At 43.7% G+C, this 60,948-nt stretch overlaps 2 protein-coding genes across 2 annotated transcripts; both read left to right on the top strand.

Annotated features, from left to right (window-relative positions):
* Positions 1-1,796: 1,796 nt before the first annotated feature.
* LOC308698141 (trace amine-associated receptor 13c-like) lies at positions 1,797-2,780 on the top strand (the record flags this gene model as incomplete). The annotated part of the gene is made up of 1 exon (XM_081378046.1): positions 1,797-2,780. The coding sequence occupies one exon, from the start codon at positions 1,797-1,799 to the stop codon at positions 2,778-2,780; it is 984 nt and encodes a 327-aa protein (XP_081234172.1).
* A 3,799-nt stretch (positions 2,781-6,579) lies between these two features.
* LOC308698139 (trace amine-associated receptor 13c-like) lies at positions 6,580-7,563 on the top strand (the record flags this gene model as incomplete). Its single annotated transcript, XM_081378044.1, has 1 exon — positions 6,580-7,563. The coding sequence occupies one exon, from the start codon at positions 6,580-6,582 to the stop codon at positions 7,561-7,563; it is 984 nt and encodes a 327-aa protein (XP_081234170.1).
* Between the last annotated feature and the right edge of the window lie 53,385 nt (positions 7,564-60,948).

Raw genomic sequence — 60,948 nt, 5'->3', positions numbered from 1 at the left:
TGGCACTTTGATGGCATACGCCACAGTCATGTGGCATCGGCACTGTCTCAAGTCAGAAAGACATAATTTCAAACCGGCATGCACTACTTCAAGTTAGCGGGCGATTGATCTGCACAGCACTGTATGAAGTCGAAAAAGTTTTGTTTTGCCCCTCTCCAGCTCCTAGTCCTCTTCCAGAGCCCCCTCCCTCCCTCCCTCTCTCCCTTCCTTCCGGGAGGGGAGCTTCTGTTATGTTCTGTTTCATTGTATTTCCACTGTGACCTTTTCCATGTGTTTGATTTAGTCATTATATTCACTTGTTGCCCGTCAATTAGCTCATTATTTCCTTTTGTTAGCTCCATGTATTTATACTGTGTGTTCTCTGTCATTCCTTGCCCATTCTCGTTTAGGTTGTCATTATAGGTATTTATACGGATTCTTCGTCTTCATGCGTTTATACACAACCGACGCCTCACACATTTACATACAAGCTGACCACTAACCGCAACATTCAGACGGCATCTTTATTTTTCAGCTCAACTGTCACAAGCTGTGTCTTATTTTGAAGGTTGTGTCCTACGGAGGTCTCATTTCTCGGCTGCATATGTCATAGAGACTGCCTCATTTCAGTAAAGTAACCATTACCGAAGGCAGCATTTTTAAGCTTTTTTAAGCAGCCACAGCCTTACGTTTGAGAAGCACACATAGTCTACGGTTGCGTATAAAAAATGCCAGCATTAACTAATAACTTTGTACGATTCGCGTATTTATGTGTGCAGTAAAAGTTCTCCCACAAAGTTTTCGCCTAATTGTTGAGGCCAAATACAATCTCATGTCTGATTTCTCTTCAGTCACGCTATGCTATCCCACACGTCACATGTGCAATGTCGTCTGAGAGCATGCGCTGCAAGTTATTTGAGTACAACAAATTTTGCCATTCTAACAACCCCTTTAAAAATATATATTTAGACACGCGATCATATTTCGAACCTCTAATTTGCTGTCTGTGCATTTACGGCCATATAGGCTGTATTTTTTGTCATTTTGTATTTTTGTATTTTATTTTTAATTGTTATTCAGAAATAATTTATATTTTTGCAGAATCACTTAGCTGTTCTAGTGCTATAATCAGTACACCTAAATGTTTTAAACAAATAGGCTTAATGAATTACTTGTCCAAAAATAATCACGTACTGTCAGAGGTAGGCTACAATGAAGCATATACTTTATAACCATAAAAGATGTTTAATAACGTAGCTGTGTTTGCATGAACACAATCCAGACATATTACATCCGCCATGAATGTTGTGCCTTACTGTATTCGCATGCTGCTTCTCTGCCATTTACAAATCTTCTCTTGTGGCCTCATGTGATAATAAAGTGTAGTTAAGGAACTTTTCACATAGTATTTCAAAGGAAAGTATAGGCATATTTGAACACAGTGATGATTATATACATCAGGATTTAAAGTTTAGAAGTATTTGATCTTATACATTTATAGCCTGTATAAGCCCGTCTATGTTTTTGTATCACACTTTTGTAAATCAGTTCATCTTCCAACTGTATGTTCTTCTCCCTTGATGGTGTCGGTCTTGGAAAGAGTCAACATGTCAAGTGTATAAAAGGCAACATAGATTGTAGAACGTCTTTATTGTGGAGCCTCCAGGAGTGACTGTGTTTCAGTGAGTAGCCGTTCAGAGCTGCTGGAGAGACAAATAACATCTTCAGAGATCTTTTATGTGGTTACGCATGTGGTTATATGAAGGAAGTCAGAGGGGGTTAGATGATGTTTAGATGATTCTTCCAAGCACTTCAGAATGAATCTTACAGCAATGAACCAAACTGATGACTGTCAGGAATATTCCTGTCCAGAGAGATCTGTTTCTTTCTCTGTATATGTGATTCTGTATGTGGCCGCAGCAGCTGTGGCTCTTCTGACCGTGTGTGGAAACCTGCTGGTCATCATCTCTGTTAGTCACTTCAAGCAGCTCCACACTCCTGCTAACATCCTCATCCTCTCTTTAGCTGCGTCTGATCTGCTGGCCGGACTTTTTGTGATTCCATTTCATTTAATTTTGCTAATTGAGGCATGTTGGATTTCTGGACCAGAGATGTGCTCATTTTTCAATTTCGTGACTTTTCAAGCAACAAGCGTGTCTGTTCACACTGTTGCTCTAATAGCAGTTGATCGGTTTTTGGCTTTACATTCTCCTTTTTTTTACTCAGAGAAAATCTCTCCCACTGTGATCTGCATAGCAACTTTATTTAACTGGCTGTTTTCACTCCTTTATAACTTCACTCTGCTCTTCATTAATGGAAACTTCACTGTCATGTGTCCAGGAGAATGTGTTTATACTATTGATGGGGTTTCATCCATCATTGATCTCCTGGTTGTGTTTCTTATGCCATGTACACTCATCATAATATTATACACTCGTGTTTTTGTCATTGTTAGGAAACATGTGACTGCTATAAGAGCCCTTCAGGTTCACAACAGCAAAGGATCCTCTAAAAACAGAATCAGTGACAAATCAGAGCGAAAAGCTGCATTATCTCTTGGGATTCTGGTCTTTGTGTTTCTCCTGTGTTTACTTCCATATTATATTTGTTCTTTAGTGATTCCATATGACAATGCTGACTTCTTTTATGTCAGAGATGTTGTTGCAATATTTTTCTATCTGAACTCCACCATTAATCCCATCATTTACGCCTTATTTTACCCCTGGTTTCAGAAAAGCTTAAAATTAATTTTCACATTTAAAGTGTTTAATGAAGACTCCTCACTGATGAATGTGCAGTAAGTCATTTAATGTAAGACAAAATGTTTCCCCTGTTTTTTCCTGTTGTTTATTTTTCATATATATACTTTGTCTAGGTTAATGTACAATATTTTGTTAGGTCCCACTTTATATTAAGTGGCGTTAAGTACTATGTACTTACATCAAAAAATAAGTACAATGTACTTATTGTGTTCATGTTGTATTGTAAAACCCTTTTGCTGCTATTGAGGTGTGATACGGGTAAGGTTAGGGACAGGTGTGGTGGATTGGGTAGGTTTAGGGTGTAAGGGAAGGGTCAACTGTGTAATTACAAATGTAATTACATAAATTAATTACAGCTGTAATTACATGCAGGAATTTTTAAAATGTAAGTACAATGTAAAAACATGTAGTTACACAATAAGTACATTGTATCAAATTATTAATTTCAATGTAAGTACATGTAAGTACATAGTACTTAAAGCCACTTAATATAAAGTGGGACCTTTTGTTATATTAAAAATGAGTCCTGACTACAAAACAGCTATTGATCATTTCCTCAAATATTGCCGAAATATAGCTCAATTATCAGTATCACATATTGGTCTTTTTTGGCAACAGGCTCTAATATGGACCCAGAGTACATGTGATCGCATTTGAAACCTCAGTTGCCGGCTGTGCATATGCCAATACAGACTGCATTTTATATTGTGTTATTTTTAAATGTTTACAAGGAAATAATGAATATTGTAAGAGCTATTGTATATATAAAAGTTTAGAAACTTTTCTGTTTAAAGTCCAGATTCTTTCTTGTTTAGTTTAGGCTATATACATTATAAGAATAAACATTTTCAATGTGTAGGCTATAAATAAAATAATATTGAAAATAAATTACATCTTAAAACGTAATGGCCAGGTTTTACAGACTGGACTAGATTAAGCTAGGATTAGGCTTTAGTTCAATCAGGGCATTTAAGTTGCTTTTATAAATTTGCCTTAGGAAAAAACAGTACTGGTGTGCATCTTAAGACAAAACAATGGCACTGACATATTTTAAGATATATTGTGGCAATTGCTTTCAGTTAAAACAGATCAAACATGCATTTTAGTCTAAGACTAGTTTAAGCCTTGTCTGTGAAACCGGGGGAACATGTTCAAATGCAACTTAAAGACAGAGACACAGAGACGGCCTATAGAGATGTGCAGGTATGATGTTACTTTGTTGGCCAGCCGGAATCCCTGATTGCACACATACATCATGGAGACGCTGATGTCTTATTAACATCTGCAAGATGTATTTTTTAGAGTGTTTGCTCATCTGCAATATGTCTCTAAGACGTTTCCAGTCAAATGTTAAATAAACATTAAGAAAATGTCCTTTTAAGATGTTTATGATTTCGAATGTATTTAAAAACTGCTTAAGACGTTTATCAGATGTTTAGATGTTTTCCAGGTTTAGCACTTTTTAGCAGACTTCTTAGAGACTTATCTGGGATCACACTGTTTCCCTTTCAAGGACAAGCATTAAGCTGGTTCAGATCATACCTATCTGACCGCTACCATTTTGTCTATTTAAACGGAGAAAAATCGATCATAACTCCAGTAAACTATGGAGTGCCGCAAGGATCTGTGTTAGGCCCTCTATTATTCTCAATATATATGCTGCCACTTGGAAATATTATAAGGAAACATGGAATTAGTTTCCATTGTTATGCTGATGACACTCAACTATATATTTCATCACGGCCGGATGAAAACGCTAAATTATCCAAATTGACAGAGTGTGTTAAAGATATAAAAGATTGGATGACGCACAATTTTCTTTTATTAAATCCAGATAAGACAGAGGTAATACTTATCGGTTCAAAAAACCGCCCACAAAACCTCCTTCAATACAACTTTAACATAGTAGGGTGTCCTGTTACTTTATCCTCTACAGTAAAAGACCTGGGTGTTATATTAGATTGTAACTTGTCTTTTGAAAATCATATTTCATATGTTACAAAAACAGCCTTTTTTCACCTTAGAAATATTGCTAAATTACGTAACATGCTATCTGTTTCTGATGCAGAAAAGCTAGTTCATGCATTCATGACCTCGAGACTAGATTACTGTAATGCTTTATTAGCTGGTTGTCCTGCATCCTCAATAAACAAGCTACAGTTAGTCCAAAATGCCGCCGCTAGAGTTCTTACTAGATCAAGAAAGTTTGACCATATAACACCAATTTTATCATCACTACATTGGTTACCTATAAAGTTCCGTATTAATTACAAGGTATTGCTACTGACTTATAAAGCCCTAAACGGCTTAGCTCCAGTTTATTTAACGGATCTTCTATCGCCCTATAATCCATCGCGCTCTTTAAGATCACTAAATTCGAGGCTTCTGGTCATACCTAGGATATCCAGATCCACCAAAGGAGGGAGAGCATTTTCACATTTAGCACCAAAACTCTGGAATAGCCTTCCTGATACTGTTCGTTGCTCAGATTCGCTCTCCCAGTTTAAAACTAGATTAAAGACGCATCTCTTCAGCCAGGCATTCATATAATATTTTAATCTTACAGTTAAATCCGGTCTCTACTTCATAAACGCCAGAGGAGAACTGGCCCCCGACTGAGCCTGGGTTCTCCCAAGGTTTTTTTTTTTTTTTCTCCATTAGGTCACCTAATGGAGTTTTTCGGTTCCTTGCCACTGTTGCCTTTGGCTTGCTCAGTTGGGGATACTTAATTTGATTAATCGATTCAACAGTGCTATTGATCTGCATTACCAAACGTGGATGTTTTACACCAGAAACATACACTGATGTACTATTTTATTTAATACTGTGAAGCTGCTTTGATACAATCTGTATTGTGAAAAGCGCTATATAAATAAAGTTGACTTGACTTGACTTGACTTTGACAAAAACCCATAGGATTTTTTCCACAGGCTTTTGGATTATCACATAAACAAGCTCTCTGATCAAAACAAGAACAAAAAAAAGTTTATGATACACGTTTTGTCCATCAAGATCATTTTCAGATGAACACAATTTTATTAATATTTCGAGACACTTAACAGCTTTAACAAAAATCACGAGTGGGATAACACTGATGTATTTTATGTCGTAGAATAAAACGTGAAAGTGTCTTGAGCTTGTGTTCACCACAGACCTTATTACAGCCATTTAACCAATTCCACTGAACCTTATTCAAAACAAACTTTGACATCGGGACGATGAAACCGGAAGTGCTAAAATGCTCTTTTCTGTGTTTTGGTCAACAAATTTACATCATACCTCTACCACTTTATAGATGTTCTGTGTTTTTATTTTGACCACCTCCAGTTTAGCTCAAGGTGAAGGTTTGGTTGTTTAGTGTGGCTCGGTCAGCCCCTGCTGGTTGATGCTGTAATTACAGCATTCTGGTGTCAGAGATCATCTTCCTCTAATGAAGGCCTTTGAAAACTAGCTGTGTGTTCAGACGGAGATTTGTTGGAATAGCAGAACACTTAAAATGCTTCATATCCACATTTAGTTCTATGTGACACTCTAGCTCTTTTCTTCTGGATGAACAGAATCAGTTGATCTCCCAGCTGTATGTTCTTCTCCCTTGATGCTGCCAGTCTCGGAAAGAGTCAACATGGCAAGTGTATAAAAGGCTGCGTGGGTTGTAGCCCATATTTATCTGGTATTGTGGAGCCTCCAGGAGTAACTTGAGTTTACAGTAGGTGAGGAGCAGTTCAGAGCTGTTGGAAAGACAAATAGCATCTTCAGAGATCTTTATCTGTGGTTACTCATTTTTTATGTGAAAGAAGTCAATGGAGGAATATGAAGGAAGTTAGATGTTTCTTCTAGAATGAATCTTACAGCAATGAACCAAACTGATGACTGTCAGGAATATTCCTGTCCAGAGAGATCTGTTTCTTTCTCTGTCTATGTGATTCTGTATGTGGCCGCAGCAGCTGTGGCTCTTCTGACCGTGTGTGGAAACCTGCTGGTCATCATCTCTGTTAGTCACTTCAAGCAGCTCCACACTCCTGCTAACACCCTCATCCTCTCTTTAGCTGCGTCTGATCTGCTGGCCGGAGTTTTTGTGATGCCACTATATTTGTCTTGGTTCATAGAGTCATGTTGGATTTCTGGACCAGTGATGTGCTCTGTCTTTAAAGTAGTTAATTTTCAAGCAACAAGCGTGTCTGTTCACACTGTTGCTCTAATAGCAGTCGATCGGTTTTTGGCTTTACATTCTCCTTTTTTTTACTCAGAGAAAATCTCACCCAGTGTGATCTGCATAGCAACTTTATTTAACTGGCTGTTTTCACTTCTTTATAACTTCACTCTGCTCTTCATTAATGGAAACTTCACTGTCATGTGTCCAGGAGTATGTGTTTCTGTTGTAGATGGGGTTTCATCCATCATTGATCTCCTGGTTGTGTTTCTTATGCCATGTACACTCATCATAATATTATACACTCATGTTTTTGTCATTGTTAGGAAACATGTGACTGCTATAAGAGCCCTTCAGGTTCACAACAGCAAAGGATCCTCTAAAAACAGAGTCAGTGACAAATCAGAGCGAAAAGCTGCGAAACTGCTGGGGATTCTGGTCTTTGTGTTTCTCCTGTGTTTACTGCCATATTATATTTGTTCATTAGTGGTTTCTTATAGTAAAGCTGATGTGTTTTTTGTCAGAGATGTTACTGTAATATTTTTCTTACTGAACTCCACCATTAATCCCATCATTTATGCCTTATTTTACCCCTGGTTTCAGAAAAGCCTAACATTAATTTTCTCATATAAAGTGTTTAATAAAGACTCCTCTCTGATGAATGTGCAGTAAGTCGTTGAATGTAAGACCAATTATTTGGCTTTTTTTTTAACCTGACTGTGAAGACATGTATGTTGTTTTCAATCATGACAGTGTTGTATAACAATATGAGTCATATAACTCACTTATTTTATGTAAAAAAAGGAATTATTGAATATAATATATGTACTTGTGTAATTAGTGTTAGTGACAGAAAGACCTATAAATATTTGTTTACTTATAATTACTGAAATTGTGATCCTGGTCCCCCATGCTCAAGGCAATGGTTACACCAGCATAGACATACTCATAATTCTGCTTTGCTGAACATCCAGAATTGTGTTAGACACAACAGCTTGCACACTGTCACTGAATCAGTAATCAGTGTGTGTAATCAGTGACACTTATCCACCTCATATTTTAAACGTAAAAGCAGATGCGGCCATTTGTATCTTGAATACTTCTGGTGTCACCCACTTCAAGTTATGTTTAGCTGTACAAAAACAGCTCATTATGCTGCTTGATATTGCAAACTGGTAATTCTTATATTATTTTAGTGTATTACAAAAGGTTAACGTAATAAACATTTTAAATTATATGTTGTTTATTGTTGTAATATTGTTTTTGTATTATTATTATTATTATTTTGACAATATGTAATAGTATTTTCCCTGATTACATTCACTCGAAATATTATAAAAGTGCATTTCCAGTAAATAAAATGTTATGGTGAAATCAGGCATTTTGATGACTAATATACATTATATTCAGTATTAGTTTAATAATGTAAATAAACCTCTAAATATGTACATTTTGTCCCACACATTTAACATGTAAATATAATGGATCCCTTGCACAGCCACATTTCTGTCAGTTTGGAAGCGAACAGACTGAAAAGACAATATAAGTGAAGGTTGTGAATGACTTTTCCCATTTATGACATTTGACTGCAATTTCACGTCATGTAAAGCCTTTTTTATAGATACAGTATAGCAGCCAACCCCTTTTATAGCGCATAACTCATAACTTAATTTTTAAGTAAACCAACAACATTAAAATGTAGCTTTCTGTACTTCATTATATATTTAAACAAGCATTCATTGAAAACTAAAACAATAATTAAAAAAAATCGCTATTTAGGTATTGACATTAAGGTTTTTAGTCTATATTGACTTCAAATAACCAATTCTGTAATATTATAACTTAAATGTAAGTAATGACGACAAAGAGGCTGTAGGGACTTAACTTATCTTTTCTCTGTTCATAATGCAATCATCAACATCTCTCATATATCAGCATCATTTAGGCCAATATGCAGGGCTGGACTGGCCATCTGGAACACCGTGAGTTTTCCCACATGGTCCACTTGACCCATTATTCCATTTGAGTCTAAAGAGAACATTTCTCAATATTAAATTAACCAATAAATCCACTTAAATATTTTGTGTAGCTGAATTTTAATTAAAATACATATAATCATTAAAACCACAGATTTTTAAACTAACTTAATTAGTAATAATAAAATTGTACAGAGTAATAATAAATAAGGCTATATGTAGTCAAGTTGTTTAGGCCAATCCTGAACCTGATCACAGGCTCTACTTTTCCCCACAATGGAAACCCCCAAAACTCAGCCATAACAAAAACCTTTCAAACTTCCAACATAACAGAATATTAAACATAAAACGCCTATCACCATATCTGAATTTTAGCTCCGGAGGCTTCCTAAGCACTTGATACTCAGTGATACGAACAGTAACAATGACATCAGTTTTACAGTATCATTTTGATCGTGAGTCCTCATCCTTTGGTAAGTGGATACAAAGTGGATTTTGTAGCACATAAAATCTTCTTGACATGTCAACAACACCAAACAAACTCTTCCAGTCTTAGCAACAGCTACAGTGAGGGTCAAACTAAACCTTGTTCACGGGCAGCCAATGAAGACCATAGACTGGTGTTAAGCAAATTTATTTCAAAATATATGTAGGTTTATGCAGGAAGTGAGACTGGTGTTACTGACGACTCATTTCAGAGACTTTGACTGGATTTGATTTGATTTGATTTGATTAGGAAGAAAGACTGTGAGTGTTTAGCGTGCCATTTAAGACAGTGCCTTAGTTAGTTAGTTTCACATTCCAAATTAAACATTTCTTTATTTAGTTCTTACAACTTTTGTGGAACCACTTACAGCTTCTTTAAGTGAATCCAACATTCTATTTTTAAATGCAAAACAGGATAATATTCAGATAAAGAGGGCTTTAGGACATACACAAGCACACACTCATGTTCTAAATATTGTCATGTATTATTGAATCAGTCTGTGCCTTTGATATGAAGATATGATTGCGTGGTTCAGTCATTACACAGCATAAAAACAAGTAATAAAAACTCAGTTTGTGTTTTAGCGCAATTTTCTCACGTCATGGGATCACGACACTAAGAGATAGTAAATATTTTCCTGGATTTTTTTTGTGCGTTCCCGAGATTAGACCTTCCTTAACATAATGCCGAAAACCGAAAGTCTCTAGGTGGTCTGGTTGAGGAGTAGATAGAAGTGCAAGATTGGTGCACACAGACAGAACAGAAATCATGAGTTAACAATCACAATTTTGTCCGGTGGAAAATTGGGCTAAAAAATGTGTTCAGTTATGTTGCAGATATAATTGCACATCTGTCAGTGAGGTTTCTGTCACGGTTCAGGGTGTTTCATCAGCTTCCCTGTTGTCTGTGTTGTCCTGTAATTTTCTGCAGCTCGTGACCTGGGCAATCAGCGCTGATTCATCAGTGCTGGTGTGTGCAGATCAAGAGCTGATTGCCCTCACCTGTCGCTTTTTCCCTTCCTCCCTTATATTCTCTGCTGTGCCTGCCCCTTGTTGTCAGTAGATTTCGTGTTATTGTTCATGTACGGTTGTACCTGTACTGTGTGTCTTTATATCTTTGTATCTTGTGTTTCACTTTCTTCCGCTGCTGTGCTCAGGACACCTAGATGAGGAGTCTTTCAGCTGGCCGTGTGCCCGCTATCCTCAGTCTCATTCCATGTCCTGTTTGGGCATTGCACCTGAGGTGGTCTCCACAGCCTGTGTCCGTAGGTTTCTGTACGGACGGCTCTGGAGTTGTTACACCAGCCTTCTGTTCATGTGTGTGTCACTTCACACGTTGGATGTTAATTGGATTTTCTGTTGTGCCTAATAAACTGTTGCACGAACCACTGCGTTTGAGTTCTTGCTTCATGCTCCTGACAGTTTCCTGTGACCTCAGACTCAACTGCAAAAATAAGTAAATTTAGTCAATTGCCATAGCAATGCCACATGTCAGCTGAGAACAAGGCAAATAAACCAGCCAATTAGGCAGTCTACGCAACTGCCTCTTTGATGCTTCAAAGAGTTCATAAAGAGATTGTAAAATGAATCCATTTGAATCAAACACAGTTTAGTCAAAAAAAATTGAAGACACTCAATCGTTTTATATGATGAACAGATTGAATTTAGGCTTTTATTCACACATAAACATTCATCAACGCACACATCAGATTTGGTAAATGGAACCTCAAGCACGTTTGACGTGCGAACGAGGTTCATTCTCGTGTTACGCAGCACGTTTGAGCTTCTGCAAGAACCAATGAGGTTCGTTCTTGTGTTACGCAGCACGTTTGAGCTCTGCAAGAACCAATTAGGTTCGTTCTTGTGTTACGCATCACGTTTGAGCTTCTGCAAGAACCAATGAGATTCATTTTTGTGTTACGCAGCACGTTTGAGCTTCTGCAAAAACCAATGAGGTTCGTTCTCGTGTTACGCAGCACGTTTGAGCTTCTGCAAGAACCCATGAGGTTCATTCTTGTGTTACGCAGCACGTTTGAGCTTCTGCAAGAACCAACGAGGTTCATTCTTGTGTTACTCAGCACGTTTGAGCTTCTGCAAGAACCAATGAGGTTCATTCTTGTGTTACTCAGCACGTTTGAGCTTCTGCAAGAACCAATGAGGTTCATTCTTGTGTTACGCAGCACGTTTGAGCTTCTGCAAGAACCAATGAGGTTCGTTCTTGTGTTACGCAGCACGTTTGAGCTTCTGCAAAAACCAATGGGGTTCGTTCTCGTGTTACGCAGCACGTTTGAGCTTCTGCAAGAACCAATGAGGTTCATTCTCGTGTTACACAGCACGTTTGAGCTTCTGCAAGAACCAATGAGGTTCATTCTCGTGTTACGAAGCACGTTTGAGCTTCTGCAAGAACCAATGAGGTTCGTTCTTGTGTTACGCAGCACGTTTCAGCTTCTGCAAGAACCAATGAGGTTCGTTCTCGTGTTACGCAGCACGTTTGAGCTTCCGCAAGAACCAATGAGGTTCATTCTCATGTTACACGTCATGTCTGAGCTTCCGCATGAACCAATGAGGTTAATTCTCGTGTTACGCATCACGTTTGAGCTTCTGCAAGAACCAGTGAGGTTCATTCTCGTAATACGCAGCACGTTTGAGCTTCAGCAAGAACCAATGAGGTTCATTCTCATGTTACACAGCACGTTTGAGCTTCTACAAGAACCAATGAGGTTCATTCTCATGTTACACGTCATGTCTGAGCTTCCGCAAGAGCCAATGAGGTTCATTCTCGTGTTACGCAGCACGTTTGAGCTTCAGCAAGAACCAATGAGGTTAATTCTCGTGTTACGCATCACGTTTGAGCTTCTGCAAGAACCAGTGAGGTTCATTCTTGTGTTACGCAGCACGTTTGAGCTTCTACAAGAACCAATGAGGTTCATTCTCATGTTACACGTCATGTCTGAGCTTCCGCAAGAGCCAATGAGGTTCATTCTCGTGTTACGCAGCACGTTTGAGTTTCTGCCAGAACCAATGAGGTTCATTCTCATGTTACACGTCATGTCTGACCTTCTGCAAGAACCAATGAGGTTCATTCTGGTGTTACGCAGCACGTTTGAGCTTCTGCAAGAACCAATGAGGTTCATTCTCATGTTACACGTCATGTCTGAGCTTCCGCAAGAACCAATGAGGTTCATTCTCGTGTTATGCATCACTTTTGAGCTTCAGCAAGAACCAATGAGGTTCATTCTCGTGTTACGCAGCACGTTTGAACTTCTGCAAGAACCAATGAGGTTCATTCTCATGTTACACGTCATGTCTGAGCTTCCGCAAGAACCAATGAGGTTCATTCTCGTGTTACGCATCACTTTTGAGCTTCAGCAAGAACCAATGAGGTTCATTCTCGTGTTATGCAGCACGTTTGAGCTTCTGCAAGAACCAATGAGGTTCATTCTCATGTTACACGTCATGTCTGAGCTTCCGCAAGAACCAATGAGGTTCATTCTCGTGTTACGCATCACTTTTGAGCTTCAGCAAGAACCAATGAGGTTCATTCTCGTGTTACGCAGCACGTTTGAGCTTCTGCAAGAACCAATGAGGTTCATTCTCGTGTTACGCATCACTTTTGAGCTTCAGCAAGATCCAATGAGGTTCATTCTCATGTTACGTAGCACGTTTGAGCTTCAGCAAGAACCAATGAGGTTCATTCTCGTGTTACGCAGCACGTTTGAGCTTCAGCAAGAACCAATGAGGTTCATTCTGGTGTTACGCAGCACGTTTGAGCTTCTGCAAGAACCCATGAGGTTCATTCTTGTGTTACGCAGCACGTTTGAGCTTCTGCAAGAACCAATGAGGTTCATTCTGGTGTTACGCAGCACGTTTGAGCTTCTGCAAGAACCAATGAGGTTCATTCTCGTATTACGCAGCACGTTTGAGCTTCTGCAAGAACCAATGAGGTTCATTCTTATGTTACACGTCATGTCTGAGCTTCCGCAAGAACCAATGAGGTTCATTCTCGTGTTACGCATCACTTTTGAGCTTCAGCAAGAACCAATGAGGTTCATTCTCGTGTTACGCAGCACGTTTGAGCTTCTGCAAGAACCAATGAGGTTCATTCTCGTGTTACGCATCACTTTTGAGGTTCAGCAAGATCCAATGAGGTTCATTCTCGTGTTATGTAGCACGTTTGAGCTTCAGCAAGAACCAATGAGGTTCATTCTCATGTTACATGTTATGTCTGAGCTTCCGCAAGAACCAGTGAGGTTCATTCTCGTGTTACGTAGCACGTTTGAGCTTCAGCAAGAAACAATGAGGTTCATTCTCATGTTACACTTCATGTCTGAGCCTCCGCAAGAACCAATGAGGTTCATTCTCGTGTTACGCAGCACGTTTGAGCTTCAGCAAGAACCAATGAGGTTTATTCTCGTGTTACGCAGCACGTTTGAGTTTCTGCAAGAACCAATTAGGTTCATTCTCATGTTACACGTCATGTCTGACCTTCTGCAAGAACCAATGAGGTTCATTCTCGTGTTACGCATCACGTTTGAGCTTCTGCAAGAACCAATTAGGTTCGTTCTCGTGTTACGCATCACGTTTCAGCTTCTGCAAGAACCAATGAGATTCATTTTTGTGTTACGCAGCACGTTTGAGCTTCTGCAAGAACCAATTAGGTTTGTTCTCGTGTTACGCATCACGATTCAGCTTCTGCAAGAACCAATGAGGTTCATTCTCGTGTTACACAGCACGTTTGAGCTTCAGCAAGAACCAATGAGGTTCATTCTCATGTTACGCAGCACGTTTGAGCTTCTGCAAGAACAAATGAGGTTCGTTCTCGTGTTACGCAGCACGTTTGAGCTTCAGCAAGAACCAATGAGGTTCATTCTCGTGTTACGCAGCACGTTTGAGCTTCAGCAAGAACCAATGAGGTTCATTCTCGTGTTACGCAGCACGTTTGAGCTTCTGCAAGAACCAATGAGGTTCATTCTCATGTTACGCAGCACGTTTGAGCTTCTGCAAGAACCAATGAGGTTCATTCTCGTGTTACGCAGCACGTTTGAGCTTCAGCAAGAACCAATGAGGTTCATTCCCGTGTTACGCAGCACATTTGAGCTTCTGCAAGAACCAATGAGGTTCGTTCTCATGTTACGCAGCACGTTTGAGCTTCAGCAAGAACCAATGAGGTTCGTTCTCATGTTACGCAGCACATTTGAGCTTCTGCAAGAACCAATGAGGTTCGTTCTCATGTTACGCAGCACGTTTGAGCTTCAGCAAGAACCAATGAGGTTCATTCTCGTGTTACGCAGCACGTTTGAGCTTCAGCAAGAACCAATGAGGTTCATTCTCGTGTTACGCAGCACGTTTGAGCTTCTGCAAGAACCAATGAGGTTCATTCTCATGTTACGCAGCACGTTTGAGCTTCAGCAAGAACCAATGAGGTTCATTCTCGTGTTACGCAGCACGTTTGAGCTTCAGCAAGAACCAATGAGGTTCATTCCCGTGTTACGCAGCACATTTGAGCTTCTGCAAGAACCAATGAGGTTCGTTCTCATGTTACGCAGCACGTTTGAGCTTCTGCAAGAACCAATGAGGTTCATTCTCATGTTACACAGCACGTTTGAGCTTCAGTAAGAACCAATGAGGTTCGTTCTCATGTTACGCAGCACATTTGAGCTTCTGCAAGAACCAATGAGGTTCGTTCTCATGTTACGCAGCACGTTTGAGCTTCTGCAAGAACCAATGAGGTTCATTCTCATGTTACACAGCACGTTTGAGCTTCAGCAAGAACCAATGAGGTTCGTTCTCATGTTACGCAGCATGTTTGAGCTTCTGCAAGAACCAATGAGGTTCGTTCTCATGTTACGCAGCACATTTGAGCTTCTGCAAGAACCAATGAGGTTCGTTCTCATGTTACGCAGCACGTTTGAGCTTCTGCAAGAACCAATGAGGTTCATTCTCATGTTACACAGCACGTTTGAGCTTCAGCAAGAACCAATGAGGTTCGTTCTCATGTTACGCAGCACGTTTGAGCTTCTGCAAGAACCAATGAGGTTCATTCTCATGTTACACGTCATGTCTGAGCTTCCGCAAGAACCAATGAGGTTCATTCTCGTGTTACGCATCACTTTTGAGCTTCAGCAAGAACCAATGAGGTTCATTCTCGTGTTACGCAGCACGTTTGAGCTTCTGCAAGAACCAATGAGGTTCATTCTCATGTTACACGTCATGTCTGAGCTTCCGCAAGAACCAATGAGGTTCATTCTCGTGTTACGCATCACTTTTGAGCTTCAGCAAGAACCAATGAGATTCATTCTCGTGTTATGCAGCACGTTTGAGCTTCTGCAAGAACCAATGAGGTTCATTCTCATGTTACACGTCATGTCTGAGCTTCCGCAAGAAACAATGAGGTTCATTCTCGTGTTACGCATCACTTTTGAGCTTCAGCAAGAACCAATGAGGTTCGTTCTTGTGTTACGCAGCACGTTTGAGCTTCTGCAAAAACCAATGGGGTTCGTTCTCGTGTTACGCAGCACGTTTGAGCTTCTGCAAGAACCAATGAGGTTCATTCTCGTGTTACACAGCACGTTTGAGCTTCTGCAAGAACCAATGAGGTTCATTCTCGTGTTACGAAGCACGTTTGAGCTTCTGCAAGAACCAATGAGGTTCGTTCTTGTGTTACGCAGCACGTTTCAGCTTCTGCAAGAACCAATGAGGTTCGTTCTCGTGTTACGCAGCACGTTTGAGCTTCCGCAAGAACCAATGAGGTTCATTCTCATGTTACACGTCATGTCTGAGCTTCCGCATGAACCAATGAGGTTAATTCTCGTGTTACGCATCACGTTTGAGCTTCTGCAAGAACCAGTGAGGTTCATTCTCGTGTTACGCAGCACGTTTGAGCTTCAGCAAGAACCAATGAGGTTCATTCTCATGTTACACAGCACGTTTGAGCTTCTACAAGAACCAATGAGGTTCATTCTCATGTTACACGTCATGTCTGAGCTTCCGCAAGAGCCAATGAGGTTCATTCTCGTGTTACGCAGCACGTTTGAGCTTCAGCAAGAACCAATGAGGTTAATTCTCGTGTTACGCATCACGTTTGAGCTTCTGCAAGAACCAGTGAGGTTCATTCTCGTGTTACGCAACACGTTTGAGCTTCTACAAGAACCAATGAGGTTCATTCTCATGTTACACGTCATGTCTGAGCTTCCGCAAGAGCCAATGAGGTTCATTCTCGTGTTACGCAGCACGTTTGAGTTTCTGCCAGAACCAATGAGGTTCATTCTCATGTTACACGTCATGTCTGACCTTCTGCAAGAACCAATGAGGTTCATTCTGGTGTTACGCAGCACGTTTGAGCTTCTGCAAGAACCAATGAGGTTCATTCTCATGTTACACGTCATGTCTGAGCTTCCGCAAGAACCAATGAGGTTCATTCTCGTGTTACGCATCACTTTTGAGCTTCAGCAAGAACCAATGAGGTTCATTCTCGTGTTACGCAGCACGTTTGAACTTCTGCAAAAACCAATGAGGTTCATTCTCATGTTACACGTCATGTCTGAGCTTCCGCAAGAACCAATGAGGTTCATTCTCGTGTTACGCATCACTTTTGAGCTTCTGCAAGAACCAATGAGGTTCATTCTCGTGTTATGCAGCACGTTTGAGCTTCTGCAAGAACCAATGAGGTTCATTCTCATGTTACACGTCATGTCTGAGCTTCCGCAAGAACCAATGAGGTTCATTCTCGTGTTACGCATCACTTTTGAGCTTCAGCAAGAACCAATGAGGTTCATTCTCGTGTTACGCAGCACGTTTGAGCTTCTGCAAGAACCAATGAGGTTCATTCTCGTGTTACGCATCACTTTTGAGCTTCAGCAAGATCCAATGAGGTTCATTCTCGTGTTACGTAGCACGTTTGAGCTTCAGCAAGAACCAATGAGGTTCATTCTCGTGTTACGCAGCACGTTTGAGCTTCAGCAAGAACCAATGAGGTTCATTCTGGTGTTACGCAGCACGTTTGAGCTTCAGCAAGAACCAATGAGGTTCATTCTCATGTTACACGTCATGTCTGACCTTCTGCAAGAACCAATGAGGTTCATTCTGGTGTTACGCAGCACGTTTGAGCTTCTGCAAGAACCAATGAGGTTCATTCTCGTATTACGCAGCACGTTTGAGCTTCTGCAAGAACCAATGAGGTTCATTCTTATGTTACACGTCATGTCTGAGCTTCCGCAAGAACCAATGAGGTTCATTCTCGTGTTACGCATCACTTTTGAGCTTCAGCAAGAACCAATGAGGTTCATTCTCGTGTTACGCAGCACGTTTGAGCTTCTGCAAGAACCAATGAGGTTCATTCTCGTGTTACGCATCACTTTTGAGCTTCAGCAAGATCCAATGAGGTTCATTCTCGTGTTATGTAGCACGTTTGAGCTTCAGCAAGAACCAATGAGGTTCATTCTCATGTTACATGTTATGTCTGAGCTTCCGCAAGAACCAGTGAGGTTCATTCTCGTGTTACGTAGCACGTTTGAGCTTCAGCAAGAACCAATGAGGTTCATTCTCATGTTACACTTCATGTCTGAGCCTCCGCAAGAACCAATGAGGTTCATTCTCGTGTTACGCAGCACGTTTGAGCTTCAGCAAGAACCAATGAGGTTTATTCTCGTGTTACGCAGCACGTTTGAGTTTCTGCAAGAACCAATTAGGTTCATTCTCATGTTACACTTCATGTCTGAGCCTCCGCAAGAACCAATGAGGTTCATTCTCGTGTTACGCAGCACGTTTGAGCTTCAGCAAGAACCAATGAGGTTTATTCTCGTGTTACGCAGCACGTTTGAGTTTCTGCAAGAACCAATTAGGTTCATTCTCATGTTACACGTCATGTCTGACCTTCTGCAAGAACCAATGAGGTTCATTCTCGTGTTACGCATCACGTTTGAGCTTCTGCAAGAACCAATTAGGTTCGTTCTCGTGTTACGCATCACGTTTCAGCTTCTGCAAGAACCAATGAGATTCATTTTTGTGTTACGCAGCACGTTTGAGCTTCTGCAAGAACCAATTAGGTTTGTTCTCGTGTTACGCATCACGATTCAGCTTCTGCAAGAACCAATGAGGTTCATTCTGGTGTTACACAGCACGTTTGAGCTTCAGCAAGAACCAATGAGGTTCATTCTCATGTTACGCAGCACGTTTGAGCTTCTGCAAGAACAAATGAGGTTCGTTCTCATGTTACGCAGCACGTTTGAGCTTCTGCAAGAACCAATGAGGTTCATTCTCATGTTACACAGCACGTTTGAGCTTCAGCAAGAACCAATGAGGTTCGTTCTCATGTTACGCAGCATGTTTGAGCTTCTGCAAGAACCAATGAGGTTCGTTCTCATGTTACGCAGCACATTTGAGCTTCTGCAAGAACCAATGAGGTTCGTTCTCATGTTACGCAGCACGTTTGAGCTTCTGCAAGAACCAATGAGGTTCATTCTCATGTTACACAGCACGTTTGAGCTTCAGCAAGAACCAATGAGGTTCGTTCTCATGTTACGCAGCACGTTTGAGCTTCTGCAAGAACCAATGAGGTTCATTCTCATGTTACACGTCATGTCTGAGCTTCCGCAAGAACCAATGAGGTTCATTCTCGTGTTACGCATCACTTTTGAGCTTCAGCAAGAACCAATGAGGTTCATTCTCGTGTTACGCAGCACGTTTGAGCTTCTGCAAGAACCAATGAGGTTCATTCTCATGTTACACGTCATGTCTGAGCTTCCGCAAGAACCAATGAGGTTCATTCTCGTGTTACGCATCACTTTTGAGCTTCAGCAAGAACCAATGAGATTCATTCTCGTGTTATGCAGCACGTTTGAGCTTCTGCAAGAACCAATGAGGTTCATTCTCATGTTACACGTCATGTCTGAGCTTCCGCAAGAACCAATGAGGTTCATTCTCGTGTTACGCATCACTTTTGAGCTTCAGCAAGAACCAATGAGGTTCGTTCTTGTGTTACGCAGCACGTTTGAGCTTCTGCAAAAACCAATGGGGTTCGTTCTCGTGTTACGCAGCACGTTTGAGCTTCTGCAAGAACCAATGAGGTTCATTCTCGTGTTACACAGCACGTTTGAGCTTCTGCAAGAACCAATGAGGTTCATTCTCGTGTTACGAAGCACGTTTGAGCTTCTGCAAGAACCAATGAGGTTCGTTCTTGTGTTACGCAGCACGTTTCAGCTTCTGCAAGAACCAATGAGGTTCGTTCTCGTGTTACGCAGCACGTTTGAGCTTCCGCAAGAACCAATGAGGTTCATTCTCATGTTACACGTCATGTCTGAGCTTCCGCATGAACCAATGAGGTTAATTCTCGTGTTACGCATCACGTTTGAGCTTCTGCAAGAACCAGTGAGGTTCATTCTCGTGTTACGCAGCACGTTTGAGCTTCAGCAAGAACCAATGAGGTTCATTCTCATGTTACACAGCACGTTTGAGCTTCTACAAGAACCAATGAGGTTCATTCTCATGTTACACGTCATGTCTGAGCTTCCGCAAGAGCCAATGAGGTTCATTCTCGTGTTACGCAGCACGTTTGAGCTTCAGCAAGAACCAATGAGGTTCATTCTCATGTTACACGTCATGTCTGACCTTCTGCAAGAACCAATGAGGTTCATTCTGGTGTTACGCAGCACGTTTGAGCTTCTGCAAGAACCAATGAGGTTCATTCTCGTATTACGCAGCACGTTTGAGCTTCTGCAAGAACCAATGAGGTTCATTCTTATGTTACACGTCATGTCTGAGCTTCCGCAAGAACCAATGAGGTTCATTCTCGTGTTACGCATCACTTTTGAGCTTCAGCAAGAACCAATGAGGTTCATTCTCGTGTTACGCAGCACGTTTGAGCTTCTGCAAGAACCAATGAGGTTCATTCTCGTGTTACGCATCACTTTTGAGCTTCAGCAAGATCCAATGAGGTTCATTCTCGTGTTATGTAGCACGTTTGAGCTTCAGCAAGAACCAATGAGGTTCATTCTCATGTTACATGTTATGTCTGAGCTTCCGCAAGAACCAGTGAGGTTCATTCTCGTGTTACGTAGCACGTTTGAGCTTCAGCAAGAACCAATGAGGTTCATTCTCATGTTACACTTCATGTCTGAGCCTCCGCAAGAACCAATGAGGTTCATTCTCGTGTTACGCAGCACGTTTGAGCTTCAGCAAGAACCAATGAGGTTTATTCTCGTGTTACGCAGCACGTTTGAGTTTCTGCAAGAACCAATTAGGTTCATTCTCATGTTACACTTCATGTCTGAGCCTCCGCAAGAACCAATGAGGTTCATTCTCGTGTTACGCAGCACGTTTGAGCTTCAGCAAGAACCAATGAGGTTTATTCTCGTGTTACGCAGCACGTTTGAGTTTCTGCAAGAACCAATTAGGTTCATTCTCATGTTACACGTCATGTCTGACCTTCTGCAAGAACCAATGAGGTTCATTCTCGTGTTACGCATCACGTTTGAGCTTCTGCAAGAACCAATTAGGTTCGTTCTCGTGTTACGCATCACGTTTCAGCTTCTGCAAGAACCAATGAGATTCATTTTTGTGTTACGCAGCACGTTTGAGCTTCTGCAAGAACCAATTAGGTTTGTTCTCGTGTTACGCATCACGATTCAGCTTCTGCAAGAACCAATGAGGTTCATTCTGGTGTTACACAGCACGTTTGAGCTTCAGCAAGAACCAATGAGGTTCATTCTCATGTTACGCAGCACGTTTGAGCTTCTGCAAGAACAAATGAGGTTCGTTCTCATGTTACGCAGCACGTTTGAGCTTCTGCAAGAACCAATGAGGTTCATTCTCATGTTACACAGCACGTTTGAGCTTCAGCAAGAACCAATGAGGTTCGTTCTCATGTTACGCAGCATGTTTGAGCTTCTGCAAGAACCAATGAGGTTCGTTCTCATGTTACGCAGCACATTTGAGCTTCTGCAAGAACCAATGAGGTTCGTTCTCATGTTACGCAGCACGTTTGAGCTTCTGCAAGAACCAATGAGGTTCATTCTCATGTTACACAGCACGTTTGAGCTTCAGCAAGAACCAATGAGGTTCGTTCTCATGTTACGCAGCACGTTTGAGCTTCTGCAAGAACCAATGAGGTTCATTCTCATGTTACACGTCATGTCTGAGCTTCCGCAAGAACCAATGAGGTTCATTCTCGTGTTACGCATCACTTTTGAGCTTCAGCAAGAACCAATGAGGTTCATTCTCGTGTTACGCAGCACGTTTGAGCTTCTGCAAGAACCAATGAGGTTCATTCTCATGTTACACGTCATGTCTGAGCTTCCGCAAGAACCAATGAGGTTCATTCTCGTGTTACGCATCACTTTTGAGCTTCAGCAAGAACCAATGAGATTCATTCTCGTGTTATGCAGCACGTTTGAGCTTCTGCAAGAACCAATGAGGTTCATTCTCATGTTACACGTCATGTCTGAGCTTCCGCAAGAACCAATGAGGTTCATTCTCGTGTTACGCATCACTTTTGAGCTTCAGCAAGAACCAATGAGGTTCGTTCTTGTGTTACGCAGCACGTTTGAGCTTCTGCAAAAACCAATGGGGTTCGTTCTCGTGTTACGCAGCACGTTTGAGCTTCTGCAAGAACCAATGAGGTTCATTCTCGTGTTACACAGCACGTTTGAGCTTCTGCAAGAACCAATGAGGTTCATTCTCGTGTTACGAAGCACGTTTGAGCTTCTGCAAGAACCAATGAGGTTCGTTCTTGTGTTACGCAGCACGTTTCAGCTTCTGCAAGAACCAATGAGGTTCGTTCTCGTGTTACGCAGCACGTTTGAGCTTCCGCAAGAACCAATGAGGTTCATTCTCATGTTACACGTCATGTCTGAGCTTCCGCATGAACCAATGAGGTTAATTCTCGTGTTACGCATCACGTTTGAGCTTCTGCAAGAACCAGTGAGGTTCATTCTCGTGTTACGCAGCACGTTTGAGCTTCAGCAAGAACCAATGAGGTTCATTCTCATGTTACACAGCACGTTTGAGCTTCTACAAGAACCAATGAGGTTCATTCTCATGTTACACGTCATGTCTGAGCTTCCGCAAGAGCCAATGAGGTTCATTCTCGTGTTACGCAGCACGTTTGAGCTTCAGCAAGAACCAATGAGGTTAATTCTCGTGTTACGCATCACGTTTGAGCTTCTGCAAGAACCAGTGAGGTTCATTCTCGTGTTACGCAGCACGTTTGAGCTTCTACAAGAACCAATGAGGTTCATTCTCATGTTACACGTCATGTCTGAGCTTCCGCAAGAGCCAATGAGGTTCATTCTCGTGTTACGCAGCACGTTTGAGTTTCTGCCAGAACCAATGAGGTTCATTCTCATGTTACACGTCATGTCTGACCTTCTGCAAGAACCAATGAGGTTCATTCTGGTGTTACGCAGCACGTTTGAGCTTCTGCAAGAACCAATGAGGTTCATTCTCATGTTACACGTCATGTCTGAGCTTCCGCAAGAACCAATGAGGTTCATTCTCGTGTTACGCATCACTTTTGAGCTTCAGCAAGAACCAATGAGGTTCATTCTCGTGTTACGCAGCACGTTTGAACTTCTGCAAGAACCAATGAGGTTCATTCTCATGTTACACGTCATGTCTGAGCTTCCGCAAGAACCAATGAGGTTCATTCTCGTGTTACGCATCACTTTTGAGCTTCTGCAAGAACCAATGAGGTTCATTCTCGTGTTATGCAGCACGTTTGAGCTTCTGCAAGAACCAATGAGGTTCATTCTCATGTTACACGTCATGTCTGAGCTTCCGCAAGAACCAATGAGGTTCATTCTCGTGTTACGCATCACTTTTGAGCTTCAGCAAGAACCAATGAGGTTCATTCTCGTGTTACGCAGCACGTTTGAGCTTCTGCAAGAACCAATGAGGTTCATTCTCGTGTTACGCATCACTTTTGAGCTTCAGCAAGATCCAATGAGGTTCATTCTCGTGTTACGTAGCACGTTTGAGCTTCAGCAAGAACCAATGAGGTTCATTCTCGTGTTACGCAGCACGTTTGAGCTTCAGCAAGAACCAATGAGGTTCATTCTGGTGTTACGCAGCACGTTTGAGCTTCAGCAAGAACCAATGAGGTTCATTCTCATGTTACACGTCATGTCTGACCTTCTGCAAGAACCAATGAGGTTCATTCTGGTGTTACGCAGCACGTTTGAGCTTCTGCAAGAACCAATGAGGTTCATTCTCGTATTACGCAGCACGTTTGAGCTTCTGCAAGAACCAATGAGGTTCATTCTTATGTTACACGTCATGTCTGAGCTTCCGCAAGAACCAATGAGGTTCATTCTCGTGTTACGCATCACTTTTGAGCTTCAGCAAGAACCAATGAGGTTCATTCTCGTGTTACGCAGCACGTTTGAGCTTCTGCAAGAACCAATGAGGTTCATTCTCGTGTTACGCATCACTTTTGAGCTTCAGCAAGATCCAATGAGGTTCATTCTCGTGTTATGTAGCACGTTTGAGCTTCAGCAAGAACCAATGAGGTTCATTCTCATGTTACATGTTATGTCTGAGCTTCCGCAAGAACCAGTGAGGTTCATTCTCGTGTTACGTAGCACGTTTGAGCTTCAGCAAGAACCAATGAGGTTCATTCTCATGTTACACTTCATGTCTGAGCCTCCGCAAGAACCAATGAGGTTCATTCTCGTGTTACGCAGCACGTTTGAGCTTCAGCAAGAACCAATGAGGTTTATTCTCGTGTTACGCAGCACGTTTGAGTTTCTGCAAGAACCAATTAGGTTCATTCTCATGTTACACTTCATGTCTGAGCCTCCGCAAGAACCAATGAGGTTCATTCTCGTGTTACGCAGCACGTTTGAGCTTCAGCAAGAACCAATGAGGTTTATTCTCGTGTTACGCAGCACGTTTGAGTTTCTGCAAGAACCAATTAGGTTCATTCTCATGTTACACGTCATGTCTGACCTTCTGCAAGAACCAATGAGGTTCATTCTCGTGTTACGCATCACGTTTGAGCTTCTGCAAGAACCAATTAGGTTCGTTCTCGTGTTACGCATCACGTTTCAGCTTCTGCAAGAACCAATGAGATTCATTTTTGTGTTACGCAGCACGTTTGAGCTTCTGCAAGAACCAATTAGGTTTGTTCTCGTGTTACGCATCACGATTCAGCTTCTGCAAGAACCAATGAGGTTCATTCTGGTGTTACACAGCACGTTTGAGCTTCAGCAAGAACCAATGAGGTTCATTCTCATGTTACGCAGCACGTTTGAGCTTCTGCAAGAACAAATGAGGTTCGTTCTCGTGTTACGCAGCACGTTTGAGCTTCAGCAAGAACCTATGAGGTTCATTCTCGTGTTACGCAGCACGTTTGAGCTTCAGCAAGAACCAATGAGGTTCATTCTCGTGTTACGCAGCACGTTTGAGCTTCTGCAAGAACCAATGAGGTTCATTCTCATGTTACGCAGCACGTTTGAGCTTCTGCAAGAACCAATGAGGTTCATTCTCGTGTTACGCAGCACGTTTGAGCTTCAGCAAGAACCAATGAGGTTCATTCCCGTGTTACGCAGCACATTTGAGCTTCTGCAAGAACCAATGAGGTTCGTTCTCATGTTACGCAGCACGTTTGAGCTTCAGCAAGAACCAATGAGGTTCGTTCTCATGTTACGCAGCACATTTGAGCTTCTGCAAGAACCAATGAGGTTCGTTCTCATGTTACGCAGCACGTTTGAGCTTCAGCAAGAACCAATGAGGTTCATTCTCGTGTTACGCAGCACGTTTGAGCTTCAGCAAGAACCAATGAGGTTCATTCTCGTGTTACGCAGCACGTTTGAGCTTCTGCAAGAACCAATGAGGTTCATTCTCATGTTACGCAGCACGTTTGAGCTTCAGCAAGAACCAATGAGGTTCATTCTCGTGTTACGCAGCACGTTTGAGCTTCAGCAAGAACCAATGAGGTTCATTCCCGTGTTACGCAGCACATTTGAGCTTCTGCAAGAACCAATGAGGTTCGTTCTCATGTTACGCAGCACGTTTGAGCTTCTGCAAGAACCAATGAGGTTCATTCTCATGTTACACAGCACGTTTGAGCTTCAGCAAGAACCAATGAGGTTCGTTCTCATGTTACGCAGCACATTTGAGCTTCTGCAAGAACCAATGAGGTTCGTTCTCATGTTACGCAGCACGTTTGAGCTTCTGCAAGAACCAATGAGGTTCATTCTCATGTTACACAGCACGTTTGAGCTTCAGCAAGAACCAATGAGGTTCGTTCTCATGTTACGCAGCATGTTTGAGCTTCTGCAAGAACCAATGAGGTTCGTTCTCATGTTACGCAGCACATTTGAGCTTCTGCAAGAACCAATGAGGTTCGTTCTCATGTTACGCAGCACGTTTGAGCTTCTGCAAGAACCAATGAGGTTCATTCTCATGTTACACAGCACGTTTGAGCTTCAGCAAGAACCAATGAGGTTCGTTCTCATGTTACGCAGCACGTTTGAGCTTCTGCAAGAACCAATGAGGTTCATTCTCATGTTACACGTCATGTCTGAGCTTCCGCAAGAACCAATGAGGTTCATTCTCGTGTTACGCATCACTTTTGAGCTTCAGCAAGAACCAATGAGGTTCATTCTCGTGTTACGCAGCACGTTTGAGCTTCTGCAAGAACCAATGAGGTTCATTCTCATGTTACACGTCATGTCTGAGCTTCCGCAAGAACCAATGAGGTTCATTCTCGTGTTACGCATCACTTTTGAGCTTCAGCAAGAACCAATGAGATTCATTCTCGTGTTATGCAGCACGTTTGAGCTTCTGCAAGAACCAATGAGGTTCATTCTCATGTTACACGTCATGTCTGAGCTTCCGCAAGAACCAATGAGGTTCATTCTCGTGTTACGCATCACTTTTGAGCTTCAGCAAGAACCAATGAGGTTCGTTCTTGTGTTACGCAGCACGTTTGAGCTTCTGCAAAAACCAATGGGGTTCGTTCTCGTGTTACGCAGCACGTTTGAGCTTCTGCAAGAACCAATGAGGTTCATTCTCGTGTTACACAGCACGTTTGAGCTTCTGCAAGAACCAATGAGGTTCATTCTCGTGTTACGAAGCACGTTTGAGCTTCTGCAAGAACCAATGAGGTTCGTTCTTGTGTTACGCAGCACGTTTCAGCTTCTGCAAGAACCAATGAGGTTCGTTCTCGTGTTACGCAGCACGTTTGAGCTTCCGCAAGAACCAATGAGGTTCATTCTCATGTTACACGTCATGTCTGAGCTTCCGCATGAACCAATGAGGTTAATTCTCGTGTTACGCATCACGTTTGAGCTTCTGCAAGAACCAGTGAGGTTCATTCTCGTGTTACGCAGCACGTTTGAGCTTCAGCAAGAACCAATGAGGTTCATTCTCATGTTACACAGCACGTTTGAGCTTCTACAAGAACCAATGAGGTTCATTCTCATGTTACACGTCATGTCTGAGCTTCCGCAAGAGCCAATGAGGTTCATTCTCGTGTTACGCAGCACGTTTGAGCTTCAGCAAGAACCAATGAGGTTAATTCTCGTGTTACGCATCACGTTTGAGCTTCTGCAAGAACCAGTGAGGTTCATTCTCGTGTTACGCAGCACGTTTGAGCTTCTACAAGAACCAATGAGGTTCATTCTCATGTTACACGTCATGTCTGAGCTTCCGCAAGAGCCAATGAGGTTCATTCTCGTGTTACGCAGCACGTTTGAGTTTCTGCCAGAACCAATGAGGTTCATTCTCATGTTACACGTCATGTCTGACCTTCTGCAAGAACCAATGAGGTTCATTCTGGTGTTACGCAGCACGTTTGAGCTTCTGCAAGAACCAATGAGGTTCATTCTCATGTTACACGTCATGTCTGAGCTTCCGCAAGAACCAATGAGGTTCATTCTCGTGTTACGCATCACTTTTGAGCTTCAGCAAGAACCAATGAGGTTCATTCTCGTGTTACGCAGCACGTTTGAACTTCTGCAAGAACCAATGAGGTTCATTCTCATGTTACACGTCATGTCTGAGCTTCCGCAAGAACCAATGAGGTTCATTCTCGTGTTACGCATCACTTTTGAGCTTCTGCAAGAACCAATGAGGTTCATTCTCGTGTTATGCAGCACGTTTGAGCTTCTGCAAGAACCAATGAGGTTCATTCTCATGTTACACGTCATGTCTGAGCTTCCGCAAGAACCAATGAGGTTCATTCTCGTGTTACGCATCACTTTTGAGCTTCAGCAAGAACCAATGAGGTTCATTCTCGTGTTACGCAGCACGTTTGAGCTTCTGCAAGAACCAATGAGGTTCATTCTCGTGTTACGCATCACTTTTGAGCTTCAGCAAGATCCAATGAGGTTCATTCTCGTGTTACGTAGCACGTTTGAGCTTCAGCAAGAACCAATGAGGTTCATTCTAGTGTTACGCAGCACGTTTGAGCTTCAGCAAGAACCAATGAGGTTCATTCTGGTGTTACGCAGCACGTTTGAGCTTCAGCAAGAACCAATGAGGTTCATTCTCATGTTACACGTCATGTCTGACCTTCTGCAAGAACCAATGAGGTTCATTCTGGTGTTACGCAGCACGTTTGAGCTTCTGCAAGAACCAATGAGGTTCATTCTCGTATTACGCAGCACGTTTGAGCTTCTGCAAGAACCAATGAGGTTCATTCTTATGTTACACGTCATGTCTGAGCTTCCGCAAGAACCAATGAGGTTCATTCTCGTGTTACGCATCACTTTTGAGCTTCAGCAAGAACCAATGAGGTTCATTCTCGTGTTACGCAGCACGTTTGAGCTTCTGCAAGAACCAATGAGGTTCATTCTCGTGTTACGCATCACTTTTGAGCTTCAGCAAGATCCAATGAGGTTCATTCTCGTGTTATGTAGCACGTTTGAGCTTCAGCAAGAACCAATGAGGTTCATTCTCATGTTACATGTTATGTCTGAGCTTCCGCAAGAACCAGTGAGGTTCATTCTCATGTTACGTAGCACGTTTGAGCTTCAGCAAGAACCAATGAGGTTCATTCTCATGTTACACTTCATGTCTGAGCCTCCGCAAGAACCAATGAGGTTCATTCTCGTGTTACGCAGCACGTTTGAGCTTCAGCAAGAACCAATGAGGTTTATTCTCGTGTTACGCAGCACGTTTGAGTTTCTGCAAGAACCAATTAGGTTCATTCTCATGTTACACTTCATGTCTGAGCCTCCGCAAGAACCAATGAGGTTCATTCTCGTGTTACGCAGCACGTTTGAGCTTCAGCAAGAACCAATGAGGTTTATTCTCGTGTTACGCAGCACGTTTGAGTTTCTGCAAGAACCAATTAGGTTCATTCTCATGTTACACGTCATGTCTGACCTTCTGCAAGAACCAATGAGGTTCATTCTCGTGTTACGCATCACGTTTGAGCTTCTGCAAGAACCAATTAGGTTCGTTCTCGTGTTACGCATCACGTTTCAGCTTCTGCAAGAACCAATGAGATTCATTTTTGTGTTACGCAGCACGTTTGAGCTTCTGCAAGAACCAATTAGGTTTGTTCTCGTGTTACGCATCACGATTCAGCTTCTGCAAGAACCAATGAGGTTCATTCTCGTGTTACACAGCACGTTTGAGCTTCAGCAAGAACCAATGAGGTTCATTCTCATGTTACGCAGCACGTTTGAGCTTCTGCAAGAACAAATGAGGTTCGTTCTCGTGTTACGCAGCACGTTTGAGCTTCAGCAAGAACCAATGAGGTTCATTCTCGTGTTACGCAGCACGTTTGAGCTTCAGCAAGAACCAATGAGGTTCATTCTCGTGTTACGCAGCACGTTTGAGCTTCTGCAAGAACCAATGAGGTTCATTCTCATGTTACGCAGCACGTTTGAGCTTCTGCAAGAACCAATGAGGTTCATTCTCGTGTTACGCAGCACGTTTGAGCTTCAGCAAGAACCAATGAGGTTCATTCCCGTGTTACGCAGCACATTTGAGCTTCTGCAAGAACCAATGAGGTTCGTTCTCATGTTACGCAGCACGTTTGAGCTTCAGCAAGAACCAATGAGGTTCGTTCTCATGTTACGCAGCACATTTGAGCTTCTGCAAGAACCAATGAGGTTCGTTCTCATGTTACGCAGCACGTTTGAGCTTCAGCAAGAACCAATGAGGTTCATTCTCGTGTTACGCAGCACGTTTGAGCTTCAGCAAGAACCAATGAGGTTCATTCTCGTGTTACGCAGCACGTTTGAGCTTCTGCAAGAACCAATGAGGTTCATTCTCGTGTTACGCAGCACGTTTGAGCTTCAGCAAGAACCAATGAGGTTCATTCTCGTGTTACGCAGCACGTTTGAGCTTCAGCAAGAACCAATGAGGTTCATTCCCGTGTTACGCAGCACATTTGAGCTTCTGCAAGAACCAATGAGGTTCGTTCTCATGTTACGCAGCACGTTTGAGCTTCTGCAAGAACCAATGAGGTTCATTCTCATGTTACACAGCACGTTTGAGCTTCAGCAAGAACCAATGAGGTTCGTTCTCATGTTACGCAGCACATTTGAGCTTCTGCAAGAACCAATGAGGTTCGTTCTCATGTTACGCAGCACGTTTGAGCTTCTGCAAGAACCAATGAGGTTCATTCTCATGTTACACAGCACGTTTGAGCTTCAGCAAGAACCAATGAGGTTCGTTCTCATGTTACGCAGCATGTTTGAGCTTCTGCAAGAACCAATGAGGTTCGTTCTCATGTTATGCAGCACATTTGAGCTTCTGCAAGAACCAATGAGGTTCGTTCTCATGTTACGCAGCACGTTTGAGCTTCTGCAAGAACCAATGAGGTTCATTCTCATGTTACACAGCACGTTTGAGCTTCAGCAAGAACCAATGAGGTTCGTTCTCATGTTACGCAGCACGTTTGAGCTTCTGCAAGAACCAATGAGGTTCATTCTCATGTTACACGTCATGTCTGAGCTTCCGCAAGAACCAATGAGGTTCATTCTCGTGTTACGCATCACTTTTGAGCTTCAGCAAGAACCAATGAGGTTCATTCTCGTGTTACGCAGCACGTTTGAGCTTCTGCAAGAACCAATGAGGTTCATTCTCATGTTACACGTCATGTCTGAGCTTCCGCAAGAACCAATGAGGTTCATTCTCGTGTTACGCATCACTTTTGAGCTTCAGCAAGAACCAATGAGATTCATTCTCGTGTTATGCAGCACGTTTGAGCTTCTGCAAGAACCAATGAGGTTCATTCTCATGTTACACGTCATGTCTGAGCTTCTGCAAGAACCAATGAGGTTCATTCTCGTGTTACGCATCACTTTTGAGCTTCAGCAAGAACCAATGAGGTTCATTCTCGTGTTACGCAGCACGTTTGAGCTTCTGCAAGAACCAATGAGGTTCATTCTCGTGTTACGCATCACTTTTGAGCTTCAGCAAGATCCAATGAGGTTCATTCTCGTGTTACGTAGCACGTTTGAGCTTCAGCAAGAACCAATGAGGTTCATTCTCGTGTTACGCAGCACGTTTGAGCTTCAGCAAGAACCAATGAGGTTCATTCTGGTGTTACGCAGCACGTTTGAGCTTCAGCAAGAACCAATGAGGTTCATTCTCATGTTACACGTCATGTCTGACCTTCTGCAAGAACCAATGAGGTTCATTCTGGTGTTACGCAGCACGTTTGAGCTTCAGCAAGAACCAATGAGGTTCGTTCTCATGTTACGCAGCACATTTGAGCTTCTGCAAGAACCAATGAGGTTCGTTCTCATGTTACGCAGCACGTTTGAGCTTCTGCAAGAACCAATGAGGTTCATTCTCATGTTACACAGCACGTTTGAGCTTCAGCAAGAACCAATGAGGTTCGTTCTCATGTTACGCAGCACATTTGAGCTTCTGCAAGAACCAATGAGGTTCGTTCTCATGTTACGCAGCACGTTTGAGCTTCTGCAAGAACCAATGAGGTTCATTCTCATGTTACACAGCACGTTTGAGCTTCAGCAAGAACCAATGAGGTTCGTTCTCATGTTACGCAGCATGTTTGAGCTTCTGCAAGAACCAATGAGGTTCGTTCTCATGTTACGCAGCACATTTGAGCTTCTGCAAGAACCAATGAGGTTCGTTCTCATGTTACGCAGCACGTTTGAGCTTCTGCAAGAACCAATGAGGTTCGTTCTCATGTTACGCAGCACGTTTGAGCTTCTGCAAGAACCAATGAGGTTCATTCTCATGTTACACAGCACGTTTGAGCTTCAGCAAGAACCAATGAGGTTCGTTCTCATGTTACGCAGCACATTTGAGCTTCTGCAAGAACCAATGAGGTTCGTTCTCATGTTACGCAGCACGTTTGAGCTTCTGCAAGAACCAATGAGGTTCATTCTCATGTTACACAGCACGTTTGAGCTTCAGCAAGAACCAATGAGGTTCGTTCTCATGTTACGCAGCATGTTTGAGCTTCTGCAAGAACCAATGAGGTTCGTTCTCATGTTACGCAGCACATTTGAGCTTCTGCAAGAACCAATGAGGTTCGTTCTCATGTTACACAGCACGTTTGAGCTTCAGCAAGAACCAATGAGGTTCGTTCTCATGTTACGCAGCACGTTTGAGCTTCTGCAAGAACCAATGAGGTTCATTCTCATGTTACACGTCATGTCTGAGCTTCCGCAAGAACCAATGAGGTTCATTCTCGTGTTACGCATCACTTTTGAGCTTCAGCAAGAACCAATGAGGTTCATTCTCGTGTTACGCAGCACGTTTGAGCTTCTGCAAGAACCAATGAGGTTCATTCTCATGTTACACGTCATGTCTGAGCTTCCGCAAGAACCAATGAGGTTCATTCTCGTGTTACGCATCACTTTTGAGCTTCAGCAAGAACCAATGAGGTTCATTCTCGTGTTACGCAGCACGTTTGAGCTTCTGCAAGAACCAATGAGGTTCATTCTCGTGTTACGCATCACTTTTGAGCTTCAGCAAGATCCAATGAGGTTCATTCTCGTGTTACATAGCACGTTTGAGCTTCAGCAAGAACCAATGAGGTTCATTCTAGTGTTACGCAGCACGTTTGAGCTTCAGCAAGAACCAATGAGGTTCATTCTGGTGTTACGCAGCACGTTTGAGCTTCAGCAAGAACCAATGAGGTTCATTCTCATGTTACACGTCATGTCTGACCTTCTGCAAGAACCAATGAGGTTCATTCTGGTGTTACGCAGCACGTTTGAGCTTCTGCAAGAACCAATGAGGTTCATTCTCGTATTACGCAGCACGTTTGAGCTTCTGCAAGAACCAATGAGGTTCATTCTTATGTTACACGTCATGTCTGAGCTTCCGCAAGAACCAATGAGGTTCATTCTCGTGTTACGCATCACTTTTGAGCTTCAGCAAGAACCAATGAGGTTCATTCTCGTGTTACGCAGCACGTTTGAGCTTCTGCAAGAACCAATGAGGTTCATTCTCGTGTTACGCATCACTTTTGAGCTTCAGCAAGATCCAATGAGGTTCATTCTCGTGTTATGTAGCACGTTTGAGCTTCAGCAAGAACCAATGAGGTTCATTCTCATGTTACATGTTATGTCTGAGCTTCCGCAAGAACCAGTGAGGTTCATTCTCGTGTTACGTAGCACGTTTGAGCTTCAGCAAGAACCAATGAGGTTCATTCTCATGTTACACTTCATGTCTGAGCCTCCGCAAGAACCAATGAGGTTCATTCTCGTGTTACGCAGCACGTTTGAGCTTCAGCAAGAACCAATGAGGTTTATTCTCGTGTTACGCAGCACGTTTGAGTTTCTGCAAGAACCAATTAGGTTCATTCTCATGTTACACGTCATGTCTGACCTTCTGCAAGAACCAATGAGGTTCATTCTCGTGTTACGCATCACGTTTGAGCTTCTGCAAGAACCAATTAGGTTCGTTCTCGTGTTACGCATCACGTTTCAGCTTCTGCAAGAACCAATGAGATTCATTTTTGTGTTACGCAGCACGTTTGAGCTTCTGCAAGAACCAATTAGGTTTGTTCTCGTGTTACGCATCACGATTCAGCTTCTGCAAGAACCAATGAGGTTCATTCTCGTGTTACACAGCACGTTTGAGCTTCAGCAAGAACCAATGAGGTTCATTCTCATGTTACGCAGCACGTTTGAGCTTCTGCAAGAACAAATGAGGTTCGTTCTCGTGTTACGCAGCACGTTTGAGCTTCAGCAAGAACCAATGAGGTTCATTCTCGTGTTACGCAGCACGTTTGAGCTTCAGCAAGAACCAATGAGGTTCATTCTCGTGTTACGCAGCACGTTTGAGCTTCTGCAAGAACCAATGAGGTTCATTCTCATGTTACGCAGCACGTTTGAGCTTCTGCAAGAACCAATGAGGTTCATTCTCGTGTTACGCAGCACGTTTGAGCTTCAGCAAGAACCAATGAGGTTCATTCCCGTGTTACGCAGCACATTTGAGCTTCTGCAAGAACCAATGAGGTTCGTTCTCATGTTACGCAGCACGTTTGAGCTTCAGCAAGAACCAATGAGGTTCGTTCTCATGTTACGCAGCACATTTGAGCTTCTGCAAGAACCAATGAGGTTCGTTCTCATGTTACGCAGCACGTTTGAGCTTCAGCAAGAACCAATGAGGTTCATTCTCGTGTTACGCAGCACGTTTGAGCTTCAGCAAGAACCAATGAGGTTCATTCTCGTGTTACGCAGCACGTTTGAGCTTCTGCAAGAACCAATGAGGTTCATTCTCATGTTACGCAGCACGTTTGAGCTTCAGCAAGAACCAATGAGGTTCATTCTCGTGTTACGCAGCACGTTTGAGCTTCAGCAAGAACCAATGAGGTTCATTCCCGTGTTACGCAGCACATTTGAGCTTCTGCAAGAACCAATGAGGTTCGTTCTCATGTTACGCAGCACGTTTGAGCTTCTGCAAGAACCAATGAGGTTCATTCTCATGTTACACAGCACGTTTGAGCTTCAGCAAGAACCAATGAGGTTCGTTCTCATGTTACGCAGCACATTTGAGCTTCTGCAAGAACCAATGAGGTTCGTTCTCATGTTACGCAGCACGTTTGAGCTTCTGCAAGAACCAATGAGGTTCATTCTCATGTTACACAGCACGTTTGAGCTTCAGCAAGAACCAATGAGGTTCGTTCTCATGTTACGCAGCATGTTTGAGCTTCTGCAAGAACCAATGAGGTTCGTTCTCATGTTATGCAGCACATTTGAGCTTCTGCAAGAACCAATGAGGTTCGTTCTCATGTTACGCAGCACGTTTGAGCTTCTGCAAGAACCAATGAGGTTCATTCTCATGTTACACAGCACGTTTGAGCTTCAGCAAGAACCAATGAGGTTCGTTCTCATGTTACGCAGCACGTTTGAGCTTCTGCAAGAACCAATGAGGTTCATTCTCATGTTACACGTCATGTCTGAGCTTCCGCAAGAACCAATGAGGTTCATTCTCGTGTTACGCATCACTTTTGAGCTTCAGCAAGAACCAATGAGGTTCATTCTCGTGTTACGCAGCACGTTTGAGCTTCAGCAAGAACCAATGAGGTTCATTCTCGTGTTACGCAGCACGTTTGAGCTTCAGCAAGAACCAATGAGGTTCATTCTCGTGTTACGCAGCACGTTTGAGCTTCTGCAAGAACCAATGAGGTTCATTCTCGTGTTACGCATCACTTTTGAGCTTCAGCAAGATCCAATGAGGTTCATTCTCGTGTTATGTAGCACGTTTGAGCTTCAGCAAGAACCAATGAGGTTCATTCTCATGTTACATGTTATGTCTGAGCTTCCGCAAGAACCAGTGAGGTTCATTCTCGTGTTACGTAGCACGTTTGAGCTTCAGCAAGAACCAATGAGGTTCATTCTCATGTTACACTTCATGTCTGAGCCTCCGCAAGAACCAATGAGGTTCATTCTCGTGTTACGCAGCACGTTTGAGCTTCAGCAAGAACCAATGAGGTTTATTCTCGTGTTACGCAGCACGTTTGAGTTTCTGCAAGAACCAATTAGGTTCATTCTCATGTTACACTTCATGTCTGAGCCTCCGCAAGAACCAATGAGGTTCATTCTCGTGTTACGCAGCACGTTTGAGCTTCAGCAAGAACCAATGAGGTTTATTCTCGTGTTACGCAGCACGTTTGAGTTTCTGCAAGAACCAATTAGGTTCATTCTCATGTTACACGTCATGTCTGACCTTCTGCAAGAACCAATGAGGTTCATTCTCGTGTTACGCATCACGTTTGAGCTTCTGCAAGAACCAATTAGGTTCGTTCTCGTGTTACGCATCACGTTTCAGCTTCTGCAAGAACCAATGAGATTCATTTTTGTGTTACGCAGCACGTTTGAGCTTCTGCAAGAACCAATTAGGTTTGTTCTCGTGTTACGCATCACGATTCAGCTTCTGCAAGAACCAATGAGGTTCATTCTCGTGTTACACAGCACGTTTGAGCTTCAGCAAGAACCAATGAGGTTCATTCTCATGTTACGCAGCACGTTTGAGCTTCTGCAAGAACAAATGAGGTTCGTTCTCGTGTTACGCAGCACGTTTGAGCTTCAGCAAGAACCAATGAGGTTCATTCTCGTGTTACGCAGCACGTTTGAGCTTCAGCAAGAACCAATGAGGTTCATTCTCGTGTTACGCAGCACGTTTGAGCTTCTGCAAGAACCAATGAGGTTCATTCTCATGTTACGCAGCACGTTTGAGCTTCTGCAAGAACCAATGAGGTTCATTCTCGTGTTACGCAGCACGTTTGAGCTTCAGCAAGAACCAATGAGGTTCATTCCCGTGTTACGCAGCACATTTGAGCTTCTGCAAGAACCAATGAGGTTCGTTCTCATGTTACGCAGCACGTTTGAGCTTCAGCAAGAACCAATGAGGTTCGTTCTCATGTTACGCAGCACATTTGAGCTTCTGCAAGAACCAATGAGGTTCGTTCTCATGTTACGCAGCACGTTTGAGCTTCAGCAAGAACCAATGAGGTTCATTCTCGTGTTACGCAGCACGTTTGAGCTTCAGCAAGAACCAATGAGGTTCATTCTCGTGTTACGCAGCACGTTTGAGCTTCTGCAAGAACCAATGAGGTTCATTCTCATGTTACGCAGCACGTTTGAGCTTCAGCAAGAACCAATGAGGTTCATTCTCGTGTTACGCAGCACGTTTGAGCTTCAGCAAGAACCAATGAGGTTCATTCCCGTGTTACGCAGCACATTTGAGCTTCTGCAAGAACCAATGAGGTTCGTTCTCATGTTACGCAGCACGTTTGAGCTTCTGCAAGAACCAATGAGGTTCATTCTCATGTTACACAGCACGTTTGAGCTTCAGCAAGAACCAATGAGGTTCGTTCTCATGTTACGCAGCACATTTGAGCTTCTGCAAGAACCAATGAGGTTCGTTCTCATGTTACGCAGCACGTTTGAGCTTCTGCAAGAACCAATGAGGTTCATTCTCATGTTACACAGCACGTTTGAGCTTCAGCAAGAACCAATGAGGTTCGTTCTCATGTTACGCAGCATGTTTGAGCTTCTGCAAGAACCAATGAGGTTCGTTCTCATGTTATGCAGCACATTTGAGCTTCTGCAAGAACCAATGAGGTTCGTTCTCATGTTACGCAGCACGTTTGAGCTTCTGCAAGAACCAATGAGGTTCATTCTCATGTTACACAGCACGTTTGAGCTTCAGCAAGAACCAATGAGGTTCGTTCTCATGTTACGCAGCACGTTTGAGCTTCTGCAAGAACCAATGAGGTTCATTCTCATGTTACACGTCATGTCTGAGCTTCCGCAAGAACCAATGAGGTTCATTCTCGTGTTACGCATCACTTTTGAGCTTCAGCAAGAACCAATGAGGTTCATTCTCGTGTTACGCAGCACGTTTGAGCTTCTGCAAGAACCAATGAGGTTCATTCTCATGTTACACGTCATGTCTGAGCTTCCGCAAGAACCAATGAGGTTCATTCTCGTGTTACGCATCACTTTTGAGCTTCAGCAAGAACCAATGAGATTCATTCTCGTGTTATGCAGCACGTTTGAGCTTCTGCAAGAACCAATGAGGTTCATTCTCATGTTACACGTCATGTCTGAGCTTCTGCAAGAACCAATGAGGTTCATTCTCGTGTTACGCATCACTTTTGAGCTTCAGCAAGAACCAATGAGGTTCATTCTCGTGTTACGCAGCACGTTTGAGCTTCTGCAAGAACCAATGAGGTTCATTCTCGTGTTACGCATCACTTTTGAGCTTCAGCAAGATCCAATGAGGTTCATTCTCGTGTTACGTAGCACGTTTGAGCTTCAGCAAGAACCAATGAGGTTCATTCTCGTGTTACGCAGCACGTTTGAGCTTCAGCAAGAACCAATGAGGTTCATTCTGGTGTTACGCAGCACGTTTGAGCTTCAGCAAGAACCAATGAGGTTCATTCTCATGTTACACGTCATGTCTGACCTTCTGCAAGAACCAATGAGGTTCATTCTGGTGTTACGCAGCACGTTTGAGCTTCAGCAAGAACCAATGAGGTTCGTTCTCATGTTACGCAGCACATTTGAGCTTCTGCAAGAACCAATGAGGTTCGTTCTCATGTTACGCAGCACGTTTGAGCTTCTGCAAGAACCAATGAGGTTCATTCTCATGTTACACAGCACGTTTGAGCTTCAGCAAGAACCAATGAGGTTCGTTCTCATGTTACGCAGCACATTTGAGCTTCTGCAAGAACCAATGAGGTTCGTTCTCATGTTACGCAGCACGTTTGAGCTTCTGCAAGAACCAATGAGGTTCATTCTCATGTTACACAGCACGTTTGAGCTTCAGCAAGAACCAATGAGGTTCGTTCTCATGTTACGCAGCATGTTTGAGCTTCTGCAAGAACCAATGAGGTTCGTTCTCATGTTACGCAGCACATTTGAGCTTCTGCAAGAACCAATGAGGTTCGTTCTCATGTTACGCAGCACGTTTGAGCTTCTGCAAGAACCAATGAGGTTCGTTCTCATGTTACGCAGCACGTTTGAGCTTCTGCAAGAACCAATGAGGTTCATTCTCATGTTACACAGCACGTTTGAGCTTCAGCAAGAACCAATGAGGTTCGTTCTCATGTTACGCAGCACATTTGAGCTTCTGCAAGAACCAATGAGGTTCGTTCTCATGTTACGCAGCACGTTTGAGCTTCTGCAAGAACCAATGAGGTTCATTCTCATGTTACACAGCACGTTTGAGCTTCAGCAAGAACCAATGAGGTTCGTTCTCATGTTACGCAGCATGTTTGAGCTTCTGCAAGAACCAATGAGGTTCGTTCTCATGTTACGCAGCACATTTGAGCTTCTGCAAGAACCAATGAGGTTCGTTCTCATGTTACACAGCACGTTTGAGCTTCAGCAAGAACCAATGAGGTTCGTTCTCATGTTACGCAGCACGTTTGAGCTTCTGCAAGAACCAATGAGGTTCATTCTCATGTTACACGTCATGTCTGAGCTTCCGCAAGAACCAATGAGGTTCATTCTCGTGTTACGCATCACTTTTGAGCTTCAGCAAGAACCAATGAGGTTCATTCTCGTGTTACGCAGCACGTTTGAGCTTCTGCAAGAACCAATGAGGTTCATTCTCATGTTACACGTCATGTCTGAGCTTCCGCAAGAACCAATGAGGTTCATTCTCGTGTTACGCATCACTTTTGAGCTTCAGCAAGAACCAATGAGATTCATTCTCGTGTTATGCAGCACGTTTGAGCTTCTGCAAGAACCAATGAGGTTCATTCTCATGTTACACGTCATGTCTGAGCTTCCGCAAGAACCAATGAGGTTCATTCTCGTGTTACGCATCACTTTTGAGCTTCAGCAAGAACCAATGAGGTTCATTCTCGTGTTACGCAGCACGTTTGAGCTTCTGCAAGAACCAATGAGGTTCATTCTCATGTTACACGTCATGTCTGAGCTTCCGCAAGAACCAATGAGGTTCATTCTCGTGTTACGCATCACTTTTGAGCTTCAGCAAGAACCAATGAGATTCATTCTCGTGTTATGCAGCACGTTTGAGCTTCTGCAAGAACCAATGAGGTTCATTCTCATGTTACACGTCATGTCTGAGCTTCCGCAAGAACCAATGAGGTTCATTCTCGTGTTACGCATCACTTTTGAGCTTCAGCAAGAACCAATGAGGTTCATTCTCGTGTTACGCAGCACGTTTGAGCTTCTGCAAGAACCAATGAGGTTCATTCTCGTGTTACGCATCACTTTTGAGCTTCAGCAAGATCCAATGAGGTTCATTCTCGTGTTACGTAGCACGTTTGAGCTTCAGCAAGAACCAATGAGGTTCATTCTCGTGTTACGCAGCACGTTTGAGCTTCAGCAAGAACCAATGAGGTTCATTCTGGTGTTACGCAGCACGTTTGAGCTTCAGCAAGAACCAATGAGGTTCATTCTCATGTTACACGTCATGTCTGACCTTCTGCAAGAACCAATGAGGTTCATTCTGGTGTTACGCAGCACGTTTGAGCTTCAGCAAGAACCAATGAGGTTCGTTCTCATGTTACGCAGCACATTTGAGCTTCTGCAAGAACCAATGAGGTTCGTTCTCATGTTACGCAGCACGTTTGAGCTTCTGCAAGAACCAATGAGGTTCATTCTCATGTTACACAGCACGTTTGAGCTTCAGCAAGAACCAATGAGGTTCGTTCTCATGTTACGCAGCATGTTTGAGCTTCTGCAAGAACCAATGAGGTTCGTTCTCATGTTACGCAGCACATTTGAGCTTCTGCAAGAACCAATGAGGTTCGTTCTCATGTTACGCAGCACGTTTGAGCTTCTGCAAGAACCAATGAGGTTCATTCTCATGTTACACAGCACGTTTGAGCTTCAGCAAGAACCAATGAGGTTCGTTCTCATGTTACGCAGCACGTTTGAGCTTCTGCAAGAACCAATGAGGTTCATTCTCATGTTACACGTCATGTCTGAGCTTCCGCAAGAACCAATGAGGTTCATTCTCGTGTTACGCATCACTTTTGAGCTTCAGCAAGAAACAATGAGGTTCATTCTCGTGTTACGCAGCACGTTTGAGCTTCTGCAAGAACCAATGAGGTTCATTCTCATGTTACACGTCATGTCTGAGCTTCCGCAAGAACCAATGAGGTTCATTCTCGTGTTACGCATCACTTTTGAGCTTCAGCAAGAACCAATGAGATTCATTCTCGTGTTATGCAGCACGTTTGAGCTTCTGCAAGAACCAATGAGGTTCATTCTCATGTTACACGTCATGTCTGAGCTTCCGCAAGAACCAATGAGGTTCATTCTCGTGTTACGCATCACTTTTGAGCTTCAGCAAGAACCAATGAGGTTCATTCTCGTGTTACGCAGCACGTTTGAGCTTCTGCAAGAACCAATGAGGTTCATTCTCGTGTTACGCATCACTTTTGAGCTTCAGCAAGATCCAATGAGGTTCATTCTCGTGTTACGTAGCACGTTTGAGCTTCAGCAAGAACCAATGAGGTTCATTCTCGTGTTACGCAGCACGTTTGAGCTTCAGCAAGAACCAATGAGGTTCATTCTCGTGTTACGCAGCACGTTTGAGCTTCAGCAAGAACCAATGAGGTTCGTTCTCGTGTTACGCAGCACGTTTGAGCTTCTGCAAGAACCAATGAGGTTCATTCTCATGTTACACAGCACGTTTGAGCTTCAGCAAGAACCAATGAGGTTCATTCTCATGTTACACAGCACGTTTGAGCTTCAGCAAGAACCAATGAGGTTCATTCTCGTGTTACGCAGCACGTTTGAGCTTCAGCAAGAACCAATGAGGTTCGTTCTCATGTTACGCAGCACGTTTGAGCTTCAGCAAGAACCAATGAGGTTCATTCTCGTGTTACGCAGCACGTTTGAGCTTCAGCAAGAACCAATGAGGTTCGTTCTCATGTTACGCAGCACATTTGAGCTTCTGGAAGAACCAATGAGGTTCGTTCTCATGTTACGCAGCACGTTTGAGCTTCTGCAAGAACCAATGAGGTTCATTCTCATGTTACACAGCACGTTTGAGCTTCAGCAAGAACCAATGAGGTTCGTTCTCATGTTACGCAGCACGTTTGAGCTTCTGCAAGAACCAATGAGGTTCATTCTCGTGTTACTCAGCACGTTTGAGCTTCTGCAAGAACCAATGAGGTTCATTCTCGTGTTATGCAGCACGTTTGAGCTTCTGCAAGAACCAATGAGGTTCATTGTCGTGTTACACAGCACGTTTGAGCTTCAGCAAGAACCAATGAGGTTCATTCTCATGTTACGCAGCACATTTGAGCTTCAGCAAGAACCAATGAGGTTCGTTCTCATGTTACGCAGCACGTTTGAGCTTCTGCAAGAACCAATGAGGTTCATTCTTGTGTTACGCAGCACGTTTGAGCTTCAGCAAGAACCAATGAGGTTCGTTCTCATGTTACGCAGCACGTTTGAGCTTCAGCAAGAACCAATGAGGTTCGTTCTCGTGTTACGCAGCACGTTTGAGCTTCTGCAAGAACCAATGAGGTTCATTCTCGTGTTATGCAGCACGTTTGAGCTTCTGCAAGAACAAATGAGGTTCGTTCTCGTGTTACGCAGCACGTTTGAGCTTCTGCAAGAACCAATGAGGTTCATTCTCGTGTTACGCAGCACGTTTGAGCTTCAGCAAGAACCAATGAGGTTCATTCTCGTGTTACGCAGCACGTTTGAGCTTCAGCAAGAACCAATGAGGTTCGTTCTCATGTTACGCAGCACATTTGAGCTTCTGCAAGAACCAATGAGGTTCATTCTCGTGTTACGCAGCACGTTTGAGCTTCAGCAAGAACCAATGAGGTTCGTTCTTATGTTACGCAGCACATTTGAGCTTCTGCAAGAACCAATGAGGTTCATTCTCGTGTTACGCAGCACGTTTGAGCTTCAGCAAGAACCAATGAGGTTCGTTCTCATGTTACGCAGCACATTTGAGCTTCAGCAAGAACCAAGGAGGTTCATTCTCGTGTTACGCAGCACGTTTGAGCTTCAGCAAGAACCAATGAGGTTCGTTCTCATGTTACGCAGCACATTTGAGCTTCTGCAAGAACCAATGAGGTTCGTTCTCATGTTACGCAGCACGTTTGAGCTTCAGCAAGAACCAATGAGGTTCATTCTCATGTTACACAGCACGTTTGAGCTTCAGCAAGAACCAATGAGGTTCATTCTCGTGTTACGCAGCACGTTTGAGCTTCAGCAAGAACCAATGAGGTTCGTTCTCATGTTACGCAGCACGTTTGAGCTTCAGCAAGAACCAATGAGGTTCGTTCTCATGTTACGCAGCACGTTTGAGCTTCAGCAAGAACCAATGAGGTTCGTTCTCATGTTACGCAGCACATTTGAGCTTCAGCAAGAACCAATGAGGTTCATTCTCGTGTTACGCAGCACGTTTGAGCTTCAGCAAGAACCAATGAGGTTCGTTCTCATGTTACGCAGCACATTTGAGCTTCTGCAAGAACCAGTGAGGTTCGTTCTCATGTTACGCATCACTTTTGAGCTTCAGCAAGAACCAATGAGGTTCATTCTCGTGTTACGCAGCACGTTTGAGCTTCAGCAAGAACCAATGAGGTTCATTCTCATGTTACACAGCACGTTTGAGCTTCAGCAAGAACCAATGAGGTTCATTCTCATGTTACACAGCACGTTTGAGCTTCTGCAAGAACCCATGAGGTTCGTTCTCGTGTTACGCAGCACGTTTGAGCTTCTGCAAGAACCAATGAGGTTCGTTCTCATGTTACGCAGCACGTTTGAGCTTCTGCTAGAACCAATGAGGTTCATTCTTATGTTACGCAGCACGTTTGAGCTTCTGCAAGAACCAATGAGGTTCATTCTCGTGTTACACAGCACGTTTGAGCTTCAGCAAGAACCAATGAGGTTCATTCTCATGTTACGCAGCACGTTTGAGCTTCTGCAAGAACCAATGAGGTTCATTCTCGTGTTACACAGCACGTTTGAGCTTCAGCAAGAACCAATGAGGTTAATTCTCATGTTACGCAGCACGTTTGAGCTTCTGCAAGAACCAATGAGGTTCATTCTCGTGTTACACAGCACGTTTGAGCTTCTGCAAGAACCAATGAGGTTCATTCTCATGTTACTCAGCACGTTTGAGCTTCTGCAAGAACCAATGAGGTTCATTCTCGTGTTACACAGCACGTTTGAGCTTCTGCAATAACCAATGAGGTTCATTCTCGTGTTACACAGCACGTTTGAGCTTCAGCAAGAACCAATGAGGTTAATTCTCATGTTACGCAGCACGTTTGAGCTTCTGCAAGAACCAATGAGGTTCGTTCTCATGTTACGCAGCACGTTTGAGTTTCTGCAAGAACCCATGAGGTTCGTTCTCGTGTTACGCAGCACGTTTGAGCTTCTGCAAGAACCCATGAGGTTCGTTCTCGTGTTACGCAGCACGTTTGAGCTTCTGCAAGAACCCATGAGGTTCGTTCTCGTGTTACGCAGCACGTTTGAGCTTCTGCAAGAACCAATGAGGTTCGTTCTCATGTTACACAGCACGTTTGAGCTTCTGCAAGAACCCATGAGGTTCATTCTCATGTTACGCAGCACGTTTCAGCTTCTGCAAGAACCAATGAGGTTTATTCTCGTGTTACGCAGCACGTTTGAGCTTCTGCAAGAACCAATGAGGTTCGTTCTCATGTTACACAGCACGTTTGAGCTTCTGCAAGAACCAATGAGGTTCGTTCTCATGTTACGCAGCACGTTTGAGCTTCTGCAAGAACCAATGAGGTTCATTCTCATGTTACACAGCACGTTTGAGCTTCAGCAAGAACCAATGAGGTTCGTTCTCATGTTACGCAGCATGTTTGAGCTTCTGCAAGAACCAATGAGGTTCGTTCTCATGTTACGCAGCACATTTGAGCTTCAGCAAGAACCAATGAGGTTCGTTCTCATGTTACGCAGCACGTTTGAGCTTCTGCAAGAACCAATGAGGTTCATTCTCATGTTACACGTCATGTCTGAGCTTCCGCAAGAACCAATGAGGTTCATTCTCGTGTTACGCATCACTTTTGAGCTTCAGCAAGAACCAATGAGGTTCATTCTCGTGTTACGCAGCACGTTTGAGCTTCTGCAAGAACCAATGAGGTTCATTCTCATGTTACACGTCATGTCTGAGCTTCCGCAAGAACCAATGAGGTTCATTCTCGTGTTACGCATCACTTTTGAGCTTCAGCAAGAACCAATGAGATTCATTCTCGTGTTATGCAGCACGTTTGAGCTTCAGCAAGAACCAATGAGGTTCGTTCTCATGTTACGCAGCACATTTGAGCTTCTGCAAGAACCAATGAGGTTCGTTCTCATGTTACGCAGCACGTTTGAGCTTCTGCAAGAACCAATGAGGTTCATTCTCATGTTACACAGCACGTTTGAGCTTCAGCAAGAACCAATGAGGTTCGTTCTCATGTTACGCAGCATGTTTGAGCTTCTGCAAGAACCAATGAGGTTCGTTCTCATGTTACGCAGCACATTTGAGCTTCTGCAAGAACCAATGAGGTTCGTTCTCATGTTACGCAGCACGTTTGAGCTTCTGCAAGAACCAATGAGGTTCGTTCTCATGTTACGCAGCACGTTTGAGCTTCTGCAAGAACCAATGAGGTTCATTCTCATGTTACACAGCACGTTTGAGCTTCAGCAAGAACCAATGAGGTTCGTTCTCATGTTACGCAGCACATTTGAGCTTCTGCAAGAACCAATGAGGTTCGTTCTCATGTTACGCAGCACGTTTGAGCTTCTGCAAGAACCAATGAGGTTCATTCTCATGTTACACAGCACGTTTGAGCTTCAGCAAGAACCAATGAGGTTCGTTCTCATGTTACGCAGCATGTTTGAGCTTCTGCAAGAACCAATGAGGTTCGTTCTCATGTTACGCAGCACATTTGAGCTTCTGCAAGAACCAATGAGGTTCGTTCTCATGTTACGCAGCACGTTTGAGCTTCTGCAAGAACCAATGAGGTTCATTCTCATGTTACACAGCACGTTTGAGCTTCAGCAAGAACCAATGAGGTTCGTTCTCATGTTACGCAGCACGTTTGAGCTTCTGCAAGAACCAATGAGGTTCATTCTCATGTTACACGTCATGTCTGAGCTTCCGCAAGAACCAATGAGGTTCATTCTCGTGTTACGCATCACTTTTGAGCTTCAGCAAGAACCAATGAGGTTCATTCTCGTGTTACGCAGCACGTTTGAGCTTCTGCAAGAACCAATGAGGTTCATTCTCATGTTACACGTCATGTCTGAGCTTCCGCAAGAACCAATGAGGTTCATTCTCGTGTTACGCATCACTTTTGAGCTTCAGCAAGAACCAATGAGATTCATTCTCGTGTTATGCAGCACGTTTGAGCTTCTGCAAGAACCAATGAGGTTCATTCTCATGTTACACGTCATGTCTGAGCTTCCGCAAGAACCAATGAGGTTCATTCTCGTGTTACGCATCACTTTTGAGCTTCAGCAAGAACCAATGAGGTTCATTCTCGTGTTACGCAGCACGTTTGAGCTTCTGCAAGAACCAATGAGGTTCATTCTCGTGTTACGCATCACTTTTGAGCTTCAGCAAGATCCAATGAGGTTCATTCTCGTGTTACGTAGCACGTTTGAGCTTCAGCAAGAACCAATGAGGTTCATTCTCATGTTACGCAGCACGTTTGAGCTTCAGCAAGAACCAATGAGGTTCATTCTGGTGTTACGCAGCACGTTTGAGCTTCAGCAAGAACCAATGAGGTTCATTCTCATGTTACACGTCATGTCTGACCTTCTGCAAGAACCAATGAGGTTCATTCTGGTGTTACGCAGCACGTTTGAGCTTCAGCAAGAACCAATGAGGTTCGTTCTCATGTTACGCAGCACATTTGAGCTTCTGCAAGAACCAATGAGGTTCGTTCTCATGTTACGCAGCACGTTTGAGCTTCTGCAAGAACCAATGAGGTTCATTCTCATGTTACACAGCACGTTTGAGCTTCAGCAAGAACCAATGAGGTTCGTTCTCATGTTACGCAGCACATTTGAGCTTCTGCAAGAACCAATGAGGTTCGTTCTCATGTTACGCAGCACGTTTGAGCTTCTGCAAGAACCAATGAGGTTCATTCTCATGTTACACAGCACGTTTGAGCTTCAGCAAGAACCAATGAGGTTCGTTCTCATGTTACGCAGCATGTTTGAGCTTCTGCAAGAACCAATGAGGTTCGTTCTCATGTTACGCAGCACATTTGAGCTTCAGCAAGAACCAATGAGGTTCGTTCTCATGTTACGCAGCACGTTTGAGCTTCTGCAAGAACCAATGAGGTTCATTCTCATGTTACACGTCATGTCTGAGCTTCCGCAAGAACCAATGAGGTTCATTCTCGTGTTACGCATCACTTTTGAGCTTCAGCAAGAACCAATGAGGTTCATTCTCGTGTTACGCAGCACGTTTGAGCTTCTGCAAGAACCAATGAGGTTCATTCTCATGTTACACGTCATGTCTGAGCTTCCGCAAGAACCAATGAGGTTCATTCTCGTGTTACGCATCACTTTTGAGCTTCAGCAAGAACCAATGAGATTCATTCTCGTGTTATGCAGCACGTTTGAGCTTCTGCAAGAACCAATGAGGTTCATTCTCATGTTACACGTCATGTCTGAGCTTCCGCAAGAACCAATGAGGTTCATTCTCGTGTTACGCATCACTTTTGAGCTTCAGCAAGAACCAATGAGGTTCATTCTCGTGTTACGCAGCACGTTTGAGCTTCTGCAAGAACCAATGAGGTTCATTCTCGTGTTACGCATCACTTTTGAGCTTCAGCAAGATCCAATGAGGTTCATTCTCGTGTTACGTAGCACGTTTGAGCTTCAGCAAGAACCAATGAGGTTCATTCTCGTGTTACGCAGCACGTTTGAGCTTCAGCAAGAACCAATGAGGTTCATTCTGGTGTTACGCAGCACGTTTGAGCTTCAGCAAGAACCAATGAGGTTCATTCTCATGTTACACGTCATGTCTGACCTTCTGCAAGAACCAATGAGGTTCATTCTGGTGTTACGCAGCACGTTTGAGCTTCAGCAAGAACCAATGAGGTTCGTTCTCATGTTACGCAGCACATTTGAGCTTCTGCAAGAACCAATGAGGTTCGTTCTCATGTTACGCAGCACGTTTGAGCTTCTGCAAGAACCAATGAGGTTCATTCTCATGTTACACAGCACGTTTGAGCTTCAGCAAGAACCAATGAGGTTCGTTCTCATGTTACGCAGCATGTTTGAGCTTCTGCAAGAACCAATGAGGTTCGTTCTCATGTTACGCAGCACATTTGAGCTTCTGCAAGAACCAATGAGGTTCGTTCTCATGTTACGCAGCACGTTTGAGCTTCTGCAAGAACCAATGAGGTTCATTCTCATGTTACACAGCACGTTTGAGCTTCAGCAAGAACCAATGAGGTTCGTTCTCATGTTACGCAGCACGTTTGAGCTTCTGCAAGAACCAATGAGGTTCATTCTCATGTTACACGTCATGTCTGAGCTTCCGCAAGAACCAATGAGGTTCATTCTCGTGTTACGCATCACTTTTGAGCTTCAGCAAGAACCAATGAGGTTCATTCTCGTGTTACGCAGCACGTTTGAGCTTCTGCAAGAACCAATGAGGTTCATTCTCATGTTACACGTCATGTCTGAGCTTCCGCAAGAACCAATGAGGTTCATTCTCGTGTTACGCATCACTTTTGAGCTTCAGCAAGAACCAATGAGATTCATTCTCGTGTTATGCAGCACGTTTGAGCTTCTGCAAGAACCAATGAGGTTCATTCTCATGTTACACGTCATGTCTGAGCTTCCGCAAGAACCAATGAGGTTCATTCTCGTGTTACGCATCACTTTTGAGCTTCAGCAAGAACCAATGAGGTTCATTCTCGTGTTACGCAGCACGTTTGAGCTTCTGCAAGAACCAATGAGGTTCATTCTCGTGTTACGCATCACTTTTGAGCTTCAGCAAGATCCAATGAGGTTCATTCTCGTGTTACGTAGCACGTTTGAGCTTCAGCAAGAACCAATGAGGTTCATTCTCGTGTTACGCAGCACGTTTGAGCTTCAGCAAGAACCAATGAGGTTCATTCTCGTGTTACGCAGCACGTTTGAGCTTCAGCAAGAACCAATGAGGTTCGTTCTCGTGTTACGCAGCACGTTTGAGCTTCTGCAAGAACCAATGAGGTTCATTCTCATGTTACACAGCACGTTTGAGCTTCAGCAAGAACCAATGAGGTTCGTTCTCATGTTACGCAGCACATTTGAGCTTCTGCAAGAACCAATGAGGTTCGTTCTCATGTTACGCAGCACGTTTGAGCTTCTGCAAGAACCAATGAGGTTCATTCTCATGTTACACAGCACGTTTGAGCTTCAGCAAGAACCAATGAGGTTCGTTCTCATGTTACGCAGCATGTTTGAGCTTCTGCAAGAACCAATGAGGTTCGTTCTCATGTTACGCAGCACATTTGAGCTTCTGCAAGAACCAATGAGGTTCGTTCTCATGTTACACAGCACGTTTGAGCTTCAGCAAGAACCAATGAGGTTCGTTCTCATGTTACGCAGCACGTTTGAGCTTCTGCAAGAACCAATGAGGTTCATTCTCATGTTACACGTCATGTCTGAGCTTCCGCAAGAACCAATGAGGTTCATTCTCGTGTTACGCATCACTTTTGAGCTTCAGCAAGAACCAATGAGGTTCATTCTCGTGTTACGCAGCACGTTTGAGCTTCTGCAAGAACCAATGAGGTTCATTCTCATGTTACACGTCATGTCTGAGCTTCCGCAAGAACCAATGAGGTTCATTCTCGTGTTACGCATCACTTTTGAGCTTCAGCAAGAACCAATGAGATTCATTCTCGTGTTATGCAGCACGTTTGAGCTTCTGCAAGAACCAATGAGGTTCATTCTCATGTTACACGTCATGTCTGAGCTTCCGCAAGAACCAATGAGGTTCATTCTCGTGTTACGCATCACTTTTGAGCTTCAGCAAGAACCAATGAGGTTCATTCTCGTGTTACGCAGCACGTTTGAGCTTCTGCAAGAACCAATGAGGTTCATTCTCATGTTACACGTCATGTCTGAGCTTCCGCAAGAACCAATGAGGTTCATTCTCGTGTTACGCATCACTTTTGAGCTTCAGCAAGAACCAATGAGATTCATTCTCGTGTTATGCAGCACGTTTGAGCTTCTGCAAGAACCAATGAGGTTCATTCTCATGTTACACGTCATGTCTGAGCTTCCGCAAGAACCAATGAGGTTCATTCTCGTGTTACGCATCACTTTTGAGCTTCAGCAAGAACCAATGAGGTTCATTCTCGTGTTACGCAGCACGTTTGAGCTTCTGCAAGAACCAATGAGGTTCATTCTCGTGTTACGCATCACTTTTGAGCTTCAGCAAGATCCAATGAGGTTCATTCTCGTGTTACGTAGCACGTTTGAGCTTCAGCAAGAACCAATGAGGTTCATTCTCGTGTTACGCAGCACGTTTGAGCTTCAGCAAGAACCAATGAGGTTCATTCTGGTGTTACGCAGCACGTTTGAGCTTCAGCAAGAACCAATGAGGTTCATTCTCATGTTACACGTCATGTCTGACCTTCTGCAAGAACCAATGAGGTTCATTCTGGTGTTACGCAGCACGTTTGAGCTTCAGCAAGAACCAATGAGGTTCGTTCTCATGTTACGCAGCACATTTGAGCTTCTGCAAGAACCAATGAGGTTCGTTCTCATGTTACGCAGCACGTTTGAGCTTCTGCAAGAACCAATGAGGTTCATTCTCATGTTACACAGCACGTTTGAGCTTCAGCAAGAACCAATGAGGTTCGTTCTCATGTTACGCAGCATGTTTGAGCTTCTGCAAGAACCAATGAGGTTCGTTCTCATGTTACGCAGCACATTTGAGCTTCTGCAAGAACCAATGAGGTTCGTTCTCATGTTACGCAGCACGTTTGAGCTTCTGCAAGAACCAATGAGGTTCATTCTCATGTTACACAGCACGTTTGAGCTTCAGCAAGAACCAATGAGGTTCGTTCTCATGTTACGCAGCACGTTTGAGCTTCTGCAAGAACCAATGAGGTTCATTCTCATGTTACACGTCATGTCTGAGCTTCCGCAAGAACCAATGAGGTTCATTCTCGTGTTACGCATCACTTTTGAGCTTCAGCAAGAACCAATGAGGTTCATTCTCGTGTTACGCAGCACGTTTGAGCTTCTGCAAGAACCAATGAGGTTCATTCTCATGTTACACGTCATGTCTGAGCTTCCGCAAGAACCAATGAGGTTCATTCTCGTGTTACGCATCACTTTTGAGCTTCAGCAAGAACCAATGAGATTCATTCTCGTGTTATGCAGCACGTTTGAGCTTCTGCAAGAACCAATGAGGTTCATTCTCATGTTACACGTCATGTCTGAGCTTCCGCAAGAACCAATGAGGTTCATTCTCGTGTTACGCATCACTTTTGAGCTTCAGCAAGAACCAATGAGGTTCATTCTCGTGTTACGCAGCACGTTTGAGCTTCTGCAAGAACCAATGAGGTTCATTCTCGTGTTACGCATCACTTTTGAGCTTCAGCAAGATCCAATGAGGTTCATTCTCGTGTTACGTAGCACGTTTGAGCTTCAGCAAGAACCAATGAGGTTCATTCTCGTGTTACGCAGCACGTTTGAGCTTCAGCAAGAACCAATGAGGTTCATTCTCGTGTTACGCAGCACGTTTGAGCTTCAGCAAGAACCAATGAGGTTCGTTCTCGTGTTACGCAGCACGTTTGAGCTTCTGCAAGAACCAATGAGGTTCATTCTCATGTTACACAGCACGTTTGAGCTTCAGCAAGAACCAATGAGGTTCATTCTCATGTTACACAGCACGTTTGAGCTTCAGCAAGAACCAATGAGGTTCATTCTCGTGTTACGCAGCACGTTTGAGCTTCAGCAAGAACCAATGAGGTTCGTTCTCATGTTACGCAGCACGTTTGAGCTTCAGCAAGAACCAATGAGGTTCATTCTCGTGTTACGCAGCACGTTTGAGCTTCAGCAAGAACCAATGAGGTTCGTTCTCATGTTACGCAGCACATTTGAGCTTCTGGAAGAACCAATGAGGTTCGTTCTCATGTTACGCAGCACGTTTGAGCTTCTGCAAGAACCAATGAGGTTCATTCTCATGTTACACAGCACGTTTGAGCTTCAGCAAGAACCAATGAGGTTCGTTCTCATGTTACGCAGCACGTTTGAGCTTCTGCAAGAACCAATGAGGTTCATTCTCGTGTTACTCAGCACGTTTGAGCTTCTGCAAGAACCAATGAGGTTCATTCTCGTGTTATGCAGCACGTTTGAGCTTCTGCAAGAACCAATGAGGTTCATTGTCGTGTTACACAGCACGTTTGAGCTTCAGCAAGAACCAATGAGGTTCATTCTCATGTTACGCAGCACATTTGAGCTTCAGCAAGAACCAATGAGGTTCGTTCTCATGTTACGCAGCACGTTTGAGCTTCTGCAAGAACCAATGAGGTTCATTCTTGTGTTACGCAGCACGTTTGAGCTTCAGCAAGAACCAATGAGGTTCGTTCTCATGTTACGCAGCACGTTTGAGCTTCAGCAAGAACCAATGAGGTTCGTTCTCGTGTTACGCAGCACGTTTGAGCTTCTGCAAGAACCAATGAGGTTCATTCTCGTGTTATGCAGCACGTTTGAGCTTCTGCAAGAACAAATGAGGTTCGTTCTCGTGTTACGCAGCACGTTTGAGCTTCTGCAAGAACCAATGAGGTTCATTCTCGTGTTACGCAGCACGTTTGAGCTTCAGCAAGAACCAATGAGGTTCATTCTCGTGTTACGCAGCACGTTTGAGCTTCAGCAAGAACCAATGAGGTTCGTTCTCATGTTACGCAGCACATTTGAGCTTCTGCAAGAACCAATGAGGTTCATTCTCGTGTTACGCAGCACGTTTGAGCTTCAGCAAGAACCAATGAGGTTCGTTCTTATGTTACGCAGCACATTTGAGCTTCTGCGAGAACCAATGAGGTTCATTCTCGTGTTACGCAGCACGTTTGAGCTTCAGCAAGAACCAATGAGGTTCGTTCTCATGTTACGCAGCACATTTGAGCTTCAGCAAGAACCAAGGAGGTTCATTCTCGTGTTACGCAGCACGTTTGAGCTTCAGCAAGAACCAATGAGGTTCGTTCTCATGTTACGCAGCACATTTGAGCTTCTGCAAGAACCAATGAGGTTCGTTCTCATGTTACGCAGCACGTTTGAGCTTCAGCAAGAACCAATGAGGTTCATTCTCATGTTACACAGCACGTTTGAGCTTCAGCAAGAACCAATGAGGTTCATTCTCGTGTTACGCAGCACGTTTGAGCTTCAGCAAGAACCAATGAGGTTCGTTCTCATGTTACGCAGCACGTTTGAGCTTCAGCAAGAACCAATGAGGTTCGTTCTCATGTTACGCAGCACGTTTGAGCTTCAGCAAGAACCAATGAGGTTCGTTCTCATGTTACGCAGCACATTTGAGCTTCAGCAAGAACCAATGAGGTTCATTCTCGTGTTACGCAGCACGTTTGAGCTTCAGCAAGAACCAATGAGGTTCGTTCTCATGTTACGCAGCACATTTGAGCTTCTGCAAGAACCAGTGAGGTTCGTTCTCATGTTACGCATCACTTTTGAGCTTCAGCAAGAACCAATGAGGTTCATTCTCGTGTTACGCAGCACGTTTGAGCTTCAGCAAGAACCAATGAGGTTCATTCTCATGTTACACAGCACGTTTGAGCTTCAGCAAGAACCAATGAGGTTCATTCTCATGTTACACAGCACGTTTGAGCTTCTGCAAGAACCCATGAGGTTCGTTCTCGTGTTACGCAGCACGTTTGAGCTTCTGCAAGAACCAATGAGGTTCGTTCTCATGTTACGCAGCACGTTTGAGCTTCTGCTAGAACCAATGAGGTTCATTCTTATGTTACGCAGCACGTTTGAGCTTCTGCAAGAACCAATGAGGTTCATTCTCGTGTTACACAGCACGTTTGAGCTTCAGCAAGAACCAATGAGGTTCATTCTCATGTTACGCAGCACGTTTGAGCTTCTGCAAGAACCAATGAGGTTCATTCTCGTGTTACACAGCACGTTTGAGCTTCAGCAAGAACCAATGAGGTTAATTCTCATGTTACGCAGCACGTTTGAGCTTCTGCAAGAACCAATGAGGTTCATTCTCGTGTTACACAGCACGTTTGAGCTTCTGCAAGAACCAATGAGGTTCATTCTCATGTTACTCAGCACGTTTGAGCTTCTGCAAGAACCAATGAGGTTCATTCTCGTGTTACACAGCACGTTTGAGCTTCTGCAATAACCAATGAGGTTCATTCTCGTGTTACACAGCACGTTTGAGCTTCAGCAAGAACCAATGAGGTTAATTCTCATGTTACGCAGCACGTTTGAGCTTCTGCAAGAACCAATGAGGTTCGTTCTCATGTTACGCAGCACGTTTGAGTTTCTGCAAGAACCCATGAGGTTCGTTCTCGTGTTACGCAGCACGTTTGAGCTTCTGCAAGAACCCATGAGGTTCGTTCTCGTGTTACGCAGCACGTTTGAGCTTCTGCAAGAACCCATGAGGTTCGTTCTCGTGTTACGCAGCACGTTTGAGCTTCTGCAAGAACCAATGAGGTTCGTTCTCATGTTACACAGCACGTTTGAGCTTCTGCAAGAACCCATGAGGTTCATTCTCATGTTACGCAGCACGTTTCAGCTTCTGCAAGAACCAATGAGGTTTATTCTCGTGTTACGCAGCACGTTTGAGCTTCTGCAAGAACCAATGAGGTTCGTTCTCATGTTACACAGCACGTTTGAGCTTCTGCAAGAACCAATGAGGTTCGTTCTCATGTTACGCAGCACGTTTGAGCTTCTGCAAGAACCAATGAGGTTCATTCTCATGTTACACAGCACGTTTGAGCTTCAGCAAGAACCAATGAGGTTCGTTCTCATGTTACGCAGCATGTTTGAGCTTCTGCAAGAACCAATGAGGTTCGTTCTCATGTTACGCAGCACATTTGAGCTTCAGCAAGAACCAATGAGGTTCGTTCTCATGTTACGCAGCACGTTTGAGCTTCTGCAAGAACCAATGAGGTTCATTCTCATGTTACACGTCATGTCTGAGCTTCCGCAAGAACCAATGAGGTTCATTCTCGTGTTACGCATCACTTTTGAGCTTCAGCAAGAACCAATGAGGTTCATTCTCGTGTTACGCAGCACGTTTGAGCTTCTGCAAGAACCAATGAGGTTCATTCTCATGTTACACGTCATGTCTGAGCTTCCGCAAGAACCAATGAGGTTCATTCTCGTGTTACGCATCACTTTTGAGCTTCAGCAAGAACCAATGAGATTCATTCTCGTGTTATGCAGCACGTTTGAGCTTCAGCAAGAACCAATGAGGTTCGTTCTCATGTTACGCAGCACATTTGAGCTTCTGCAAGAACCAATGAGGTTCGTTCTCATGTTACGCAGCACGTTTGAGCTTCTGCAAGAACCAATGAGGTTCATTCTCATGTTACACAGCACGTTTGAGCTTCAGCAAGAACCAATGAGGTTCGTTCTCATGTTACGCAGCATGTTTGAGCTTCTGCAAGAACCAATGAGGTTCGTTCTCATGTTACGCAGCACATTTGAGCTTCTGCAAGAACCAATGAGGTTCGTTCTCATGTTACGCAGCACGTTTGAGCTTCTGCAAGAACCAATGAGGTTCGTTCTCATGTTACGCAGCACGTTTGAGCTTCTGCAAGAACCAATGAGGTTCATTCTCATGTTACACAGCACGTTTGAGCTTCAGCAAGAACCAATGAGGTTCGTTCTCATGTTACGCAGCACATTTGAGCTTCTGCAAGAACCAATGAGGTTCGTTCTCATGTTACGCAGCACGTTTGAGCTTCTGCAAGAACCAATGAGGTTCATTCTCATGTTACACAGCACGTTTGAGCTTCAGCAAGAACCAATGAGGTTCGTTCTCATGTTACGCAGCATGTTTGAGCTTCTGCAAGAACCAATGAGGTTCGTTCTCATGTTACGCAGCACATTTGAGCTTCTGCAAGAACCAATGAGGTTCGTTCTCATGTTACGCAGCACGTTTGAGCTTCTGCAAGAACCAATGAGGTTCATTCTCATGTTACACAGCACGTTTGAGCTTCAGCAAGAACCAATGAGGTTCGTTCTCATGTTACGCAGCACGTTTGAGCTTCTGCAAGAACCAATGAGGTTCATTCTCATGTTACACGTCATGTCTGAGCTTCCGCAAGAACCAATGAGGTTCATTCTCGTGTTACGCATCACTTTTGAGCTTCAGCAAGAACCAATGAGGTTCATTCTCGTGTTACGCAGCACGTTTGAGCTTCTGCAAGAACCAATGAGGTTCATTCTCATGTTACACGTCATGTCTGAGCTTCCGCAAGAACCAATGAGGTTCATTCTCGTGTTACGCATCACTTTTGAGCTTCAGCAAGAACCAATGAGATTCATTCTCGTGTTATGCAGCACGTTTGAGCTTCTGCAAGAACCAATGAGGTTCATTCTCATGTTACACGTCATGTCTGAGCTTCCGCAAGAACCAATGAGGTTCATTCTCGTGTTACGCATCACTTTTGAGCTTCAGCAAGAACCAATGAGGTTCATTCTCGTGTTACGCAGCACGTTTGAGCTTCTGCAAGAACCAATGAGGTTCATTCTCGTGTTACGCATCACTTTTGAGCTTCAGCAAGATCCAATGAGGTTCATTCTCGTGTTACGTAGCACGTTTGAGCTTCAGCAAGAACCAATGAGGTTCATTCTCATGTTACGCAGCACGTTTGAGCTTCAGCAAGAACCAATGAGGTTCATTCTGGTGTTACGCAGCACGTTTGAGCTTCAGCAAGAACCAATGAGGTTCATTCTCATGTTACACGTCATGTCTGACCTTCTGCAAGAACCAATGAGGTTCATTCTGGTGTTACGCAGCACGTTTGAGCTTCAGCAAGAACCAATGAGGTTCGTTCTCATGTTACGCAGCACATTTGAGCTTCTGCAAGAACCAATGAGGTTCGTTCTCATGTTACGCAGCACGTTTGAGCTTCTGCAAGAACCAATGAGGTTCATTCTCATGTTACACAGCACGTTTGAGCTTCAGCAAGAACCAATGAGGTTCGTTCTCATGTTACGCAGCACATTTGAGCTTCTGCAAGAACCAATGAGGTTCGTTCTCATGTTACGCAGCACGTTTGAGCTTCTGCAAGAACCAATGAGGTTCATTCTCATGTTACACAGCACGTTTGAGCTTCAGCAAGAACCAATGAGGTTCGTTCTCATGTTACGCAGCATGTTTGAGCTTCTGCAAGAACCAATGAGGTTCGTTCTCATGTTACGCAGCACATTTGAGCTTCAGCAAGAACCAATGAGGTTCGTTCTCATGTTACGCAGCACGTTTGAGCTTCTGCAAGAACCAATGAGGTTCATTCTCATGTTACACGTCATGTCTGAGCTTCCGCAAGAACCAATGAGGTTCATTCTCGTGTTACGCATCACTTTTGAGCTTCAGCAAGAACCAATGAGGTTCATTCTCGTGTTACGCAGCACGTTTGAGCTTCTGCAAGAACCAATGAGGTTCATTCTCATGTTACACGTCATGTCTGAGCTTCCGCAAGAACCAATGAGGTTCATTCTCGTGTTACGCATCACTTTTGAGCTTCAGCAAGAACCAATGAGATTCATTCTCGTGTTATGCAGCACGTTTGAGCTTCTGCAAGAACCAATGAGGTTCATTCTCATGTTACACGTCATGTCTGAGCTTCCGCAAGAACCAATGAGGTTCATTCTCGTGTTACGCATCACTTTTGAGCTTCAGCAAGAACCAATGAGGTTCATTCTCGTGTTACGCAGCACGTTTGAGCTTCTGCAAGAACCAATGAGGTTCATTCTCGTGTTACGCATCACTTTTGAGCTTCAGCAAGATCCAATGAGGTTCATTCTCGTGTTACGTAGCACGTTTGAGCTTCAGCAAGAACCAATGAGGTTCATTCTCGTGTTACGCAGCACGTTTGAGCTTCAGCAAGAACCAATGAGGTTCATTCTGGTGTTACGCAGCACGTTTGAGCTTCAGCAAGAACCAATGAGGTTCATTCTCATGTTACACGTCATGTCTGACCTTCTGCAAGAACCAATGAGGTTCATTCTGGTGTTACGCAGCACGTTTGAGCTTCAGCAAGAACCAATGAGGTTCGTTCTCATGTTACGCAGCACATTTGAGCTTCTGCAAGAACCAATGAGGTTCGTTCTCATGTTACGCAGCACGTTTGAGCTTCTGCAAGAACCAATGAGGTTCATTCTCATGTTACACAGCACGTTTGAGCTTCAGCAAGAACCAATGAGGTTCGTTCTCATGTTACGCAGCATGTTTGAGCTTCTGCAAGAACCAATGAGGTTCGTTCTCATGTTACGCAGCACATTTGAGCTTCTGCAAGAACCAATGAGGTTCGTTCTCATGTTACGCAGCACGTTTGAGCTTCTGCAAGAACCAATGAGGTTCATTCTCATGTTACACAGCACGTTTGAGCTTCAGCAAGAACCAATGAGGTTCGTTCTCATGTTACGCAGCACGTTTGAGCTTCTGCAAGAACCAATGAGGTTCATTCTCATGTTACACGTCATGTCTGAGCTTCCGCAAGAACCAATGAGGTTCATTCTCGTGTTACGCATCACTTTTGAGCTTCAGCAAGAACCAATGAGGTTCATTCTCGTGTTACGCAGCACGTTTGAGCTTCTGCAAGAACCAATGAGGTTCATTCTCATGTTACACGTCATGTCTGAGCTTCCGCAAGAACCAATGAGGTTCATTCTCGTGTTACGCATCACTTTTGAGCTTCAGCAAGAACCAATGAGATTCATTCTCGTGTTATGCAGCACGTTTGAGCTTCTGCAAGAACCAATGAGGTTCATTCTCATGTTACACGTCATGTCTGAGCTTCCGCAAGAACCAATGAGGTTCATTCTCGTGTTACGCATCACTTTTGAGCTTCAGCAAGAACCAATGAGGTTCATTCTCGTGTTACGCAGCACGTTTGAGCTTCTGCAAGAACCAATGAGGTTCATTCTCGTGTTACGCATCACTTTTGAGCTTCAGCAAGATCCAATGAGGTTCATTCTCGTGTTACGTAGCACGTTTGAGCTTCAGCAAGAACCAATGAGGTTCATTCTCGTGTTACGCAGCACGTTTGAGCTTCAGCAAGAACCAATGAGGTTCATTCTCGTGTTACGCAGCACGTTTGAGCTTCAGCAAGAACCAATGAGGTTCGTTCTCGTGTTACGCAGCACATTTGAGCTTCTGCAAGAACCAATGAGGTTCATTCTCATGTTACACAGCACGTTTGAGCTTCAGCAAGAACCAATGAGGTTCATTCTCATGTTACACAGCACGTTTGAGCTTCAGCAAGAACCAATGAGGTTCATTCTCGTGTTACGCAGCACGTTTGAGCTTCAGCAAGAACCAATGAGGTTCGTTCTCATGTTACGCAGCACATTTGAGCTTCAGCAAGAACCAATGAGGTTCATTCTCGTGTTACGCAGCACGTTTGAGCTTCAGCAAGAACCAATGAGGTTCGTTCTCATGTTACGCAGCACATTTGAGCTTCTGGAAGAACCAATGAGGTTCGTTCTCATGTTACGCAGCACGTTTGAGCTTCTGCAAGAACCAATGAGGTTCATTCTCATGTTACACAGCACGTTTGAGCTTCAGCAAGAACCAATGAGGTTCGTTCTCATGTTACGCAGCACGTTTGAGCTTCTGCAAGAACCAATGAGGTTCATTCTCGTGTTACTCAGCACGTTTGAGCTTCTGCAAGAACCAATGAGGTTCATTCTCGTGTTATGCAGCACGTTTGAGCTTCTGCAAGAACCAATGAGGTTCATTGTCGTGTTACACAGCACGTTTGAGCTTCAGCAAGAACCAATGAGGTTCATTCTCATGTTACGCAGCACATTTGAGCTTCAGCAAGAACCAATGAGGTTCGTTCTCATGTTACGCAGCACGTTTGAGCTTCTGCAAGAACCAATGAGGTTCATTCTTGTGTTACGCAGCACGTTTGAGCTTCAGCAAGAACCAATGAGGTTCGTTCTCATGTTACGCAGCACGTTTGAGCTTCAGCAAGAACCAATGAGGTTCGTTCTCGTGTTACGCAGCACGTTTGAGCTTCTGCAAGAACCAATGAGGTTCATTCTCGTGTTATGCAGCACGTTTGAGCTTCTGCAAGAACAAATGAGGTTCGTTCTCGTGTTACGCAGCATGTTTGAGCTTCTGCAAGAACCAATGAGGTTCATTCTCGTGTTACGCAGCACGTTTGAGCTTCAGCAAGAACCAATGAGGTTCATTCTCGTGTTACGCAGCACGTTTGAGCTTCAGCAAGAACCAATGAGGTTCGTTCTCATGTTACGCAGCACATTTGAGCTTCTGCAAGAACCAATGAGGTTCATTCTCGTGTTACGCAGCACGTTTGAGCTTCAGCAAGAACCAATGAGGTTCGTTCTCATGTTACGCAGCACATTTGAGCTTCTGCAAGAACCAATGAGGTTCATTCTCGTGTTACGCAGCACGTTTGAGCTTCAGCAAGAACCAATGAGGTTCGTTCTCATGTTACGCAGCACATTTGAGCTTCAGCAAGAACCAAGGAGGTTCATTCTCGTGTTACGCAGCACGTTTGAGCTTCAGCAAGAACCAATGAGGTTCGTTCTCATGTTACGCAGCACATTTGAGCTTCTGCAAGAACCAATGAGGTTCGTTCTCATGTTACGCAGCACGTTTGAGCTTCAGCAAGAACCAATGAGGTTCATTCTCATGTTACACAGCACGTTTGAGCTTCAGCAAGAACCAATGAGGTTCGTTCTCGTGTTACGCAGCACGTTTGAGCTTCAGCAAGAACCAATGAGGTTCGTTCTCATGTTACGCAGCACGTTTGAGCTTCAGCAAGAACCAATGAGGTTCGTTCTCATGTTACGCAGCACGTTTGAGCTTCAGCAAGAACCAATGAGGTTCGTTCTCATGTTACGCAGCACATTTGAGCTTCAGCAAGAACCAATGAGGTTCATTCTCGTGTTACGCAGCACGTTTGAGCTTCAGCAAGAACCAATGAGGTTCGTTCTCATGTTACGCAGCACATTTGAGCTTCTGCAAGAACCAGTGAGGTTCGTTCTCATGTTACGCAGCACGTTTGAGCTTCTGCAAGAACCAATGAGGTTCATTCTCATGTTACACAGCACGTTTGAGCTTCAGCAAGAACCAATGAGGTTCATTCTCATGTTACACAGCACGTTTGAGCTTCAGCAAGAACCAATGAGGTTCATTCTCATGTTACACAGCACGTTTGAGCTTCTGCAAGAACCCATGAGGTTCGTTCTCGTGTTACGCAGCACGTTTGAGCTTCTGCAAGAACCAATGAGGTTCGTTCTCATGTTACGCAGCACGTTTGAGCTTCTGCTAGAACCAATGAGGTTCATTCTTATGTTACGCAGCACGTTTGAGCTTCTGCAAGAACCAATGAGGTTCATTCTCGTGTTACACAGCACGTTTGAGCTTCAGCAAGAACCAATGAGGTTCATTCTCATGTTACGCAGCACGTTTGAGCTTCTGCAAGAACCAATGAGGTTCATTCTCGTGTTACACAGCACGTTTGAGCTTCAGCAAGAACCAATGAGGTTAATTCTCATGTTAC

This window comes from Scardinius erythrophthalmus, assembly GCF_964197995.2.
Source record: "Scardinius erythrophthalmus genome assembly, chromosome: 11".
Taxonomy (NCBI): Eukaryota; Metazoa; Chordata; class Actinopteri; order Cypriniformes; family Leuciscidae; genus Scardinius; species Scardinius erythrophthalmus.
Note: the sequence above shows the minus strand (reverse complement) of the source record. Positions and strands in the feature narration are given on the sequence as shown.